The following is a 51,131-nucleotide window of genomic DNA, read 5'->3' as shown; positions in this document are numbered from 1 at the left end:
TTTTTTAGTTTTCTGTTTATAAGTCTCATATGACTTAAACATCCCCAGGTATTTTCTACATAGAATGATATAGTGAATGGAAACTTTAAAAAATTTTTTTCAATTTCTGAATTTTTCATAGCTATTACAGTTAGATATTAAACTAAGGATAGAAACAATCCTTCTTGATCTTATAAACATCTACAAAGAGTTATTAGAGGGACTTCCCTGGTGGTGCAGTGGCTTAGAATCCACCTGCCCTGGTCCGAGAAGATCCCACGTGCTGCGAAGCAACTAAACCCGTGTACTACAACTACTAAGCCTGCACTCTAGAGCCCATGAGCCACGACTACTGAGCCCATGTGCCACAACTACTGAAGCCTGCATGCCTAGAGCCTGTGCTCTGCAACAAGAGAAGCCACCACAATGAGCAGGTCAAGCACCACAACAAAGAGTTACTTCCACTTGCTGCAACTATAGGAAGCCTGCCTGCAGCAATGAAGACCCAACACAGCCAAAATTAAAAATAAATAAATTTATTTAAAAGAGCTATTAGAAATACTATACCTTTGATTGATTATTAAAATATTCATGTTAGAATAAAAGGAGGACAGCTGCTTATTGTTCTGGAGCAGGCCCAGACCAAGAGTACTCCCTGGTGCGTGCCTTGGAAGGGTGGCTGCGTTGGAGCAGCCCAGGTGGGGAACAGTTTATTGGGGTTTTCTTTTTTGTTTTTAATTTATTTGGCTACATTGGCTCTTAGTTGTGGCAAGCAGGATATTCACTGCAGCATGCAGGATCTTTTCATTGCGGTGCATGGGCTCTTAGTTGCACAGGCTTCTCTAGTTGTGGCCCATGGGCTCCAGAGCATGTGGGCTCAGTAGTTGAGGTGCATGGGCTTAGTTGCCCTGCAGCATGTGGGATCTTAGTTCCCTGACCAGGAATTGGACCTGCGTCCTTTGCATTGGAAGGCGGATTCTTAACCACCAGACCACCAGAGCATTCCTTTTATTGATGATTTCTTTTCTCTTTCTTTTTAAAATTAATTTATTAAATTTATTTTTGGCTGCGCTGGGTCTTGTGGCTGTGTGTGGCCTTTTCTCTAGTTGCAGCGAGCAGGGGGTACTCTTTGTTGTGGTGGCTTTTCTTGTTGCAGAGCACACACAGGCTTTAGGCATGAGGGCTTTGGTAGTTGCAGCATATGGGCTCAGTTGTGGCACGTGGGCCCTAGAGCACATGGGTTTCAGTAGTTGCAGGGTGTGGGCTCAGTAGTTGTGGCACATGTGCTTAGTTGCTCCACCACATGTGGGATCTTCCTGGACCAGGGATTGAACCTCTGTCCCCTGCATTGGCAGGCAGATTCTTAACCACTGGACCACGAGGGAAGTCCTATTGGCATTTTCTTAAGCAGTACTTTAGGGAAAATTTATCCCACATTTAACACTTATAGAAAAAAAATGTGTCAAATCAAGGAACTCAGATTTCACCTTCAGAAACTAGGAAAAGAAAAGAGAAATCCAGAGAAAGCAGAAGAAATTAATATCAAATCAAATATGAATGCCCTACAACTACTGAGCCTGTGCTGTAGGGCCTGCATGCTGCAACTTCTGAAGCCCATGCACCTAGAGCCCATGCTCCAAAACAAAGAGAAGCCAGTGCAATGAGAAGCCTGTGCACCACAATGAAGAGTAGCCTCTGCTCGCCACAACTAGAGAAAGCCTGTGCTTAGCAACAAAGACCCAACACAGCCAAAAATAAAATTTATTAAAAAAAACAAAAAACAAAAAAATAAAATTAACAACAAAAAACAACCCAATCGAGAAATGGACAAAATGGGAATTCCCTGGCAGTACATAGGTGGCCAACAGGCACATGAAAAGATGCTCAACATCACTAATTATTAGAGAAATGCAGATGAAAACTACAATGAAGTACCACGTCACACTGGTCAGAATGGCCATCATCAAGAAGTCTACAAATAACATGCTGGAGAGGGTGTGGAGAAAACGGAAGCCTTCTACACTGTTGGTGGGAATTAAATTGGTGCAGCCACTGTGGAGAACAGTATGGAGGTTCCTTAAAAAACTAAAAATAAGAGCTGTCATATGATCCAACAATCCCACTCCTGGGCATACATCTGGAGAAAACTCTAATTGGAAAATATAGTGCACTGCTATGTTCATAGCAGCACTATATACAATCACAAGGGCATGGAACCAACCCAAGTGTCCATCTATAGATGAATGGATAAAGATGTATATAAGTTAGGAGTATGGGATTAACAGATACACACCACTATATATAAATAGATAAACAATAGGATTTACTGTATAGCATAGTGAACCATATTCATTATCCTGTAATAACTTGCAATGGAAAAGAATCTGAAAGAATATGTTTTACATATATAATTTTGTAAAATATATGTATATATTTTACATATTTTTTCATATTTTGATAGATGTACTGCAAAGCAATTCAGTACACCAGAAACTAACGCAACATTGTAAATCAACTATATGACCATAAAAAGACATTGTTTAGAAAATACACATACCAAACGAAAGTATTAAAACAGATACGAAAATTTTTCTTTTTTACAAGATCCTCAGCAAGTGAAAGGAGAGCCCAGTCTACAAGCATGATAGGAACCTACTAAAGAATAAACTATTAGGCTATTTCTTGGGGTGGAACTATCAGAGTCTGACTTGGGATGGAAAGGGCTTTGAGCCAGGGTTGCCAGTTCAGGATGTGTAGTGAATTCCATCAGTGGCCTCATTCTATCCACGTGCTCCCCATCTCCTCCAATGCTGCCACCCCAGCCCTCCCTACAGAGAGAAGGTGACCACCGACTCCTCACCTGTTCCACCTTGCCCTTCCTGCCAACGCCCTGAGTTCTGCCTCCTGCCATGTTCTTCATGGGATAACCCCCATCCAGGCCAGAAGAACTCCGTATGGGTGGGGGAATCTTGTGTGATGGGGCTGCCAAGAACACCTCAGTGGGCCGTACCAGCCGCTGCAGGTCTGGGCTGGTCCGGATGGCAGTCACCCTTGGGATGAGGTTGGCACTGGAGCCGGCCAGGTCTATGCACAAGTCCTAGAAGGAAACAGGAGGGGAAAGCTGAGGGAACCAAGCAGGTTCTGGATACAGGTGGAGTGAGAGGGAGAAGAAACTGTCCTGGACTGCTCATTTCTTTTTATATGCCCCTCATCCTGGATGGAAGGTCTACCCCTTTCCTCCCAAGAATTCTGTCCCCTCATCCTGGATGGAAGGTCTCCCCCTTTCCTCCCAAGAATTCTGTCCCTTCATCCTGGATGGAAGGTCGCCCATTTCCTCCCAAGAACTCTGCCGCGCACTGCCTTTCTCCTCCATCCTGCGACTGCGTTCCCATTATTCCCTCAGCATCACCGGCTCGAAAGGGGGTTCTTATAAATGTACTCGACTTCTGTACTGACGCAGGAGCCCCTCAAGAGTTTCCCGAGTGAACTCGCTTTTTATCGGTGAACTGCCTTACCACCCGCCCGCTTCCCCTCCTCCCCGCCCCTCCTGCCTGCTCCAGGCTGCCAGCGGAGGGAGGGCGCCCACTTTCTGCCGTCTCCCCGGGGAGCCGGGGTCCTGTGAACAAGTCTCTGCTTGGCACGCGTTTGCTCGGCTCCCGCCGGACACAAGCCACAGCGCGCGGGCCGGAGCGCTCCAAAACAGCCGGCGCGGAAAAGGGACCATTCTTACCGGGACAAGCGTGCGTGCGCTTCCAGCAAGTCCAGGGCTCCCGGGACCGGGATGCTCCGGCCGGGACAGCCTCCCTCCCCGGCGAAGGAGGGACGCCGAACCGCGAGTCCCGCGAGCCCAGCCTTCCTGCGCATGGTCGGGAGAGCCAGTGCCGGAGGACTCGGCCAGGAAGTGACAGCAGGAGGAACCGTCCGCGGCCCGGAAAGCGATGCAGCAGCGGGAGGACACCACGTGGTAGCACGCCAGGCGGTAGCGGGCGTTGAAGCGTGGCGTGCGTTGAAGCCGGAAGAATTCAGGGTGGTGGTAGGGTGCGGCTGGAGCGGGGCCGGGGCGGGGTGCGGTCCCTGCCCATCAGACCGGCGGCTGGGTCCCCGACTGAGGAGCTAGCAGCCCAGAGGCGGGGAGCACACGGCACCGCCTCCACTCTTTATAACAGTGTTTATGAATGAGACCTTACGTCACGGGGGTAAACCATCGCGGCGCCGGAGGAGTGGCGTGCGGGCCTGGACACATCTGCGCCCTCTTGGCCGCCCTCGCTTCTCTCGCAGCCCCTGCCGCCCGTCTGCCTGTGTTCCTTTATCATACGAGCGTTTAAGTAATGGGGTGTTAGGGTCCCGTGAAGCCCCCAAATTGAGCGAATTCGGGGATGACCTCCCCCAAGAAGGCAAGGAACGTCCGTGAAGCCTGCTGACGTAGACCTCCTTTGGGCATTACCTAATTTGGGGGAGGAACAGGCGGGAGCCGCTCCCGGGTACAGCCCGCCAGAAGATGCAGGGCGAGGCAGACAGGGCCGCGCAGAGCTCCCGGGACACTCGCACGTGTTCAAGGCGGACCCTTGTGCCCCGGGTCTGGTGGGGGCGCCTTTTTGCCAGTGTAGGGAGAGAGCCGGAACAATTCTGGGTCTCATGTATAGAAGAAACAGGTCCATGACTGCAAGGGGGTAAGCCGCGGTCCTGGAAGGAATGCGCCCCGACCCCCATTTCCGATGTTAGTCCTAATTCAGTGCGAACGGTGGAAGCAGACCCTCACCCCCTCGCCTCAAGCCCCCGGGCCCGACCAATACTAGGATTGTCACTGCGTATGGAAGCAGAAAGTCGGGGGTGTCCAAAATAAGAGACTAGGATAAACGACTTCCATGCTGGGTTTTGTTTTGTAAAACTTTTTAAATGGAAACGGCGCATTTATTATTATTTTTCTCGGCCTATGTGAGGATATTAGTGTTACTGTCAAATTCCGGCAGAATTTTCGGAAGCTGCATGCAAGGATGTCTGAGCAGATCGTTAGCCTCGTTCTGAGCTGGGGCTCCAGAGACGCGTGGAGGGGGCACGTTTTGTGGACAAGATCGTCAGCTCCGGGGAACCGGGTGGGGTGAGCTTCTTGGAGGAGCGCAAGTCCGAGCTGGGGAGGTGAGAGAGGTTCGTTCCTCCAGGGCGCTAGGCTGACTGACTGGGAGCCCCCAGCTGGTGATTTTCCAGCGCGGACTTGGGGCGCTGGAAGGACCGTGCACAGCACAGCCCAGGGCAGAGAACACTTACACACACACACACACACACACGCACACCCCAAATCCAGAACATGGCAAATTCTGATGGGCAAACGACAGAGCAACTTCAACAAATGAATGGCCCAAGAATTTTAAAAAATGAAATGATATCTGTAAGTGAATTGAGACTTCCCAGATACATCTACTAAAAGTCATATAGATCCATTTTGGATCTGACTGCCTTAAAGAACAAACATATTTTTGGGAAAATTGAAAAAGAAACTGAACACTGAAAAAATATATATATTTTTAAATGTATTTATTTATTTTTGGCTGCATTGGGTCTTCGTTGCTGTGCGCTGGCTTTCTCTAGTTGCAGAGAGCACGGGCTTCTCATTACGGTGACATCTCTTGTTGCTGAGCATGGGCTCTAGGCACGTGGTCTTCAGTAGTTGTGGCACACAGGCTCAGTAGTTATGGCTCATGGGATCTAGAGCGCAGGCTCAGTAGTTGTGGTGCATGGGTTTAGTTGCTCTGCCACATGTGGGATCTTTCCAGACCAGGGATAGAACCCGTGTCCCCTGCATTAGCAGGCAAATTCTTAACCACTGCACCACCAGGAAAGTCCTGAAAATATATCTTTGACAACTCAAAATTTTGTCTGAAAGTTATTAGGATTATGAAAGAGTCCTTACGTTTTGGAAGTACATTCTGAGGAGATTAGGCATTGAATGACAAGATGTTGGGATTATAAGTAACACAACCCAGTTATATGCGTGAGGACAGGTGAAACAAGAATGGCCATGAGTTGATCAATAATCATGGGGTTGAGGCTTCCCTGGTGGTGAAGTGGTTAAGAATCCACCTGACAATTCAGGGGACATGGGTTTGAGCCCTTGTCTGGGAAGATCCCACATGCCACGGAGCAACAAAGTCCCTGCGTCACAACTACTGTGCCTACGCTCTAGAGCCTGTGAGCCACAACTACTGAAGCCCACGTGCCACAACTACTGAAGCCCAAGCACTTAGAGTCTGTGCTCCGCAATAAGAGAAGCCACTGCAATGAGAAGCCTGCACACTGCAACAAAGAGTAGCCCCCACTCACCACAACTAGAGAAAGACTGCGTGCAGCAAAAAAGACCCAATGCAGCCAAAAATAAATAAATAAAACCAATTACTTACTTAATTAATTTTAAAAAAAGAGTTGTCATTTCCAAATTATTTTACTATGTTTTACTCATATATATTCCTGAGGTTATTTGTGACCACTCCATCAGCATGGTGGAAATACATTATAATATTGTTCTACTGCACACTCTTCCCAAATCCATGTTTAGTGCCATCCTTTTGGCAACTTGAAATTGGCCAGGATGGGCATAGATACACCAGAAAAACTGACAAAAACTCTACAAAATGGGCCTTGTTTATTTGAATGTCTAGACTTACGAAAGTGGTAGAGAATATGTTAGGAACGTAGACAACGCTTGAAAGTATATAGACTCTGGAAGTGTTACACTCCCAGAATAGCAACAAACAATTGAGAAAATATTCTGATAGTATTCAAAAATAATACTTCCTTTTAGTAAAGATGACACATCACTGCTGAGGAATGAGTGAAGTTCCAACACCTGTCTTTGTTAGACATATGTCTTTTATTTATTAATGGAAAAGGAAACATCAGCCAACATCCATTTCAAAATAAGCAACTGGTAGTAACAGTCGTTAAAGAAGATATACAAGTGGCAAATAAACAGGAAAAAAATGCTGGACATCATGAACATCAGAGAACTGCAATTAAAATCACAGTGAGATGCTATTACACCCCTGTTAAAACAGCTAAAATTAAACAGACTGACAATACCGAGTATTGGCAGGATGTGGAGGAATAGGACCTCTCATATACTGTTGGTGGGAACACAGAAGTGTCCAACCAGTTTAGATCACAATTTGGCCGTTTGTTAAATATTGAAACATTCACATACTCTGAAGTAGTGGCACAAGAGAATTAAAACACATATTCATATAAAGAACTGTATGCCTATGTTCATTGCAGCTTTATTTCTAACAACACCAAACTGGAAACAACCCAACTGCCCATTAGCAGATGGATGGATAAACACATAGTAGCATATCCACAGACAAGAATACTACTCAACAGTAAAAAAAAATGAACTATTCATACAAGCAACATTGATGAATTTCAAAATAATTAGGCAGTATGAAAAATATCAAAAAAAAAGAGCAAACACTTTTATACTTCAATTCAACTAAAATTCTAGACAATGCAAACTAATTTATTGTTGAAGGCAGTAAATCACTGGACTCCTGTAGGCTTGGGAAGGGCAACAAGAGATTGTAAAGGGGCATGAGGTAAATCATGGTTATGTTCATTATCGTGATTCTGATGGTTTTATGGGTTTACACATATGGCAAAAATTTTCAAACTATACACCTTAAATATGTATAGGTTACTGCATGTCAATTATGCCTCAATAAAGTTTCTAAAACAAATGGTTCAAAATAAAAAAAATCTGGACCTCCCCCTCTTTCTGGAAACCATAAAGTTTAACAACTCAATATTGACTCCACTCTATTTTTTCCCTTTCCTCAGGAAGGGCAGCCCTGAATCAGTGCTGGAAATATGGGCAAGCAATGGAGGCCGCTGCAGTCTGGGACAACAGGACCACTGGCTAGACCACAAAAGACACATCCCTGGACAACAGGATCTCCATTCTCTGTTCTCATTTCCCTGCCTTTACAGCAATGGACTTGAGTTGACCAGCCCAGAAAGACAATGAGAATTCACAAAACCTTTAGATTGTTTGCTGAAAATGAATTCAGCTATAGGAGGTACACAGCCTTTGGAGGGTCTGTGATTCCTCACAGCCACAGTCTCTGGAAGATTTATGGACACACATTAGAAGAGGCACACTCCATTTAATTTGTTGCATGCTCTTCCACTGACTATTAATCCCACCCAGGATTTTACTACCAAGTATGGTTGAAACCCAGCTCCTGTAGTGTGAGGAGGGATACCAGTCCACAGAATTATGAACATCAGGACACTTGGTTCCTTTGTAGAACCCGGTGAAAAGCTTCCCCTCAACAGTACTGGGCATTATAGGACACCCTCTGGGAATATGAGACAAAGTCATGGCAGTCCCAAAGGCCCTGGAGCTTGCCAAAATAAGTGACCCCTCCTCAAGGTAACCTGTGGTCATACAATATGTAGACTGCCAGGTCCCAAATTAGGACCACAAAGCATTATTTTAGTTCCTAGGAGGTCTTGGGGAGCAATGCAAATTAGGCTAAAACTGGAATGAGAACTATTCTCCTGTCATTATACTGTCCCTGCTGAGGCACAAGAGGCTGAGGACCCATCCCTTCATACAAACAGGCCAATTCTGTTTTCCACCCACCCCCCACAGTGAATACAACCCCCAAGATTAAAGGTAGATTAAACAATAAGACCTTTATTGCTGCACAAACCAGAGCAATGGTGGGGGGAGGGGGCAAGGCAATTACCAGTTGGTGACTTTGAGGCAGGAATATCAACCACAAATGTCATGTGAAACCAACAATTTTGATGAAGGGTCAGACTCATACTTAATCAACTGGAAATAGGAAAATGTAAGGGCACAGACTACTCAAGATTTCCTCCAGGGAAAAGGAGAGAGCACAGACATCTGCCTTGTGTGTTAGCACATCAGGGTGACCAATGAAATACTGTGCAAGGCAGGAGAGGTGAGGTGGGTTCTACCAGAGAAAATGTCAGAGATGTAACTCTGACAAGGGCCCTGGGGAGTTTAGAACATGGACTGTAGCTCCTGTAAGCTTCACAGGTCCCTGGAACTCATTGGGAATATCACCCCTCTGGAAAGTGGGAGGTATGAGGTTCAATTTCAAGGCAGACGGCTCCCTCACAGAAGCTGTCTAGTGCTATTATAATGAATGAGGAGACAGCAATTCCTTGAGGTCTAAGGCCTTTCTCAGAGTGTGGACTTCCTGGTACTAAACAATGTTAGCTGTTTGGAGTAAAGTATTTCCCATACTTCCTGTGTTCATGGGGCCTCTCCCTGGTGTGAAATTTTCGGTGGAGATTGAGGCTGGAGCGCTGGCTAAAGGATTTCCAACATTCGCCACATTCATAAGGCCTTTCTCCAGTGTGAACTACCTGGTGTTGAATAAGGACAGACTTTTGCCTGAAGGATTTTCCACACTGCCCACACTCATAAGGCCTTGCCCCAGTGTGAATACTGTAGTGCTGAATAAGGCTGGTGCTTCTACTAAAGGATTTCCCACACTCGCCACATTTATAAGGCCTTTCTCCAGTGTGAATTCTCTGGTGTTTAGTGAAGATGGCTCTTCTGCTAAAGGACTTCCCACACTGGCCACACTCAAAGGGTCTTGTTCTACTATGAATTCGCTGGTGTTCAACGAGGCTGTAGCTTTGTCTGAAAGACTTCCCACATTCACCACACTCATAAGGCCTTTCTCCAGTGTGACTTCTGTTGTGCCAATCGAGTTTGGATTTGGATCCAAAGGCTTTCCCACATGCCCCACACTCATAAGGCCTTTCACTAGTGTGAACTCTCTGGTGTCTAATGAGAGTGGCTCTTTGGCTAAAGGATTTCCCACACTGGACACACACAAAAGGCCTTGCTGTGGTGTGAATTCTCCGGTGTTGAACAAGCGTGAAGCTTTGTCTAAAGAATTTCCCACATTCACTGCACTCATAAGGCTTTTCTCCAGTGTGGGTTCTCTGGTGCCGAACAAGATTGGATTTGCACCCAAAGGCTTTTCCACATTCCTCACACCCATAAGGCCTTTCTCCACTGTGAATTCTGTAGTGTTCAATAAGATTGGAGCACTGACTAAAGGATTTTCCACACTCGCCACATTTATAAGGCCTTTCTCCAGTGTGAACTCTCTGGTGTATAATGAGGGTGGCTCTTTGCCTAAACGATTTTCCACATTCACTGCACTCGTAAGGCCTTTCTCCAGTGTGGACTCTCTGGAGCTGAACAAGTGAGTACTTACAGCGCAAGGCTTTCCCATATTTGCTAGACTCATAAACCCTTTTCCTAGTAGGGACACTTGGGTGGTAAACAAGAATCTGTTTGTAGCTGGAAGCTTTCCCACATTCACACAACTTGTAATGACTTTTCCTAACATGAAAGGCCTCCCCACACTTGGTGATTTTGTTGAGTTTCTCACAAGTGGGAGTGATCTGGTGCTGGAGAAGACCCAAAGTAGCTGGGAAGTCCTTTCCAACCTTCCTACAGGTGAAGGGATGCCCTGACACATGGAATATGCAACTCTTTACAAATGATGCCCTATCCATGTCACTTTTATTTGCACTGAAATGCTTCTGAAGCTGTCGTAGGTTTGCACATGCCCCAGTCAAGTATGGTTTCTGCCCAGGTAGGTAAGCCAAGTGCAAAATGTCTTTCAGGATTGGGACACATTTCTCACCGGGATGAGCCTTCTGGCTGATTAGACCTACCTTTGGAGTCCTGACCTGTGACAAAACTTCTAGGGAAACATTTTGCCCAGAACGTGTCTCTTTCTTCTCTGTTCCATGCAAACAAACTGAAAAAAGAGAAATATTTGTGAATCATGCTGATTATGATGGGAGAGTATTAATCATGTTCTTTTATAAGCTTTCTGTATAATATGATGTTTTGACATCTTAAAAAACCTTCATGGGCTTCACTAGTGGCGCAGTGGTTGAGAGTCTGCCTGCCAATGCGGGGGACACGGGTTCGTGCCCCAGTCCGGGAAGATCCCCCATGCCACAGAGCGGCTGGGCCCGTGAGCCATGGCCGCTGAGCCTGCGCATCTAGAGCCTGTGCTCTGCAATGGGAGAGGCCACGACAGTGAGAGGCCCGCGTACCGCCAAAAAAAACCCCCCAAAAAACAAAAAACCTTCACGGCCAGGGAAACAGTGGACTTGAACACTATAAACCAAATGTATCTAACAGACATATATGGAACATTTCATCAAATACAGAACACACACTACTCAAGAGTGCAGGGAAAATTCTCCAGGATAGATCATATGGTAGGCTACAAAACAAGTCTTAACCAATTTAAGAAAACTGAAATCATATCAAATATCTTTTCTGACCAAAATAAGATAAACATAGAAAATAATGACAGGAGGAGAATGGGAAGATTCACAAATATGTGGAAATTAAATAACACACTCTTGAACAACCAATGAATTAAAGATGAAATCAAAAGGGAAATCAAAAAATATATTGAGACAAATGAAAATGGAAACACAAAATACCAAAACTTACGGGACCCAGCAAAAGCAGTTCTAAAAGGGGAAGGTTTTATAGCAGATACATATCTACACTAAGAAAAAAAGAAAGATTGTAAACACACTATCTTCACACTTCAAAGACTAGAAAAAGAACAAAATAAGCACAATGTTATCAGAAGGAGGGAAACAGTAAAGATAAAAGTGGAAATAAACAAAATAGAGACTAGAAAAACAATAGAAAAGATCAAAACTAAGATTTTTTGAAAAAGATAAAATTGACAAACCTCTTAGACTAAGGAAAAAAAGAGAGGACTCAAATAAATAAAATTATAAATGAAAGAGGAAACATTACCATTGATCCCACAGAAATACGAGGATCATAAGACACTACTATGAATAATTATACACCAACAAATTGGATAACCTAGAAGAAATGGATACATTCCTAGAAATATACAACCTACCAAGATTTAATTTTGAAGAAATAGAAAATCAGAGAAGACCAATAATGAGTAAGGATATTGGATCAGTAATAATAAACCTCCCCCAAAAGAAAATCCCAGTGTTTGATGGTTTCACTGGTAAATTCTATGAAACATCTAATACTAATCCTCAAAAAAACTGAAGAGGAGGGAACACAACAAAACTCATTTTACAAAGCCAGTATCACCCTTACACCAAAGTCAGATAAGAACACTACAACACAAGAAAATCAAAGGCCAATATCCCTGATGAACATAGATGCAAAAATCCTCAGCAAAATACAGTAAACCAAATTCAACAGCACATTAAAAGTATCATACAGGGCTTTCCTGGTGATGCAGTGGTTAAGAATCTGCCTGCCAATGCAAGGGACATGGGTTAGAGCCCTGGCCCGGGAAGATCCCACATGCCACAAAGCAACTAAGCCCGTGTGTCACAACTACTGAGCCTGAGCTGTAGAGACCACAAGCCACAACTACTGAGCCCATGTGCCACAACTACTGAAGCCTGCGTGCCTAGAGCCCGTGCTCCACAACAAGAGAAACCACAACAATGAGAAGCCCATGCACTACAACGAAGAGTAGCCCCTGCTCACCGCAACTAGAGAAAGCCAATGCAAAGCAACAAAGACCCTACACAGCCAAAAATAAATAAATAAATAAATTTATTTTTTTAAAAAAAGTATCATACAGCATGTTCAACTGGGATTTACCTTTGGGATGCAAAGACATTTCAGCAAACACAATAAATGTGATATACCACATTAATAGAAAGAAGGATAAAAATCAGATAGCTGCTGAGCCTGCGCGTCCGGAGCCTGTGCTCCGCAATGGGAGAGGCCACAACAGTAAGAGGCCCGTGTACCGCAAAAAAAAAAAAAAAGAAAAAAGAAAAAGAAACTAAGAACCAATTCCTTTTATGATGATAAAAAGACAAAACAAAAAACACCCTTAGGAAGAGATTTAAACATGGAGGTGAAAGGATCTTTACACTGAAAACTATAAAACATTGATAAAAAATATTAAAGACAGAACTAAATGGCAAGAGGTCTTCTCTTCATGGATTGGAAAAATTAATATTCTTAAATATACTACCCAAAGCTATCTACAGACTCAATGCAACCCTTTTCAAAATGCCAATGGCATTTTTCACTGAAGTAGAAAAAAAAATCCTAAAATTCATATGGAACCACAAAAGACCCTGAATAGCCAAGGCATTCTTAAGCAAGAAGAACAAAACTAGAGGCATCACACTTCTTTTTCTTTTTTTTTTTTTGCTGTACACGGGTCTCTCACTGTTGTGGCGTACAGGCTCCGGACGCACAGGCTCAGCAGCCATGGCTCACGGGCCCAGCCGCTCCGTGGCATGTGAGATCTTCCCGGGCCGGGGCATGAACCCATGTCCCCTGCATCGGCAGGCGGACTCTCAACAACTGCGCCACAAGGGAAGCCCCGTCACACTTCTTTATTTCAAATTATATATATTACAAAGCTACAGTAATCAAAATAGTATAGTACTGGCATAAAAGCAGACACATAGAGCAATGGAAGAGAATAGAGAGCACAGAAATAACCCTCTGCATATATGGTCAACTAATGTTTGCGAAGGGGGCCAAGAATACAAACTAGAAAAGGGTAGCCTGTTCAATAAGTGGTGCTGGGAAAACTGGATATCTACATGCAAAAGAATGAAATTGGACCCTTACCTTACACCATACACAAAAACAACTCAAAATGGATTAAAAACTTACATGTAAAAAAACCCCAAAAAACTTACATGTAAACTCAATATCAAAGAAAACAAACAAACAGCCCAATTAAAAAATGAGCAGAGGATGTGAATGGACTTTTTTCCAAAGAAGACATACAGATGGCCAACAGACACATGAAACAATGTTCAACATCACTAACCATCAAGGAAATGCAAATCAAACCACATGAGGTATCACCTCACACCTCTCAGAATGGCTGTTACCAAGACAACAAATAACAAGTGCTGGTGAGGCTGTGGAGAAAAGGGAACGCTTATGCACTATTGGTGGGAATGTAAATTGTTGCAGCCACTATGGAAAACAATATGGGGACTCCTCAAAAAATTAAAAATAGAACTACCATACAATCCAGCAATTCCACTTCTGGGTACTTATCTGAACAAAACAAAAACACAAATTTGAAAAGATATATGCACCCCTCTGTTCATTGCAGCATTATGTACAATAGTTAAGATATGGAAGCAACCTAAGTGTTCTTACCACACACACACACACACACACACACCAATTAATAATGATGATAATAATAATAAAGGGGTGGGAGGCAGTGGATATGTATGTTTATGGTCTTGATGGTGGTGATGGTTTCAAGGATGTATACTTATTCCCAAACTTATTGAGTTGTATCCAGGAAATGTGTACACCTTTTTAAATGTCAATCATTCCTTAGTACAATGGTTTAAGTATAATGGTTTAAATATAAATAAATAAATAACTTTTAACATTTACTAAAAGGGACCAATGGTCAAACTTCGTAAACGTAATTATTAGTGGGGCTCAAATTATATGTGAGGATTCCACTACTTTTTTGGCCACACAGCATGCAGGATCTTAATTCCCCGACCAGGGATCAAACCCACACCCCCTGCAGTGGAAGGACAGAGTCTTAACCACAGGACAGTCAGGGAAGTCCCAGGATTACACTATTTTTACACACCATAACTGTATACTGTTAGGAATGTAACTAAATACAAGACAGAGAAAAATAGGTATGTCTCACTTGAACTGTAGCCTTTCTTAAATTTTCCAATGTCATAGCACCCAAAACTATCCCATATTGGGCACAGCTGCTCTAACATGCTGAATAATAATTTTAAATTAACATAAGTCTTTGACACAAATTGGCTTAATAAAATGGTACCTCACAGGCCACCCAGTTAAAATAGGTAATATAGCCCAATGTATGTTAAAACAGGACCTTCAAGGATTAAAACTTACTATAGAAAATCTAATAAATGAAGGGGTGATTATCCCCACTGTTTTTCCATTCTAAAGCCCAATTACGTCTGTCCTTAAATCTGGAAAAATTAAAGGTGCCTCATGATGGATTACTATAATATTGTGGTCCCATCCATCAGGACCCCATATCTAACATCAGTAAAAATTATATATCATATATACATATTGTTAAATACTAATTATAAATATTATTAAAATTACCGACTCAATCAGAACTCGGGACACCAGGTGTCATGGATCTGGACACATTCATTCTGCCAGAGTGAGGGCAAACAAGGTGAGATGCTTTGTTTTAGGCTGACTGCAAGACTCCTAAATCCGAGATCCTTCCCTGCAAGCTTGGTGCAACAGGATTTAGAACTACTTGGGGCAGGCAGTGCACACAGCTCAGCACTGGTACCCACAACACATATGCCAAGAAAGTGGGGAAGTTAGCAGAGCCCATGGTCTGTCTGTGGAAAGGGCAGAGCTGCCTCTGGGGGACAGAAGGTAAGATAGAGACCAGGACCCTTGGGTGAGGGCCTTACCCATTGAGGCTGTAAGTAAAAAGTTCTCCAGCATCACCTTGTGGTACAGGCGTCTCTGAGCCTCATCAAGGAGCCCCCACTCCTCCTGCGAGAAGTAAATGGCCACATCCTCAAAGGTCACACAGCCCTGCCAGGATGAGGACAGATAATTCCATGATCAACTTCTCTTCTAGGACCCAAGTTCCTTTACCCAGACATCCATCCCCTGCTCATCCTCCTTCCAGTGTTCCCACCTTAGAGGAAATATCAGGCCCTGGGGCCTCAGATACCTGCTCTCTTCTCATGGTATCAAGATCACTGTGTCTGCCCACACCAACAACAAGCACCTGGGCAGGGAGACGCCATCTAAACTCTGAGCCTGGCATTAGGGCATATGTCCTCTTGTCAGGTAATTCCCCTGGAGTCCCAAATGGTGCCTCCCAGAGACAACCAAATGTGGGCTTGGGGTTTCTTCAGGGTCTCCAGGTTCATGGACTGGAAAAATCCCAGGACACAATCCCAGAGACAAAGGGTGGGTCAGGACCATTGAAGGCCTGGAATATCCTCCACTCACCTTTGTACAGTCCATAAGCACTTCTGTAGTCATGGGAGTCTGTAGGAAGAGGGAGGTCATTAGACAGATGTAATCATGGCAGGCTCAGTAGGCTCAGGTCTCCCTGTACCCCTGTCCAGCCCTGGAGCAAGGTGACCTGGGATGACTGCATTATCTCTGAGTCTCTGTTCTTCGTGCTCTTACAACTGTATGATCTTGGATAAAAACCCAACCGCCCTGTGGCTCAGTGTTTTCATCCCCTTTCCAGTCTGTTCTTACTCTGAGCAACTTCTGGAAAATTTGAAAAGCCTAACTCACACCATGTGCCTCTTCTATTCACAACCCTCCATACCGTCCTGAGATTAAAACTCCTCAACTTGCCATCCCAAGTGGGAATGATTCTGGCTCAATCGCCCCTCCACAACTTTACATAAACCGGTCCCTCTGCCTGTAACACTCTCCCAACATCTCATCACACTGTTTTTTAGATATGGGGACTCCACCCATGAGATACTCACTCTTCTGGACACAGGGATCTATACTGCATAGACATGAGCAGGCGCCCCGCACTTGGGTCTTTAGTGTCTGGTGGGGTGAGGGCGGTCAGGGCCAGTAGGACGAGCGTTTACCTGAGGCGGGTCCCTCGGCGCGGCCGCCGCCATCGGAGTCTGGGAGGAGCGGGGTCTTAGGTGGTGGGCGACAGAGACGGAACTCGTGTACAATCGTCATCTACCGCCGCGGCTCTGCAGACTCGCCGCTGTGCAGTGGGGACAACCTCTCCTCTAAAGCCTCCTCGCTCTGGTCACCCCGATCCTGACTCCGCTCTCCTAAAGTACCCGTATCGCTGTTGGACACTGGAGCAGCCATAGTGACTGCCACAACAGCGGCGCCAGAAGTCCCACCCACATCCTCTGGTCCGAACGAGAAAACGTCCTGCTTTCGGGCGTTCATTGGCTGCTAGTCTTGGCCCTCGGCCTCCGGCATTGTGGGTAGCGTAGTTCCCATGGCCCCACCAGCCACAGAGGAGGGAGCCCACACCGAGATCGCGGAGTCCCGGAGGCCGTGTTAGGGCTCTATGGCCCGGGCGGCGGTCTACCCTGTGGGCCTGTACGGAGGTTGCCCGGAAAGTGATCGGATGAGGGGTCGGCGACGCTTCGACCCCACATGGGAACCCCTACGCTGACCCGGGTTGTCGCGGGCTACATGGGAGGTCTCCCCCGGCGCGGGGGTTGGGGGAAGACACAGTCAGCACCCTTTGCGAAAAGTCCTGAGTTCCCTCCCTTGTGTGAGAGCCGCTCACACCCCTCTCCGACCCCTGACCGCAAAACGGGCTTGTGATCTGACCAGATCAGGGTTGGCAGGTTTGGCTGCGCCTCCTGGGGTGTCACCTGGAAATGTCGGGAGTTGACTTTGTAGGCGAAAATTTGAGACTCTGCCTCGAGGGCGTCAGGCGGGGACTCGGCTTCCGGAGAGCAGCGCGGACTTGTCGCTGGCGACCGGGGTGTGCGCTTGACCTCTGTAGGGGGAGGGGTGAGGACCTTCATCCTGGGACCAGCAGTAGAGACCTCGTGCCTGAATCCCAGAGGGGCCGGGGGAGACCGTCTGGGGGCTCCAGGTTGACCCTTCCCAGGAGGACTCTGGTGAACCCGGGAACCTCCGCGGGGTCTGGAGGTCTGAGCGTCCCTGCAGCTCCCTGCTCTCCCCCGGGGAAAGGCCCCAGGGCAACTCGTAGCCTGCATCTCTCCTGGACCGGCCGGCGCCCCCTGGCGGCTGCGTGTGAAAGTTGGGATTCGGCCCTTAGGTGAAAAGGGGGGACCGCAGACTCTGCGGCCAGGAATGGAGACTCAACCCCAAGGGGAGTGCCATTAAAGACGTCCACGGAGGTGCCCACTCTCCCTGGATGTCTCCTCCGGCTCCCGCACACCCCTCCTCTCTGCCTGAGTCACTGTGAGCCCGCAGCCAGCGGGCTCAGTGACTCAGGCAGAGAGGAGGTGCCCACTCTCCCTGGATGTCTCCTCCGGCTCCCGCGCCCCCCTCCTCTCTGCCTGAGTCACTGTGAGCCCGCAACCAGCGGGCACTGTAGGGTCCGGAGTTGCAGCCTGTCCCTCCTGCCACACCCACTGTGCCTAGGTCTCATTGTCCTCTCCAAGATGCGACCTCAGATCACACATGTCTTCGCTGCCTTGAAGTGCATCTGTTCCTGGAGGAAAAGAACTAACGGCGTTCCCTTGGAACACGGGAGAAGGGAGAGATTGTCACAGAACCACACACCCCCCCAGCGTGGAGCACAGGGAGGACCCTAGACCAGCCTGCGCTTGGGCCAGGGTCCTTCTGAGGGAGGCCCTGCTGCGGATGGGGTAGGCTGGCAGTGGTTTCCCCACCGCCCACACCTGCACGTCTTCCCAGAGTCGGGGTGTCTGGAAAAGCGACACAATTCAATGCGCGATTCTGCTGAAGCATAACTCATCCCGTTATTAAAAGAGAGGGTTGTAAATTACTTGAAGAGAATTCCTAGACTAGGAAACCCCTATGGGGAGGTAGGACACCGTCAAAGCCTAAATGCAGGCAGCTAAGGGATCGTTGCTGCTCTCATTCCCTCCTTGCCCCTCCACCAGCTGCTGCAATGCTGCCTGACCAGGGTAGGAGCATATATATTAGGGCACCCTGTTACTCCTAGGTGAAGCCTTTCTGGGGTCTCCACTGACCACCTAAGTTGTTCAGGGAGGTATCCCCACTCTGGTCGGTCAGGATTCTAATATCACCGGCGCTGTGCAGCCTGTGCAATCTCCGGCCGGTTCTCAGCCCTAGCCGCAGTTCTTTGTGCATCCCTGTGAAGTCTCACGCTGAACAGGCACAGTTTAGCTTTCTTCCAGACACCTTGGTGACCCATGCAGATTTCTCAGGCATCTTCATTGCTCACATACCATTTTCGGTCAGGTCCACACAGGAATTCAATCCTCCTCCTCTGCCCTGAGCTTTGACTGCATGGAAATCCACATAGTACAGCATGAAACTTCCAAATAATTTAAAGGCTGGAAGAAATATGATTTGAGTAGGAACCCCTTCTAGAAAGAGACTTACTGGAGTTAGGGAAATTATTTTTTGAGCTGAATAAGAGGGGAGGAAAATCCCAAAATGACAGGCTCAAGTCATATTATATACTACATCTGTTCCTAATAGGATATGTCTACATCCTGTTGCAATCAGTTTTGCTATGCGCAGTTTACTCACAGAAAGAAAAATGGCTTTCCCTGACTTATTTGGGGAATAGAAGAGGCACTATGAGGAAAGGAATTTTACATGTGGGCTGCAAGCGCGACTGGGATGGGCACGGGGGAAGAGGAGCCAGGGAGCCTCAGAAAATGGAACAGATAAAGCTTTAAGGAAGTGGTGGGCGAAAGGGAGTTTTCCCGTTAAGAAAGTAGGTATCAGTCCATGTTTGTTCACTGATGGGAGGCCAGAAGAGAGGGGAAAATGGAGGGAAAGGATCATGAAAAACAGAGTAAATTACTGTAAAATAAGGGATCAATAAAAACAGGAGTAAAATATTCCTGTTTTTCAGTAAAATGTCAACATCATTATACACGTGGGAAATTCTAATCAAAACCGTGAGATACCAGTCTACATCTACCAGGATGACTATGGGGAGAAAAGGGGAAATAACAAGTATGGATGAGACTGTGGAGAAATTGGAACACTCGGACATTGCTGATGGGAATGTAAAATGCTGCAATGTGAAAAACAGTTTAATAATATGAAAACCGGTTTAGCAGCTCCTCAAAAACTTAATACAGAAATGCCACTGGACTCAGCAATTCCACTCCTTGGGAAACCTGAAAGAATTGAAAGCAGGGACACAAACACATTCGTGTGCAACAATTTTCATAGCAACATTATTCACGATAGCCAAAAGGTGGTAACAACTGAAGTGTCCATTAACACATGAATAGATTTTTAAATGTGGTACATTCATACATTGGAATATTATTCAGTCATGAAAAGGAATAAAGTTCTGATACATGCCACAATATGATGAACCTTCAAAACATGCCAAACAATTAAAGCCAGACATGAAAGGAAAAATATTGTACAATTCCACTTGTAAGGAATATCTAGAATAGAAAAGCTTGTACAGACTGAAAGTAGATTAGAGGTTTCCAGGGTCTGGATGGAGAGGGGAATGGGGGATTATTTCTCAATGGATACACATTTTCCATTTGGTTTGATTTTTTTTTTTTAAGCTAGGGGTGGTAGAAGCAAAATATTGAAAATAATCGGTGGGCTAAAAATTTCGTTTTTTTTTTTCTGTAAGATGGCTATAGTAGCACTTAGTTGTCTTTAACTTCATTCGAAACAATGTTGTTAGATCTTATGTGAGAGCTGTCATATCAGTATGCATTTTAAAAAAGACTTATCGAAATTGGTGAATTTTTGTGTAGCCATTTGAATATTGAACATGGAAGAAAAAAGGCAACCTTTTGGTATATTATACTTTATTATTTCAAGAAAGGTAAAAACACAACTGAAATGCAGAAAAAGATTTGTGCAGTGTATGGAGAAGGTGCTGTGACTGATTGAACATGTCAAAAGTGGTTTGCAGGGGCTTCCCTGGTGGCGCAGTAGTTGAGAGTTTGCCTGCTAGTGCGGGGGACACGGGTTCGAGCCCTGGTCTGGGAGGATCCCACATGCCGCGGAGCAACTGGGCCTGTGAGCCACAACTACTGAGCCTGCGCGTCTGGAGACTGTGCTCCGCAACAGGAGAAGCCGCGATAGTGAGGGGTCCACGCACCGCGATGAAGAGTGGCCCCCGCTTGCCACAACTAGAGAAAGCCCTCGCGCAGAAACGAAGACGCAACACAGCAAAAAAAAAAAAAGTAAATTAATTAATTAATAAACTCCTACCCCCAACATCCTCTTTAAAAAAAAAAAAGTGGTTTGCAAAATTTCATGCTGGAGATTTCTTGCTGGACAATGCTCCACGGTCATGTAGACAAGTTGAAGTTGATAGCGATCAATTAAGACATTAACTGAGAACAATCAACGTTATACCACACAGGAGATAGTCAACATACTCAAAATATCCAAATCAAGCGTTGAAAATAATTTGCACCAGCTGGGTTATGTTCATCGCTTTGATGTTTGGGTTCCACATAAGTTAAGCAAAAAAACCTTCTTGACCATATTTCCACATGTGATTCTCTACTGAAGCATAATGAAAATGTTCCATTTTTAAAACAAATTGTGACGGGCGATGAAAAGTGATACTGTACAATAATGTGGAATGGAAGAGATCATGGAGCAAGTGAAATGAACTACCACCAATCACACCAAAGGCTGGTCTTCATCCAAAGAAGGTGATGTTGTGTATATGGAGGGATTGGAAGGGAGTCCTCTATTATGAGCTCCTTCCGGAAAACCAAACGATTAATTCCAACAAGTACTGCTCCAAATTAGACAAACTGAAAGCAGCACTCGATGAAAAGCGCCCAGAATTAGCCAACAGGAAACGCATAATCTTCCATCAGGGTACCACAAGACTGCATGTTTCTTTGATGACCAGGAAAAAACTGTTACAGCTTGGCTGGGAAGTTCTGATTCGTCCGCTGTATTCAACAGACATTGCACCTTCGCGTTTCCATTTATTTCGGTCTTTACAAAATTCTCTTAATGGAAAAAATTTCAGTTCCTTGGAAGACTGTAAAAGGCACCTGGAACAGGTCTTTGCTCAAAAAGATTAAAAGTTTTGAGAAGATAGAATTATGAAGTTGCCTGAAAAATGGCAGAAGGTAGTGGAACAAAAGGGTGAATACGTTGTTCAATAAAGTTCTTGGTGAAAACGAAAAATGTGTCTTTTATTTTTACGTAAAAAACCGAAGGCACTTTCGGGCCCATATTTAATGCCACTGAATTGTATACTTGAAAATTATTGAAATGGCAAATTTTTTAAAATAAATTTATTTATTTTTGGCTGTGTTGGGTATTCGTTGCTGGGCGCGGGCTTTCTCTAGTTGCGGTGAACGGGGGCTACTCTCCGTTGCGGTGGCTTCTCTTGTTGCAGAGCATGGGTTCTAGGCATGCGGGCTTCAGTAGTTGTGGCACGTGGGCTCAGTAGTTGTGGCTCTCAGGCTCTAGAGTGCAGGCTCAGTAGTTCTGGCGCACGGGCTTAGTTGCTCTGCGGCATGTAGGATCTTCCCGGACCAGGGCTCGATCCCGTGTCCCCTGCATTGGCAGGCGGATTCTTAACCACTGCACCACCAGGGAAGCCCACAAATTTCTTGTTATAATTTACTAGTATATATACACACACCAAGAAACTGCAAAGTAAAAAAAAACAAAAACTGCAAAGTGACAGATTTTTGTCCAAATTCCCAAATTAAAAAATTTTCTGTTGGACTATTTCAGAATTTCATGAAATTTTTTTTGATGTAGCTAAAACAGCTAGTTTAATTGTATAAATATTCACTTACAATATTAGATCTCTTATAGGAATATGAATTTTAGGACCTAATTGTTCCCATCTGTATAGAATATACTTTCCTATCAAGAATATGAAAATTATTAGTCAACCAAATATTAATAGATGAGGAAAAAAATTGAATTTCTGTAGAGAATAGAATAAAGTGGTCACAACCAAATTAGCAAAAAGTGTTTTCCAGGCTTCCCTGGTGGCGCAGTGGTTGAGAGTCCGCCTGCTGATGCAGGGGACACGGGTTCGTGCCCCGGTCCGGGAAGATCCCACATGCCGCAGAGCGGCTGGGCCCGTGAGCCATGGCCGCTGAGCCTGTGCGTCCGGAGCCTGTGCTCCGCAACAGGAGAGGCCAAAGTGTTTTCCTTGCCTAGAAGATTAAAAAAAAAAACTGCCTTACGAGTGACACGAGTATCACTGCAAATCAGCAGAAAGGGGCTGAATGTTGGGAAACATAAAGACAAAAATATAGAGGTATCCACCAGCCACTGGTCTGGAATAACAAATGAACTCATCCAAATAGACAAAAGAGAAGACAGTGAGTAAAAGGAGAAAAAGGAGCTCACAAGGATTAAGATGGTATATGTGGCTCTGGCCTCAGCAGCATATCTAGAAGAATGGCTGTTGCTATGAATGTGTTGGACTTGATACATGAGCCTGTACAGGTAAAAGACCATGGAGCCACTAGTCCAGACCATGAGGCCTGAACATATGAAGTCTATTGTGAAGAATATGGCTGTAACTACAAAACTTATAATCCTGTCTGGATTCAGTGAGGAACAGTATCCATAATTTACTTTGATATTAGTACTAAAGTTTTCACTGTGCTTTGGATTAGTCATTTGAAAAGGAATAAGGATATTTACCAAAAAATGCAAGATCCAGCAAAGGAAGCAACAGAAGGCAATGCACTTTGGTGATCTCATTCTGAGCTCCATCCACTTAGAGAAATTGGGGCAAAGCCTAATGCTTTGGAAGCCACTGAGGATGGAAGTAGTGCTAAGACAAATCCCTCTGGCCACCCTTTGAAAATAGAAGAGAAATTTACATCCAGCCTCACTCAGGAAATATTTTGATCCAAAAGCTGTCATTGTATGAGGGATCCCTCTAGAGAAAAGCACCAAGGAGTTGGCTAGGACTGGTTGATTGAGAATCAAATCTGTGGGTCTGACCTTGTGTCCAGTGAGCAAAGTGAAGTTATAAAGACAAAGGAGGAATGAGTTCCCGAGGATTCCCACTCCCATCTGAGTGACTAAGATAATTCCCATTTCCCACTTTGAAGAAGCCATCACATCAGTATCTATGGGACATTGATTTTAGTTGGAGCCAGAGGAATTCGCAATTCAACCAACAAAAAGAAATATGTTACCATCACCACCATGCCCAGTAACTTCCAGTGCTAAGTGTAACACAGACTTTCTCAATTTAAATGAGCATTAAGTATGTGTTTATGGGTGCAGGGGTTACTCCTGAAGATTCTGGTTCTACTTGGAAACATGTAATGCCTATTTATGGGATCTGGGTGAATGCATTATGGTCCATCTGTGCAACAGAGTTTTCTACATTTGTAAACGGAGTGAAGAGAATCTCTACACTCTGATCTACAGTTATGACCTGGATGCATTATGCATTGAAAAGCCAGCTACAAAACTGTGTGCAGAGTGTGCTGGAGTTTTTCCAATTATATGAAGGAATGAAAATACAGGCATAGAACACATATTTGTATAGGATCGGGCAGAATTTAAAGCTAGACTTTTAAGGAAAAAACTTGTTAGAGTGTTTTATTTGTACAAGTGTACGTGTTTCGCATAATTATTAAATTATATTAAAGCAAAGTAAACGTTTTAAAACCACTAAATACACAGGTTAAAAACAGTGATTGAATATCCAGTTGTTGGTCTCCATGTGTAAATGAAATACTTCAAGTGAATTGCAAATACAGAATTTTGACTGTATATCCCTAAGGGGAAAATATGAGGCAAAACTACCTACAGGGCTTCCCTGGTGGCTCAGTGGTTGAGAATCCGCCTGCCAATGCAGGGGACACGGGGTCGATCCCTGGTCCGGAAAGATCCCACATGCTGTGGAGCAACTAAGCCCGTGAGCCACAACTATTGAGCCTGTGTGCAGCAATTACTGAAGCCCATGTGCCTAGAGACCGTGTCCACAATGAGAGAAGCCACCACAATGAGAAGCCTGCACACGGCAACGAAGACCCAACACAACCATAAATAAATAAATGAATAAATAAATATATAAAAACTACCTACAAAGAAACCTTATGTATTGTCTATATATTTTACTATAATGCATTGGTAGAGTATTTTGGAATAAAACATTTTAAAATAAATGGGAAAGAGTTTTTATGTGAGACAAAATAAATGCAAATATAAAACCAAAGAATTTTAATAAAACTTAAAATCCACATTTGATAAAAACAATACTAACTAATATAGTATTAGATTTTAAACTGATATGTATTTCGTTTCCCTTTCCATTGAAAAAAAATTCTGGAAAATTTGGACAACCCTACAAAAATGCCTAATTCTAGTACCCAGTTTATGGACTCAATATAAGACCCAGTATAAGTAAACAGAGTGTCTTGAGGAGAGGAAAAAATACCTTAATTACATTTAGGACACCAGCTTTCCAAGATAATCCTGAAACTATTTGCCATGTAAGAGAAGCAAGGAAATTGAGCACCGATGTCACAGGATTCCACCTGAAGAAGCTGCTCCTGCACAATTTTGGTACAGCAGTAACTCCAAAAAATTGACGCATATAAATGAAATGTCTATAAATTATATAAAAATAACTACAAAAGTTAATGCTGGGGCTTCCCTGGTGGCGCAGTGGTTAAGAATCCGCCTGCCAATGCAGGAGACATGGGTTCGAGCCCTTGTCCGGGAAGATCCTACATGCCGTGGAGCAACTCAGCCCGTGCGCCACAACTCCTGAGCCTGTGTTCTAAGGACCGTGTGCCACAACTACTGAGCCCACATGCTGCAACTACTGAAGCCCACGCTCCTAGAGCCCATGCTCTGCAGCAAGAGAAACCACTGCAATGAGAAGTCCGCGCACTGCAATGAAGAGTAGCCCCCGCTTGCCGCAATTAGAGAAAGCCCACGAGCAGCAAGGAAGACCCAACACAGCCAAAATAAATAAATAAAAATAAATCAATTAATTTTAAATAAATAAATAAATAAAATAACACAAATTTTGTAAAAAAAAAATCAGTTTAACAAAATGAACTTGCCTTACTATGTATAAAGTATAATAATAACTATAGGATGCTACTGGCAAAAGCCAAAAAATAGAATAGAACAAGGAGCTTGCTAATTATCTGTGTTTGCAGTTATTTATATGATAAGTCTAGAGAAGTTTATACATGATAAAAGTTGATGAATTAGTTTGGAGAAATGACTTATTTAATATATGCTATTAAAATATTTGGAGATTTAATTAAGACATTAGAGCTATATTTCCAACTTTAATCTTAGAGAAAATAAATAGACACTAGATCTAAACATAAGGAACAGTCAATCTCTTAGGTAAAAATGCTGCAATATATCTTCATAATTTTGCCTGGGCAAAGTATTAGTAAGCATGTACCAAACCTGTGGACTTAAAACATCTTTAGCACATTTGTATTTATAAAAATTAGAACTTTTTTCACTTTTATCATACCTATTGCTGAAAGATTCCTAAAACAAATAAAAAAGTAAAACTCAATGAAAACATGTAAATATACAGAACAATAAGAGGTGATTATAATCTCAGTGCTTTCTTGGGGGGATATGTATATGAATAAGTAATTCTTAGAAAAAAAATCACACATTATAAAATATGATTTTCTCATAAACACCAGAAAAAGCCAAGTTGCATTGAAAAGGACATTGAATGTTTCATATATACATTGGAAACTGACATTAAGGTCAGTTTCCTATAATAAAGAATTATGTTGGGAATTTCCTGGCGGTCCAGTGGTTAGGACACCACACTTCCACTGCAGGGGACACAGGTTCAATCCCTGGTCAGGGAACTAAGATCCTGCATACCGGGCAGTGTGGCCAAAAAAAAAAAAAAAAAAAAAAAAAGAAAAAACAAAAATTATATCATCTGTCTTTTGTATCAAAAACAATAGTCAGGGCTTCCCTGGTGGCACAGTGGTTAGGAGTCTGCCTGCCAATGCGGGGGACACAGATTCGAGCCCTGGCCCGGGAAGATCCCACATGCCACGGAGCGACTAATCCTGTGCACCACAACTACTGAGCCTGTGCTCTAGAGCCTGAGAGCCACAACTGCTCAGGCCCCCGTGCCTAGAGCCCGTGCTCTGCAATAAGGGAGGCCACAGCAATGAGAGGCCCACGCACCGCAGCGAAGAGTGGCCCCCGCTCGCCGCAACTGGAGAAAACCCGCATGAAGCAACGAAGACCCAATGCAGCCAAAACAAAACAAAACAAAACAACCAATAGTCAGATGATTTAAATTTTAGATATTTTTAAAAATTGGCTTGCTACATTGTAAACTGTAAAAATTCAGGTTTTCCTGCTGCCTCAACACCCTCACAGACTGGGCATAAACATCCCACTAGAGTGACCAGGTGCACCAGTGTGGAGGCTGGCCCCTGCCACAAATTCCTCTTTTTGCGCTCCCCTGACTGTGACCAAGGAACATTCAAACCTTCCAGTGAAATCCTCCTTCACCCTTTGTCCCCTCTGGAACTCAATAAAGACACTAGCCCACAGATTCCTCCCCCTCCTTCTCTTTCCCTCCTCCCCACCTACTTGATTGAGTCCACTCCCTTGGTGACCTCTCCCCATGTGTTCTCCTCTTGCCATGAGTGCCTGTGTCTCTAGGGCTTGTGACTATAATAAAATTTGTTTTCCTGGGCCTCTCTCACGTTCCGTTTTGTAGCTGCATCTGACAGAACATATAAAAGGTTACAAAACAACCAAAAATTTAAATAGTTTTGAAAATCATTTAGCATGATGAATACATACAATTTTATATGATATATTTTTCTAATCTTGTTTCCAAAATGATTGTGCACTTTAGGATTCAGTAAATTAAATGCTTTGTAAAATATATATCAATCATATTTCAGTAACTGAAATAAAGAGAACAATTTGTATTTAAGTGTGAGGACATGCCTCGGTAAACAAACTACAACACTAGTGATAAAATGATCTAGCTGGGGGTGGGGTGGGTGAGTAGGAGAAGAACATATCTTATTACTCATGTCCATTCATATCCCTTAGACATTGATTAGTATGTTGTGTAAGAGACGAAGAAGATGAATTCACTCAGCCATAAAGCAGCAGATGTGATTTAAGAGAAATCTTAGTGACTGAATGTAAATTCTCCAAAAGGATACTTCACTAGGTGAAGCAGGGTTACCTATCTGAGGTGAGACGGTGGAACGGAGCAGGGTAGGGGGTGTCAGAGTGAAGATTCACCTTAAATTTATACACCTAGGGCTTCTCTGGTGGCGCAGTGGTTGGGAGTCCGCCTGCTGATGCAGGGGACACGGGTTCGTGCCCCGGTCCGGGAGGATCCCACATGTCGCGGAGTGGCCGGGCCGTGGGCCATGGCTGCTGGCCTGCACTTCCGGAGCCTGTGCTCTGCAACGGGAGAGGCCGCAGCGGTGAGAAGCCGCGTACCACACACCCAAAAAATTATACACCTATAGATTTGTTAAAATTTTAACAATGAAATTTATAGTTTTATAATTAAATTTTTTAATATTATAATTTGGAAAACACCACTTAAGATTGAAAGGAGAAAATTTGGGTATAACTAATGAAATAAAAATATGAAATACCATTTATTTTTTTGCCCAAAGGCAAAGATTTGTGAAATTTTAGGAAGAGACATCAAAAAATTAAATATAGGGACTTCCCTGGTGGTGCAGTTGTTAAGAATCCGCCTACCAATGCAGGGGACACGGGTTTGATCCCTGATCTGTGAAGATCCCACATGCTGCGGGGCAACTAAACCCGTGCACAGCAACTACTGAGCCTGTGTTCTAGAACCCGCGAGCCACAACTACTGAGCGCGCGTGCTGCAACTGCTGAAGCCCGTGCGCCTAGAGCCTGTGCTCTGCAACAAGAGAAGCCACCGCAATGAGAAGCCCACGCACTGCAACGAAGAGTAGCCCCCACTCGCTGCAACTAGAGAAAGCCCACGCGCAGCAGCGAAGACCCAACGCAGCCAAAAAACCAAAAACGAAAGTCCTTTCTTTTATGAAATGTGGGTGAGAGTAGATGATAGTTGATGTCTGCGAGATGTCCTCTTTGGACCAAAATCATCAGCAAATCATCCTCTCCCCGACCACTGTGACCATTAAATCCTACCACTCACACTTCCCCCTTACCTCATGTCTACCTTCCTCCATGGTTGTTGGCCCCACACAGCTGCTATGAGTTGTTTCCTCCTTAGTGTAGCACCCAGGAACACATCTCTGGAGCCATTCCACATGGTGTCAAATCCCAGCTCTGCTACTTTTGAGCAGTGTGACCCTGGGCAAGTTAATGAACTCTGTACATCAGTTTCCTTCTTGTTAAAATGGGGTAATATGGCATCTACTGTGCAAAAATGTTATTAGGATAAAATGTTTAAGAGAAGAGTACAGAACACAGCCTGATGCTGTGGGTGAATTAGTGGTTTTTATCCCTGCTGTCATTAGCATTGTGATCATCCTGCCTGATCTCAGCAACTTATGGAAATAAAGTCTATACACTTCTATTCCTTGGTCATCAATTTTAAAGATTCACTTATATCTGTTTCGGAACTTCTCTTTCCCTTCTTGTCCTCCACAGTAGAATTCTTGCATCAGGCCATGGCCAATTGCTATAACAGGGTATGCATCATACTTTCTCATGTTTTCTCTGTGAATTTACTTCATTTATTTCCTGGATCTTCTGTATCTTAGTCATCTCTACTCAACAAAAACTATGCTCCAATTGGATGAAAAATAAAGCCAACAAAAATATTCTTCAGGGATTCCCTGGTGACGCAGTGGTTGAGAGTCCGCCTGCCGATGCGGGGGATGGGAGTTCGTGCCCCGGTCCGGGAGGGTCCCGCGTGCCGCGGAGCGGCTGGGCCCATGAGACATGGCTGCTGAGCCTGCGCGTCCGGAGCTTGTGCTCCACAACGGGAGAGGCCACGACAGTGAGAGGCCCGCGTACAGCAAAAAAAAAAAAAAAAAAAAAAAAAAAATTCTTGACTTTACTCATAAAATCAAGCTATTAGAAGAAGTTGAGTAGTTCTTGAAAGGGAAGTGTGTTGTTCCTTTTTTAAATCCCATTTACTCTTTTTGTTTTTTGGCTGTACCACATGCGGATTTTCGTTCCCTGACCAGGGATTGAACCCGTGCCCCCTGCAGTGGAAGTGCGGAGTCTTAACCACTGGAGTGCCAGAAAATTCCTTCCACTTACTCTTTATTTCATTTTTTAACTAAAATGTACAATGATGCACACAAATCTTATGGGTTCACTTAAATTTTTACACAGGTATAGACCAAAATATTCTTCACTCAGATCAAAATTTAGAATATTTCCAACACTTCGGTAGGTTCCTGGTGGCCCATCCTTGTCAATAGCTCCTCCTACAATGGTAACCACTATTTACACTATCACCATGGATTTTTTTTTGACTATAATTGAGTGGAAGTAAATGGTGACCTACAAAATTTTCTCTTTTGTGTTTTCCTTGTTTTGAACGTTATTATGTCTGTGGCATTCGTCTGTTACACATACCAGAATTAAGTTAGGATGAGGTCAGAATGCAGTAGTGTAAGCCCTTAATTCAATATAACTGGAATCCATATAAGAACAGAAAATTTGGATACAGTCCTTAGAAGAGAATGCCAGGTGAAGACGAAGGCAGAGATTGGGTTGATGCTTCTGTGTAACAGGAATCATTAGAGATTGTAAGCAAATCATCAGAAGTTTTGGGAAAGTCATGAAACAGCTCTCAGAAGGAACCAACCCTGCTGACATCTTGATCTCAGGCTTCTAGCCCCCAGAGATGTGAGAAAATAGAGGGAACCAGAGACATATGTCACCCTTGTCTACTTGCTTTATGGCTGCCTGATTTTCTTCTCCACATTCTCTCTGATAGCCTGTCTGAATTCCTCTTTCATTTCTGACCAAACTGACTGATCCTCACATCCATTCTAAAGCCTTCACTCCACATGCACTGAAGATCAGTAAAGAGTGTGTTGAACTCACAGCTACTGAGCATTGTTTTAGCATCTCTATAGCCATTGTTTACATACACTATTAAAAATTATTTTCCAGGTGCAATTTGCTAGTGGAAGTTGATAGGAATTTTTCTCTAAATTTCTCTCATCACTGAAAGAGATGATCGTCCTTTCCCATTTTGTGAACTGAAAGAGTCACATAAGAAAAACATGACTGAATGTTTGCAAGTTTCAAATGGCAGGAATGATCAGGGATGTGAAGAATTCCCAGATATAAATGTTACTGTGAAATAGAAGCATGTTTTATATGTACTTAATATCTTAATTCCAATAATATCTCACCTCCATTCAGTATAAAGATCTCAGATACTTCTTGGTTCTTAGTGTACCACTTACAAGACATTAAACAGTTTGGTTCAACCAATATTCAGACCACAAACACTGTGCTGAGTATCTTCATATCCCTTTCTTGGAGAGAGGCATTTTTTAAAAATAAATTTATTTATTTATGGCTGCGTTGGGTCTTCGTTGCTGTGCACAGGCTTTCTCTAGTTGCGGCAAGCAGGGGCTACTCTTCGTTGTGGTGCATGGGCTTCTCATTGCTGTGATCTCTCTTGTTGTGGAGCACGGGCGCTAGGCAGGCGGGCTCTAGAGCGCAGGCTCTGTAGTTGTAGCACACGGGCTTAGTTGCTCCACAGCATGTGGAATCTTCCCCGACCAGGGCTCGAACCCGTGTCCCCTGTGTTGGCAGGCAGATTCTTAACCACTGCGCCACCAGGGAAGTCCGGCATTTTCTTAATTAACTCCAATTACACCCCTGTAGAATCTTTTTAATCAGAGGAATGTTAAGAGCCTTTATTTGTTATTGAATGACTGCAGTTCTTAAGGGTCAGCTGTGGTCAGTAAGGAGGGCAAATTTTGGATTTAAAAGCCTTTCTTGTCTCTAATACAAACTGTTTATTCCTACTCTAAGATGGTCAAACTTTTGAACAAATTTATTTCCTAATTTCTCTTAGCAGTAGTTCTGTTTCTTTCCTTATAGCTCTTACTATATTTCGCTTCATCAATATAATTTTTTGGTATTACTATTCTACTAGTCATCTCTCTTTTCTGTTTAATTTTAGTATTTAATTAATTAATTAGTTATTTATTTTGGCTGCTCTGGATCTTGGTTGTGGCACGTGCTGTCTTTGTTGTGGAATGTGGACTTCTTAGTTGCAGCATGTGAAATCTTAGTTGCAGTGTGCGGGATCTAGTTCCCTGACCAGGGATTGAACACCGGGCCCCCTGTATTGCGAGTGCAGAGCCTTACCCACTGGACCACCAGGGAAGTCCCCTCTGTTTAATTTTTTTTTTGTATGTGAATGTTTATAGTGGCTTTATTCATAATCTCCAATAATTATAAACAAACCAAATATCTTTCAATGGGTATATTTTAGAATAAACAGTGATACATTGATACAATAGAATGCTGACTGACAATAAAAAGAACTACTGAACCATTAAAATGTGAACAAATGTCACAGATATTATGCCAGAAAACATAGTACCTGATGTTCTGGAAAAGACAAAACTAGGAAAACTAAAATTTGATCAGTGGTTACTAGGAGTGGAAACTGACTTTTGAAAAAACATGAAGGAACTTGGGTGATGGTGGTGCTTCCCAAACTGTATAGATACCACAGCACTGCACACAAAAAAATCAATTTTACCAAATGTAAATTATCAATAAAACCAACTTTAAAAACCCATCAGTCATTTTTCACCTATCTATTGCCAAAAATCCAAGTCTAATGACCCATCATTTTAGGGAGCCTGTAGGATAACGGGCACTCTTATACATGAGCATAAATTGGTACAACCTCCATGGAAAGCAGTTTGGCACCATCTACCAAAACTGCCTAAATCCTTTGACTCAGCAAAAAGCTAATTCTTACCTGGTACTTGCTCATCTGTATGCACACTTCAAGTTACTACATCGCACTCCGGTACCCAGTACTTTCTGAAAGTTTGCTTTAACCGAAAGAACTTCATTCGTACCTGTCTTTGTTAACTGGAAAAAAATTGAGATTTTCACATTTATGAAAAAAGGCAGAGGGGGAAAACAGCAGTTTGTTTTGCAGAGAGCCACTAGAGACGGCAGCATGTCTGGGCAGTGGGAGTGGCACTGCCAAGCTCTTTCCCTGGGAACTACTACACTCTGGCATCTCAGCATCCAGAGCCATCACTTTGAATTGTCTGTGAGCATCTGTGTTTTATCCCATTTTATGCCTCTGTTAGCAAGATGTGTCATAAGGCAATTTCTTCAATTTTTGCTATTTTGGCTTACAGAAGGTTTCAGAGGCATACTCCACTTTTGGATAGCAGGGGAAACCTGTATAATTACAAATAATGGAAACCCAAATATCCATAGAATGCACTACTATACTATGCATCAGTAAAGATGGACACTTCCTATGGAATAATCAAATTCATTTGTTATCTGTATAACAGCATGTACTGCACATGGGGTTTTTGGTTAAAAACGGGGAAAGGTAATTATACTAATTTGTTGTGTATGCTTTAAGAAACTAGATACACAAGAAACTAATAGTAATGACTATGGAGAAAGACTGAATTGGGCAGAAATGGATGTTAATTCATGGAAAGGGAGGGAAGTTTGTGGCCTGAAGAGCCCACAGTTGTTTCTTATCCATGTACAGTTAGTACGGACTTGTTCAGTGATGGTTGGGGAAATGCCACTACTTTGTATTTGTAGGTGCTTTGTGAAAAACTGAGAAGACACTTAGGAAGCTAAGAATGTTGATCCAAAGAGGGAATTCCACTGCAGCTGATAGCACTCCCTTCCAATCCCACTCCTCTTAGTAGAGGCTAACATCCCATCAAATTGGCTGAGTCATACCATACCTTCAGGCAGATTTAAAAAAAAAGAGAGAGAGAAAAGACACAAAGGAAATGGACTGAGTTATTTAATTAGGTTCTTTGTAAGAAGTTTAGAACACTGCTTTGTGAGGATAACTTCTGTTTGTGAGAGCAAACACAGAGAGGAGGTAGCCCTGGAGCTGAGGAACAGCTTTGATTCTTCGCAGAATTTGTGAGTCCACATCTTTTTGATCAACCTTGCGCTGCTCTGTAATCTCGTATTTCTCTCTCTCTGTGTTGAAGATCTCACCTTCCTGGTGCCTGGGCTTATGCAGCTTCTTCTTGAAGTAAGCGTCAGTGAGATGTTCTGGGATTTTCACACCACTGATATCAATTTTGGTGGAAGTGGCAATGACAAATTTCTGGTGTGTTCTTCGCAGAGTATCCCGATTGAGGGACAGAGGCCCAGTCACAAGTAGCAAGCCACAGATCAGCTGCTTCAGAAAAATGACCCTCTTGCCTCTGTGGTGCCCAGTGAGGATAACCAGGATGGTCCCAGGAGTGATGCTGGCGCAGTTTTCTCACATGCTTACTGAAGGGTTTTTTGCCGTGACTCAACAGCTTTCAAGGCACATCTTCAGTAGGATAATACCCAGGCATTTTGCGAGGTTTAACCACCTGGATAACACCATTCTTGTCACCACCAACTGGTTTTGTGACAGTAGCAAGGACCTTCACCTTCTTTTTCTTTTCAACCTTGGATTTAGATGCTGAATACTTCCTCTTGTACAAGGCCTTTCTGGAATACATAGCCGATCAGGAATATCTGCCAATTCCTCTGACCAGGACAGGGTTTCGGCTGCAGTGGGGTTTCCCCTTCTTAACCTGCTTCACCTTTTGAACCTTGTCACCAGTCTCAGCCTTCTTGGCTTCAGGTTTTTTCTCCTTAGTATCTGGCTTCTCAGCCTTTTCACCTTCCATCTTGCAAGATGGGAAAGAGCCCCTCTGTTTAATTTTAAAGAATGTTAATAGGTTCATCATTTAGGCAGGGTGCTGAAGCAGTCTTGAGGTTTCTACTCCCTACATTCTTCTGCGATTTATTCTGATTCTCCTCTCTGCACTGCTGTTACCTCCCATTAAGCCCTCACCCTCTCCACCTGGAATATATATTTAAACTTGACATATATGTCATGTGTTACCATCAAATGCAGGTATGTGTTAAAACTGGGGATATAGTCGGGCACAAAACATAAAAATCCCTACCTGTCCAGTGGTAATGAGCTCCCTTCAGCTTTTGTTTATCTGGTAATGTCTTTATTTCTCCCTCATTTTTAAAAAAATTAATTTATATTTATTTTTGGCTGCGTTGGGTCTTCGTTGCTGCACGCGGCTTTCTCTAGTTGCGGCGAGTGGGGGCTACCCTTCATTGCGGTGCCCGGGGTTCTCATTCTGGTGGCTTCTCTTGTTCTGGAGCATGGGCTGTAGGTTCGCAGGCTTCAGTAGTTGTGGCATGTGGACAACTGGGAAAAGTGAAGACTATGCCCAGGGAAGCCCTCTCCTTTTTTTCTTTTTAAAATACATATATGCTCTTTTTTTAAGTAAATAAATTTGTTTGTTTGTTTATTTATTTATTTATTTTTGGTTGCATTGGGTCTTTATTGCTGTGCATGGGCTTTCTCTAGTTGTAGCGAGCAGGGGCTACTCTACGTTGCCGTGTGTGGGATTCTCATTGTGGTGGCTTAGCTTGTTGCGGAGTATGGGCTCTAGGCAAGCGGGCTCAGTAGTTGTGGCTCACAGGCTTTAGAGCGCAGGCTCAGTAGTCGTGGCGTGCCGGCTCGGTAGTTGTGGTACATGGGCTTAGTTGCTCTGCGGCAGGTGGGATCTTCCCGGATCAGGTCTCGAACTCATGTCTCCTGCATTGGCAGACGGATTCTTAATGACTGCGCCACCAGGGAAGTCCATCCCTCATTTTTTAAAGGGAGTTTTGCCAGGTATAGAATTCTCAGTTGACAGTTTTGTTTTTAATCTCTGTGGGGGAAAGAGGGCTTGGAGCTTACTAGTCCACCATTTTGCTGATGTTACTCCTCACATAGTGTTTTAATTGAAACTTTTTTAACTTAAAAAAAGAATGGGTCTAACAATCTGGATTGGATGACCTGGTAACACAGTAAAAACTTGGTCAGAACTAGGAAAAAGAGCACACTATGTTTTTGCCTTTTCCTGTTTGCACATCTGTCCATATGGCATTTCTTTTAAGAAGTTTTTAGAAACAACATGTATGTAATTTCAAAATTTAAATAAATTTTTTACTCAAAATATTATCATGGAAATGTTTGATCTTTATTTCATTCTCTTATTTATTAATGTAGAACACTGTCATATTAACTTTAGTTTTCATTGGAAATAATTCCTCTTTTTTGGTTAAATCCAAAGTTTGTTACACAGGTTTATTTTAGTTTTGTTTTCATTTATGTGACTATATCTTAAACTATTTTGTTATATCTATTCAGACGCTATAATTACATAATTCTAAAACAAAAACAAAACAAGTACATTCTGAGCGCTATAGTTTCATCCTTTCTCCTCTGTCCTCTTCCTTCTCATCTCACAGGTGCTCCTTGTATACAGTTTTTATTTTTCCATTATTAAGATATAAATGCATAAATATATAGAAATGCATAAACTATATGAATTATATTCACTTTCTTGCCAAAATAAAGCTAACTGCACAAAGTATTCTGATAGTTACTGACAGTTTAGGTCTGCATAGTTGAAATAACTTACTCCTCATGTCCACAACTGCCCAGTGCTCTCTTAGGAGGATGCACCCTGATTTATTCAATCTTGATTATTACCAAAAATGCTGCAAAAATAGTTCTGTGCTTGTGAAAAAATCTATTAAGTCTTTTTTTTTTTTTTTTTTTTTTTTTTTTTTTGCTGTACGCGGGCCTCTCACTGTTGCGGTCTCTCCCGTTGCGGAGCACAGGCTCCAGACGCGCAGGCCCAGCAGCCATGGCTCACGGGCCCAGCCGCTCCGCGGCATGTGGGATCTTCCCGGACCGGGGCGGCAGGCAGACTCTCAACCACTGCGCCACCAGGGAAGCTCCCTCTATTGACTTGATTCTTAATCAGTTGGTCACGGCCAGCTCTTTGGTGCTTTCCTTCCAAAGAAATCCCTCAGATAATAGCAGCTTTTGGATGGCAATATTGCCTGTATGATTTTGGATGTAAAGTTCTACTTACACTGAATGGGCAGAGGGGTTTCCCTCAGCATCACCTGCCTCTTGAGTGACTTCTAGGCCATTAAGCTTTGTCCAATTCCTTTACCACCTGTCACACTTGGGGCATACTCTCCACTTTTCCCAGTTGTCCAAGCTGGCAGAGGGGTCCTGTGTGGGGGTCAAGCCATCAGAGTGAGCCCTGGACTCTGGCTGAGAACAGTGCCAGCCCTTTACCACACAACTGCTGAGACAATCTCGGGACTGGCCTGAGGGAGCAGGACCTGTCCAGGACAATGTAACCAACACCGAGGCTTCCTGCTATCCTCAAAGTACTGTGGCCAAATGCCGCCCCAACCTTGCAACCCAGACTTACCTGCGTCCCAGAACCCTAAGAGGACATCTTCACCTATTCTCTTTCATTCTAATGTACTTTTAATTTAGCACTTCTTTCATGTTTCCTGTCTGTGTTCCTTAAATGGTCGAAAACTCACAAGGACAGGCTTGTCTGTCTTGTTTTCTGACTTTTCTTGTGCACCTACAGTAGTGCCTGAAACTCAGTAGATGCTCACTGAACATTTATTAAAGAACTTAGGGACTTGCATGGTGGGCACTGGTTAAGAATCCGCCTGCCAATGCAGGAGACACGGGTTTGATCACTGGTCCGGGAAGATCCCACATGCTATGGAGCAACTAAGCCCATGCTCCACAACTACTGAGCCTGCACTCTAGAGCCTGCGAGCCACAACTACTGAAGCCTGCACACCTAGAGCCTGTGCTCCACAACAAGAGAAGCCATCGCAATGAGAAGACCGCGCACCGCAATGAAGAGTAGCCCTTGCTCTGGGCAACTAGAGAAAGTCCGCACACAGTAATGAAGACCGAAAAATAAATAAATAAAATAAAATAAAATTTATTAAACATGACACCCTAGATTCCACATCCATTTTTGCTTTTTACTGTTAAGCCTACTTTGAAAGTCCTTTTAAGCTATACTTCAAAGTATTAATATTTTCACGAATGAAAAAATAATCACATTTCTAAAACAAAATCCTGAGTGGCCAAAGTTTCAGCATAGCCACTGCTCAGATAACTGTCTCTTCTCAGACTCCAGTGTGTCCTGTTCAGTTTTCTTTGAGATCTTAACTTTTGTTTTCTAATCCTCTACTGATATTTTCCCAGAGCTATCCAGCCATTATCTTTAAATAAGTACATAATCATTAGTGGCTTTCAGTGATTTTCATTTCACAACTTTTTCTGGAATAATCTCAACTCCTCATGCCCACGCAATCCCTGCTATAACAGTAAGAATGATAATCACTTCTCATCAAAGAGATCAGATTTTGTGTCCCCTCAATATTTGTTTCATTTTGTTTTTTTCCACACTTTAATGTATTCATTTTTCAATAAGTTTAAATCCTTGAGGTGTATGGCATCACACAGATTCTGTGTCCACGGCCTTGGCAGCAAGGTTGTTTGGGAATTCGGCACGAACCATGCCACTGTCTCCGTGAACACAAGCTACCTTTCCCCAGGTTACTCTGGTTTTGTTCGGTTTTCCACCAGGAGTTACTTTGTTTTCTTTGCTTTGTACACGTAAGCCGTCTCTTGCCTAGATATTTAGAATTCTCTTTCATTTCGAGCATAGACCCCTTCAATTTTTTTTAATATAAATTTATTTATTTAATTTTGGCTGCATTGGGTCTTCGTTGCTGCGCGCGGGCTTTCTCTAGTTGCTGTGAGCGGGGGCTACTCTTCATTGTGGTGCTCTGGCTTCTCATTGTGGTGGTCCCTCCTGCTGCGGAGCACAGGCTCCAGGAGCACGGGCTTCAGCAGTCGTGGCATGCACGCTGAGTAGTTGCAGCGCACGGGCCCAGCCCCTCCGCGGCACGTGGGATCCTCCCAGACCAGGGACCGAATCTGTGTCCACCGCACCGGCAGGCGGACCCTCAACCACTGCGCCACCAGGGAAGTCCCAGACCCCTTCAATTTTAAGAACACCAGGGAAGTCCCAGACCCCTTCAATTTTAAGTGATATGTGCTCCCTCTGGTTCCGGAGACTGAGCTTATAGACAGCAAAATGGCCTTGGACCACAGCCTTCCATGCATATTTGTCCTTTCAGAAGTCCTGTTCCAAGCGGGCCTCCACAGTCTTAAAGATGATTGAAACAGAAAGGCCTATGTCCCAAACTTTTATCTCAGGGTTCTTGTATCTTTGCACAGGTGCTCTAACCGGGCCACTTTACCGGGAGGTCCAGGTAAGCAGCGCTCCACGCTCGGTCCCAGAGTTGTTGGAACTACATTTCCCAGAGGACGCTGCGCCGGGGGCCTTCGACGATTAGCCAATTAAAGCTCAGGAGGAGGGCACTTCCCTGTGAGAGCACCGCATAGGGGCAGGACTTCCGGCATTCTCCTCGTGGCGGTCGTTTTGTAGGTGCTTGGGGTATGTTCGCTCCGTCTCAGGTTCCACAGCGGCGAGTCGATACCGAGAAGGTCGGAGAGGAGACGCTGTCCGCGCCAGGCCTGGGGTAGGGTCCACTGTGCCCGCATCCCCCCTCCTCTCCCGCCGTTCCCCACCCCGTCCACAGTCCGATGGCGGCGGCGGCGCTGAGGAACCCGCCTCAGGTAAACGCTCGTCCTCCGGCCCTCACTGCCCTCACCCCACAAGACACTAAAGCCTCGAGTGTGGGGCGCCGGCTCACGTGCCCGCAGCCCAGACCCCGGTATTCAGGACAGTGAGGCGGCCGTGGGTGGGGCCCTGTTTCTGACAGACGGTGTGACGGCGCATTGCAGAGAGTCACAGGCGGAGGGACCGGCAGGTGCAAAGGCTTGGAGGTCGGGTTGAGCCGGGAGGATTCGGGAACTCCGAGATCTGCCTTGTGTGTTCAGGGAACAGAGAAGGTGAGGCAGAGTCGCGCTTGAAATGCCAGGCTGCCATTTTCAGGAGGCCGGGAGCATTGACATTTGTTAACAGAAAAGGACTCTCCTGATTTAGGCTTTCAGAAGTTTTCCAGAAGCTCTTCAGAGTGTTAGACTGGTTGTCTCGCGTATAGGTACCAGAATGTGCAGGTGCTTGCAAGGGAGACTGAGCTAGTTCAAGGGAATCTCAAGTCTCCTTTGTTTCTCATGGGAACAGAGAGCAAGGGGGCAGGAGTCAGGCCTGGAATGGCCCTCTGAGAAGTTGAGTGTCTATTCTGCAGGTGATGGGAACAATGGGAGGTTTGGAGCGGAGGAGGGAGATGATCTGACCCAGCTCTTATCAGGCTTCCTGTGACTGCAGAATGGAGAACCGAATGGGGCGGGGGGTGAGGAAGGTGGTAGGAAAACCAGGGAAGACGCTACTGTAACCAGTCCAGGAGATTCTTGATGATGTGGACCAGTGTGGTGACCTTGGCGGTGGTAGACATGATTAAAATTCTGAATTCAGTTTTTTCATTAGATCTGCTCAGATTTTCTGATTTTGTGAGAGTAGAACTCAGGGATGACCGTAAGGTTTTGGGGTGTAGCAGCCAGAGGGATGGAAGCTCCATCAGTTGGGATCTGGAATTTGGTAGTAGGATTAATTTTCTTTTTTTTTTTCTTTTTTTTTTTTTTGACTGCGTTGGCTCTTCGTTGCTGTGCCTGGGTTTTCTCTAGTTGTGGCAAGTGGGGGGCTACTCTTTGTTGCGGTGTGCGGGCTTCTCATCGTGGTGGTTTCTCTTGTTGCAGAGCATGGGCTCTAGGGACACGGGCTTCAGTAGTTGCAGCTCGTGGGCCCTAGAGTGCACGGGCTTCAGCAGTTGTGGTGCGTGGGCTCAGTAGTTGTGGTGCACAGGTTTTGTTGCTCTGTGACAAGTGGGATTTTCCCGGACCAGGGATCAAACCCCTAACCCCTGCATCGACAGGCAGATTCTTAAGCACTGCGCCACCAGGGAAGCCCCAGGATTAATTTTCAATCAGTATTAGGGGTTTTGTTTTGGTCATGTTAAGTGTATGAGATGTTTCAGAGAACAAATCAGTAGAGGTATTAAGTGGGCAGCTGGACACACAGCTCTAGGTCTCTGGGGAGAGTTTCAGGACAGACACCTGAAGAAGGTGGTGGATAGTATGTGGACCAGGGTGGAGCTGTGTGTCTTGGCTTAGACGGCTAGAATAGAATACTTTTTATTTCTCACAGTTCTAGAAGCTGGGAATCCAAAATCAAGGTATTGGCAGGTTGGATTCCTGGTGGGGGACTCTGTTCCCATCTTGCAGATGGTTCCCTTCTCCCTGTATCCTCACGTAGACTTTTCTTGGTACAAGGAGGTGGACAGAGCAAGAGATGCCTGTCTTCCTCTTATAAGGGTTCCTTCTTACAACCTAATCTAAACCTGATTACTTCCCAAAGGCCATGCCTCCAACTACCATCACATTTGGGGTTAAGGCTTCAACATAACAAATTTTGGGGGGATGCATACATTCAGTCCATAACACTGTGGGTCACATTTGGTCACATTTAGTGGTGATAGTCTTGGTCATGATAGTGTTAATAATAGCCCAGGAAGGGGAGAGTGGGGTCTGAGGGCTGGGCCTTGTCCTTGGGCACCAAGGTGGAGGATGATAGTCATCACAAACATAGGTGAAGGAGATAAGTGGTCATGGGAACAGTGTGGGAAAGAGGATGAGCTACTAGGTGATTTAGATTTCTGAGGGATGAGTGCACATGAGACAGAAATGACGGCAAAGGAGCATTTGAGACAAGATTGACAGTGAGGCCAGGTCTACTGCTTATTCACTGCTCTATGGGTTCACCAGGGTTTTGCTGTGACCTTCTGTTTCTGGGGGGTTTTAGTCAGGTTGGTGGCTTAGTTTAAGGGGCACAAGTGGTCATCTGGGAGAGTCACTGGACCTGGGGTGGAAAGTGTCTGGGACTCTATTTTGAAGGATGGTTAGGAAAGGAGAGGAAGTCTGTGACGGGAGAGCACATCAAGTGTAGCTCATGTGGAAGAGGGACATGACTGTATGAGATGCACAAGTGGTTCTGGGTGGCTGAGGTTGAAGCAAGGAGCAGAGTCAGGCAGGACTGCCAACGGCAGTGGGGACCAATGGAGGTCTGGGTAGTTGGATCCTGCTTGAATTTGCTGAGCACTCTATATGCCATGTGTTCCATGACACGTAGGAAGGAGAGGCAGATGCCTGTGTTGCAGGGCAAGAAAGAGGTGGTGACTGAGAGAGACGTTGTACAAAGAGTGATGTGGAAAGGGAGTGTGAGCTGATGGCCTGAGGGCCCTGGCACTGAGGACATAAGGTTAAAATGTGAGCCCACACCCTTGGTTATGTCTCGGAGGCATGATCTGGGACATCCTAGGAGAATTGCCTTGTAAGAGGTAGTCCTTCCCTGTGTGCCAGGCCCAGAGCATAGATATCATCTGTCTGTCCACCTGCCTGGTGCTGTGGGTGGACAGGGTAATCAAAGGGACCATGAGAAGAGTGTTCACATCAATGACACCAGGGCCTGGTATCTCCTCTGAGATGAGGAAGTGGCAGGGGGCAGTGAGCAGGGTATGAGTGGGTGGGTGGAAGAACTTGGGGTCCTGTGAGAGAAGCTGATCATGGAACAAACTGTACCCATAATGGCAGGCCTGTGTGACCTTTGAAGACGTGGCCATTTACTTCTCCCAGGAGGAGTGGGGGCTCCTTGATGAGGCACAGAGGTTCCTGTACCATGATGTGATGCTGGAGAACTTTGAACTTACAACATCCCTGGGTAAGGCCTTCATATTCCTCCCAGTGTCCTCAACTGTCCTCTGTCTTTCCCCCATCCAAGAGGCAGCTCTCTCCATTCCATGGCTAGACCATTGTCTCTGCTAACTTCCCCACTTACCTGGCATATGTGCTGTGGATGTCAGTGCTGAGCTGTGTACACTGCCCCAAGCACTGTACTCCTCAAGCAGCCCCAATGTCTGATACCCCGAGGAATGCAGGGAAGTGTCTGGGAGTCAGTCTGGCAGTCAGCCTAATAGAGCTCACATTTCTTGTCCTCTCCTTGGCTAGATGACTGTGTCCAGATCTATGGTACCTTGTGTCCCAGATTCTTCCCCTTTCCTCTTTTTTTTGAGATGTAATTGGCATAGGACATATTAGTTTCAGGTGTATTACATAATGATTTGGTATTTGTATATATTGCAAAATGCTCACAATAGTAAGTCTAGTTAACATCTATCACCATATAGAGTTACACATTTTTTTTCCTTGTGATGAGAACTTAATTTTAAGACTTCCTTGTGACTGCCTATATCAGGATTGCAGGTATTGTCACTGGCACTATTTATATATAAGCTTTTCTTGAAAGACCCTGTTTTGGGATTTTGTTGTAATAGTCTTTCCTTTCCTGGGGTCTGCTGTTTCCTGAGTTGCTCTGAGTCAGTGCTGACCACTCACATGTCCTGTCTTTCCCTAAGGACTTGTTTCGTTCCAGTCTCACGTAGTTACAGAACAGGGGGTGTGTGGGGAGAGCCCTGATTGCTTTACAGGGTGAACATGGTAAGTTGGTCTCAGAGGAGACCTGGTCCTGGTGACTGGCAACTGGAGGGGGGGCGAGGGGAGGGCATGAAAATGAGGCTGTGTTTAGTCATACCGGGAACCTACCCTGTGTCCACCAGTGTTTTGGTGCAAGTGCCACTTGAAGCAAATTATTTCTACACTTTCTTCTTCATACTTGACACTTTTCTGATTTGTCATTTCCAGTTTCTGACTGTCCCCACCTTTCAGAGCTGTATGCATCATGTCCCTCTCCACTGCACCATCTGTAGTTTCTCCCACAGTGACTTACACTTATCCAGACACCTTGGAGATGTGGGTTCAGTTCCAGACCACTGCAATACAGTGAGTCACGTGAATTTTTTTGTTTCCCACTGCATATAGAAGTTATATTTATATTATACTTTAGTGTATTAAGTGCAGTAGAATTATGCCTAAGAATCAATATACTTACCTTAATTTGAAAGTACTTTTTTGCTAAAAAATCCTAACCATTGTCTGAACCTTCAGTGAGTCATAGTAGTAACATCAAAGATCACTGATCACAGATCACCGTAACAAATATAATAATAATGGAAAAGTTTGAAAGATTGTGAGAATTATCAGAATGTGACACAGAGATACAAAGTGAGCAAATGCTGTCAGTAAAATGGCACCGATAGACTTGCTGGATGTAAGGTTGCCACAAACCTTCAATTTGTAAAGAAAAAAACCAGAATGCAGTATCTGCAAAGGGCAATACAGCAAAGTGCCATGATAATGACATATGCCTGTAAAGTGTTGTGAGGTGTGCACACATTCTTAAATAGTCCTTGAACACCAGCTACACAGTTCCAATTGTATTTCCCTGGGCCTGGACACAGTCATCCTTCTGCATAGTATGGACATGTTCCCAGCTGACAAGATCTAGCTGAAGGCTGTTGGCAGAGGAAGGAGTAAGTGATACTGCCTCTCCTCCCTGTTTTACACCCTGTATTTGTGCCCTTTGTCCTGGAAAGTTACCCCCCTTCTGTGAACTTTAGAGGCCCAGTACTGCAGAGCAGCCCTCCCTTCAAATTAGTGCCTCATTCTGAAAACATTCCCATGGATTCATTAGCACTTTATTAGCATTCCTCTGCTTTCAGATTGTCAGTGTGGAGCAGAGGATGAGGAGATCCCTTCTGAGCAGAGTGTTTCTGGAGGAGAGTCACAGGTCAGGACTTCTCAGTCAGTTCCATCAAACCAGAAGACTCATCCCTGTGAGAAGTGTGTCTCAGTCTTGAAAGACATTTTGCAGCTGACTGAGCTCCAGGCAGCATATCTTGGGCAGAAACCATACTCTGGTGGGGGGTCCAGCAGCTTCTGGTTGAATGCAAGCCTTCACCAGTATCAGGAGCATGACAATGGAGAGAAAAACCTTAAAATGGATGTGGACAGGTCCTCGATTGTGACGAGCTGCAGACTCCATGTGTCAGGGAAGCCCTTCCCCTGTGGGGAGGATAGAAAAGACTTCCTAGCTACCTTGGGCCTTCATCAGTACCAGGCCACTCCCAACAGTGAGAAGCCACACAGCAGCATTGAGTCTGGGGAGGCCTTAAACAATGGAAAAAGTCATAACAAGTGGATTGAATGCAGGGAAGTTTTTGGCAACACTCATATACTTCACCACCAGAGAGTCTGCACTGGAGAAGGTCTTGATGAGTGTAGCAAATGCAAATACAGATTTGTTCAGCACCAGCAAATTCACGTTGGAGAAAGGCCTTATGAGTGCAGTGAATGTGGGAAATTCTTTAGCCGTAAAACCCACCTCATTCGACACTGGAGGGTTCACACAGGAGCAAAGCCTTATGAGTGCAGTGAATGTGGGAGGTCTTTTAGCCAGAAATCTGACCTCATTCAACACCAAAGAGTTCATACTGGAGAAAAGCCTTATGAGTGCAGTGAATGTAGGAAATCTTTTATCCAGAAATCCATCCTCATTAAACACCAGAGAGTTCACACTAATGAAAGGCCTTATAAATGTGATCAATGTGGAAAATCGTTTAGCCAAAGTTCTGGCCTCCTTCGACACAAGAGAGCTCACACTAGAGCAAGGCCTTATGAGTGCAGTGAATGTGGGAAAGGCTTTAACTGTAAAACCCACCTCGTTCGACACTGGAGAGCTCACACTGGAGTTAGGCCTTATGAGTGCAGCGAATGCGGAAAATCTTTTAGTGAGAAATCTGTCCTCATTCAACACCAAAGAGTTCACACTGGAGAAAAGCCTTATGAGTGCAGTGGATGTGGGAAAGCCTTTAGCCAGAAATCTGTCCTCATTCAGCACCAGAGAGTTCACACAGGAGAAAGGCCTTATGAGTGCAGTGAATGTGGGAAATCCTTTAGCCGCAAAACCCACCTCATTCGACACCAGACGGTGCACACTGGAGCAAGACCTTTTGATTGCAGTGAATGTGGGAGATCCTTTACTCAGAGCTCTGGTCTCCTTCGACACAGGAGAGCTCATGTGCAATGAGTATAGGAAATCCTTTACCTGCAAATTTAACGTCGGTCAACACCAAAGAGTTCACACTGGAAAAAGTCTTGCACATGCAATGAATGTGCTTCTTTCTTACTTAGCATCATTGTGTTGGAGGAAAGCCTCTGTGAGGAACCATCTGCATGAATCGAATCTCATGTTGAGATATCCACAGACTAGGGATTGATTCACCATAAATTTCACGGATGTGTTGGAAGCATGTGTAACCTGCCCAAGGTCACTGCCAGTTTCTGTGGCAGAAACTATCTCACCTCTAGCATCTGGCAGGCCCTCACAGTTGGCATCAGTCACAAGCCTAGTATGCTCAGAGAAACTGGCCTCTGTGCTGTCCCATTTGTTGGAGGAAATCGTGAATATCCTGAGCCCTTATGGAGTCTTCATTCCCTTTTCTCTGACAAATTAGGGCATGGACCTGACCTGTGTTGGCCCTGAGAACGCTATCTGAGTTCTGCTGGCAGCTTGCAGAGAAGAACTAGCTTTTTCAGGGACACAGTTGGTCTCGGGTAGTTGTGATGAATATTTCCAGCTTCCAAGTCACCCAACCAGAAATTGCCTGTTGCACGTTGCTCTGGTTTGTGTAATAGTAAAGACCTTTTTGTTTAAGCACCTTAATTTTGGAAATGCTCTTCACTGTGTGGAATAGTTTGAAAGCACAATAGGACCGTCAACTTGAGGGATAAATGACTTTTGTGGAGATCCAAACTTTGGGTGCCTCAGAGGACATGGTATGATGGCCAAATATAAGGCTTTCATTTTGGCCTAGTTTGCATTGCTGCCAAGGCCTCCTAGGAAAGAATACTTTGTTATAATTTTTTGCCTGGATACGAGAGTTCTGTGCATTCTAGTGCTTCTGGAGACAACATGGATTCTTTTTTTTCTTGCCCACAGGGGATAACACACAATGGCCAGCACTACTGAGGGAAATCTTAACCCCAGTTCTCCTCCAAAGCAACCATATATAACCTGATACCTGGAATTCCACAGGCTAGTGTCCATAGTTGTAAGGCTGCAGGGGCAGGGAAGACCACAATTGGTACAGAAACACTGGTTACTAGGGAGTGGAGGAGACTGCAGCAAGCTACGTGGAACGTACCACTTCTAAAGGTACATCCACAAATGTTCTACTGACAATGACTGCAGGATGAGTGTGTCCAGAAATCTCAGGACCTCCAGGTATGTTTATGTTGTGAAGTCATTGGCAGACAAAATAAGGGTTTTGGGGGATTCCTCTAGCCTTTCTGAGCTGTTGACCTCAAGGCCATTGCTATACAGGCAACAGAAGAAGGATGGTGAGATACTGTGGTCCAGGCATGTGGTTTTTGTGACCCAACCAGCAGTCCTCTTGACTCAGCCGGAAATGGCCTTCACTGTTTGCCAGTATTTCCTGTCCCTGAGGAGAGGCTGCCCCTCAAGGCATGAGGAATGAGGTAGTGGAGTAATTTTCTGAAGAGTGGTATATTTAGATTTTTATTATGAACCACTTTTTAAACCTGCATGATGGTATAATGGGCATAGAAATGTTGTACATATTTAAAGTGTACAATTTGATAAGTTTTCACATGTATACACTTGTGAAACCATTATTATTATCATGATAATGAGCTCTCTGTCACCAGCATATTTTCCTCATGCCCTTTTCTAGTCTCCTTGCTCTCCCTGGCCATACAGACAACCATTTATTTACATTCCTTTACAATAGATTGCATTTTCTAGAATGTTATGATTGATCATAAAGTGTTTACTTTTTTTTTCTGGCTTCATTGATGCTACATAATTACTTTGAGAATAATTCATTGTACTGACATGAACATTCTTATTTCTAAGAATGCTTAGAAATGGAAGCTTTCTCTTCCATGTATAATTGACTATGTTCATACATTCATCTGTTTATGGGTATTTCAGTTATTTCCAGTGTTTAGCTTTTATAAATAAAAGCTGATATGAACATTAGTTTACAATTACTTATATGGATATGTTTCATTTTTCTTGTATTAATAACTCAGTGCAGTACCTCAGTCATGGGGTAGGTGAATAGTATAACTTTTTAAGAAATTGCCAAACTGTAATCTAAAATGTTTGTGTTTTTTTGGATTCCCACCAGCAGTGTGTGAGACTTCCAATTCCTTCACACCATTGTCAATACCTGGTAAGGTTACTTTTTAATTTTACCCTTTTAAAATAAGTGTGTAGAGGTGATCCACTAGTTTTAATTGCATTTCCCTAAGGATTTACAACGTTTAGCATTATTTCATGTGTTTGCTGTATATCTTCTTTAGTAAGATGTCTATTCTTTTTTTTGTCCTATTTTCTATTTTGTGAATTTGGCTATTTGCTTTTTAGTTACAATAAGACAAACAACAAAGACATGTTGGTATTTTACTTATTCTTCAATGATGTGAGTGACTTCTTTGCTGCATGGAATCGTTGTTGAATACTGGAAGAATATTTTGTTATTTTTTACTTTTTTTTTTTTTTGATGGAATGCACAGTGTATGGACACCTATACCAAACATTTAAGTTTCATCAGCATTATTAACATATTCTCCATCACTTTTCTAAGTGTAGACATTCAATATACTGCATTCAGTAATACTATAAATCAAGCCTTGGTTTGTAGTGTTTGCCAGTTTCTTTGGTATAAATACCATGAACAATTTCAAACTACCAACCTGATGTCACTGAATAGAGTTGGGAAGAGTTGGCAGTATCACATCATTCTAAACAGAGAAATGATTAGAGAGTGATGATGTTTCAATATTTGTAACTTAAAAGAGTTTAATTGATATATAATTGATTTATGTATATATTAAAAATGTCGATTTTGATGGTTTGATGCATAAAATTTCCTTACACCCTTTTTAAATTTGTGCTTTTCAACTTATAAGATTTCTGATACAGGATATAGTCTACTGTTTGTAATTGCTATTTTCAAATATATACAAAAGTAGAAAAGACTGCCTTATGGATTCCCAATCTTCTGTCATTATTTATAGTCATTCGCATTTCATCTCTCATGCACATTAGTGGGTTCTTTTACTTAAAACCCAGAGATTGTGTCGTTTAATGCATAGTTTCTTGAGAATGCTTTTCTAAAATGTAAGAGTATTTCCATAATGACAATAACTTTCTCACACAAAATAAAAATATTTTAAAATGTGATAAATATTTATCAGTGCTGAATTTTATCAATTTTCTCAAAAATATATTTGTTTTTTAAGGCAGACTACAGATGTATCTTGTTTTATTGTGCTTCACAGATACTGTATTTGTTTTTAATAAATTGAAGTTTAGTGGCAAAACTGCACTGAGCAAATCTATCAGCACCATTTTTCAAACAGCATTTCCTCATTTTGTTTCTTTGTGTCACATGTAATTCTCACAAGTTTTCAAACTTTTTCATTATTATTATACTTCTTATGAGATCTGTGATTAGTTATCTTTGATGTTACTTTTTAAATTTTTTTTGTCTGTGCCATGCAGCTTGTGACATCTTAGTTCTCTGGCCAGGCATTGAACCCGGGCCCTCGGCAGTGAAAGCACAGAGTACTAACCCCTGGACTGCCAGAGAATTCCCAGCTGGTTTTTTTTGTTACTTTGTTTTTTGTTTTTGTGATGTTACTATTGTAATTGTTTTGGAGCACCATGAGCTGTACGCCTGTAAGATGGTGAACTTAATCGATAAATGTGCGTTCTGACTGCTCCATTGATTGGCCATTACCCTGTCTTTCTCTCTCTCCTTGGCCTCCCTATTCCCTGAGACACAACAATATTGAAATTAGGCCAACTAATAACCCTACAATAACCTCCAGTGTTCCAGTGAAAGGTTAGAATCACTTCATGTCTTTCACTTTAAATCAGAAGCTAGAAATGATTAAGCTTAATGAGGAAGGCATGTCAAAAGCTAAGAGCTTGTACGTCTGTCGGGAGTGGGCCCAGAACAGTATTTATATACTTTTTTCAAACTTACATACATATATATATATATATATATATATATATATATATATATATATATATATATATACACATATGTATATATATATATATATATTTTTTTTTTTTTTGCAGTATGTGGGCCTCTCACTGTTGTGGCCTCTCCTGTTGCAGAGCACAGGCTCCGAACACGCAGGCTCAATGGCCATGGCTCACGGGCCCAGCCGCTTGGCGGCTTGTGGGATCTTCCTGGACCAGGGCACGAACCCGTATCCCCTGCATCAGCAGGCGGACTCTCAACCACAGCGCCACCAGGGAAGCCCCAAACTTAAACTTTTGGCATTGCTTGGGCCATGCACCTTTATAGCAATATGTGTATTTACTAAGAGAGTCAGGATCCAGCAAAAGGAACAGCAGAAGCCAATGTAGTTTGAGATTCTAATTTTGAGCTCCATCCAATTAGTGCTACTGGGGCAAAGCTTTAAGGTTTGGAAGCCACCAAGGAGGCGGGTAATGCTGAGGGAAACCCCTCTGGCTACTCTATGAAAATAGAACACAAGTTTATATCCAGCAACAACCAGGAAATATTTCAGTCCAAACACTGTCATTTCATGAGGGATCCCTTTGGAGAAAAGAACTAAGCAGTTGGCTAGGACAAGGTGGTTGAGGATTTGGTCTCTGGGTGTGAGACTTCTTCCAGTGAGCAAAGTGAAAGTAAAAAAACAAAGAAGTGAGGAGTTTCCCAGGATCCCAACTTTCATCTGAGTGAGGAGGATAATCACCCAGTCCAGGTTAGTAGAAACCATCACATCAATAACTTAGGGATAATGTTTAATCGGAGTCAGAAGAATCAAATTGATGTTTGATGCCAGGACAGTAACTGCAGGGGTAGCATCCATGCAAGTGTGGAAAGGAGTCATCTGGACACTAATGCAGTCACCCAGAGGAAGAGCTCTCCCCCAGTCCCTGGGGCTCCAGGTATTCCTGCATGCTGGCAGGTTGTGTTCCTTTCTGGAGGCTCTGGGGAATCAGATTCTTGCTTGGTTGGGTTGTTGGCAGAGTTCAATTCTATGTGGTTGTAGGACTGTGGACTCTCAGCTCCCTAGATGCTCTCTGCTTATGTTGCGGGTATCTGTGAAGTCCCAGTTTCTTCAAAGAGGTTTTTTTGTGACTGACAGCTCTGACCTTTCCATCTTGCTGAGTCAGGACTAAGGTTACTGGCTGTCAGACGTGTACTGTCCTTAGCTCCTACGGTTCCTCTCCCGTCCTAGCACAAAGCTGTTATCTCAAAACCATCAAACGCCCTTATCATACCGCCATATCTCTGACTCTGATGTCTGCAACTTTATCCCTGCAGCTGGGATAGTTTCTCCACTTTTTAAAATTACTTAATTAATTAATTAATTTATGTTTTTGAT

At 43.9% G+C, this 51,131-nt stretch overlaps 2 protein-coding genes and 2 pseudogenes across 4 annotated transcripts; all 4 read right to left on the bottom strand.

Annotated features, from left to right (window-relative positions):
- Positions 1-6,914: 6,914 nt before the first annotated feature.
- LOC309836627 (zinc finger protein interacting with ribonucleoprotein K-like) lies at positions 6,915-16,752 on the bottom strand (the record flags this gene model as incomplete). Its single annotated transcript, XM_082676736.1, has 5 exons — positions 16,645-16,752; positions 16,037-16,075; positions 15,484-15,610; positions 10,699-10,784; positions 6,915-6,980 (listed from the first exon to the last, which is right to left on the bottom strand). The coding sequence occupies exons 1-5, from the start codon at positions 16,675-16,677 to the stop codon at positions 6,915-6,917; spliced, it is 351 nt and encodes a 116-aa protein (XP_082532862.1). The 5' UTR covers positions 16,678-16,752.
- A 709-nt stretch (positions 16,753-17,461) lies between these two features.
- Positions 17,462-23,770, bottom strand: LOC309836626 (vomeronasal type-1 receptor 1-like; the record flags this gene model as incomplete). The annotated part of the gene is made up of 4 exons (XM_082676735.1): positions 17,462-17,811; positions 18,721-18,843; positions 18,940-19,047; positions 22,882-23,770. 4 exons carry the CDS (start codon positions 23,768-23,770, stop codon positions 17,462-17,464), a joined length of 1,470 nt encoding a protein of 489 aa, XP_082532861.1.
- A 9,910-nt stretch (positions 23,771-33,680) lies between these two features.
- Positions 33,681-34,530, bottom strand: LOC309837094 (large ribosomal subunit protein eL6-like; annotated as a pseudogene). The gene has a single exon. The product of its transcript is annotated as a large ribosomal subunit protein eL6-like (transcript).
- A 3,649-nt stretch (positions 34,531-38,179) lies between these two features.
- On the bottom strand, positions 38,180-38,876 carry LOC309837098 (large ribosomal subunit protein eL33-like; annotated as a pseudogene). The gene is made up of 2 exons: positions 38,769-38,876; positions 38,180-38,397 (listed from the first exon to the last, which is right to left on the bottom strand). The product of its transcript is annotated as a large ribosomal subunit protein eL33-like (transcript).
- Positions 38,877-51,131: the final 12,255 nt, after the last annotated feature.

This window comes from Grampus griseus (genome assembly GCF_964374135.1).
Source record: "Grampus griseus genome assembly, chromosome: 19".
In the NCBI taxonomy this organism is placed as follows: domain Eukaryota; kingdom Metazoa; phylum Chordata; class Mammalia; order Artiodactyla; family Delphinidae; genus Grampus; species Grampus griseus.
This window is presented reverse-complemented; position numbering and strand designations above follow the sequence as displayed.